Below are 72,089 nucleotides of genomic sequence, written 5' to 3'. Positions count from 1 at the left end.
AAAATTTGGCTAGAGTTAAAATCATAAAAAAAAAAAATTGAAGGGAGGTGTTGGCGCCTGCAGGCAAATTGATTATAAAAAACAAAAAAAAAATTAAATTAGAAACACACATAACGAAGTTCAAACTAAAATGTCCCGAAACTTAAACAGAAAAAACTATTCAAAATATTTAGTTCATTAAAGAATGATTATTCATGGGGCACCAGATTGTCAATGTTTAAAAAATTTGGCTAGAGTTAAAATCATAAAAAAAAAAATTGAAGGGAGGTGTTGGCGCCCGCAGGCAAATTGATTTTAGAAAACAAAAAAGAAATTTGGAAAAAAATTTAGAAAAAACTATTCAAAATATTTAGTTCATTAAAGAATGATTATTCATGGGGCACCAGATTGTCAATGTTTAAAAAATTTGGCTAGAGTTAAAATCATAAAAAAAAAAATTGAAGGGAGGTGTTGGCGCCCGCAGGCAAATTGATTTTAGAAAACAAAAAAGAAATTTGGAAAAAAATTTAGAAAAAACTATTCAAAATATTTAGTTCATTAAAGAATGATTATTCATGGGGCACCAGATTGTCAATGTTTAAAAAATTTGGCTAGAGTTAAAATCATAAAAAAAAAATTTGAAGGGAGGTGTTGGCGCCCGCAGGCAAATTGATTTTAGAAAACAAAAAAGAAATTTGGAAAAAAATTTAGAAAAAACTATTCAAAATATTTAGTTCATTAAGGAATCATTATTCATGGGGCACCAGATTGTCAACGTTTAACAAATTTGGCTAAAGTTAAAATCATAAAAAAAAAAATTGAAGGGAGGTGTTGGCGCCTGCAGGCAAATTGATTTTAAAAAACAAAAAAAAAAATTACATTAGAAACACACATAACGAAGTTCAAACTAAAATGTCCCGAAACTTAAACAGAAAAAACTATTCAAAATATTTAGTTCATTAAGGAATGATTATTCATGGGGCACAAAGTTATCAATTTTCAAGTCAATACAAAAAATTCAACTAAAGTTACAGTACTAAAAGAAAAAAATTGAAGGGAGGTGTTGGCACCCGCAGGCAAATAGATTTTAGAAAACAAAAAAGAAATTTGGAAAAAAATTTAGAAAAAACTATTCAAAATATTTAGTTCATTAAAGAATGATTATTCATGGGGCACCAAGTTATCAATTTTCAAGTCAATACAAAAAATTCAACTAGTGTTAAAATACTAAAAAAAAAAAAATTGAAGGAGGGTTTTGGCGCCCGCAGGCAAATGCATTTTAGGAAACCAAAAAAAAATTACAGTAGAAACACACATAACGAAGTTCAAACTAAAATGTCCCGAAACTTAAACAGAAAACACTATTCAAAATATTTAGTTCATTAAAGAATGATTATTCATGGGGCACCAGGTTGTCAATGTTTAAAAAATTTGGCTAGAGTTAAAATCATAAAAAAAAAAAATTGAAGGGAGGTGTTGGCGCCCGCAGGCAAATTGATTTTAGAAAACAAAAAGAAATTTGGAAAACAAATTAGAAAAAACTATTCAAAATATTTAGTTAATTAAGGAATCATTATTCATGGGGCACCAGATTGTCAATGTTTAAAAAATTCGGCTAAAGTTAAATTATAAAAAAAAAATTGAAGGGAGGTGTTAGCGCCCGCAGGCAAATTGATTTTAGAAAACAAAAAAGAAATTTGGAAAAAAATTTAGAAAAAACTATTCAAAATATTTAGTTCATTAAAGAATGATTATTCATGGGGCACCAGATTGTCAATGTTTAAAAAATTTGGCTGGAGTTAAAATCATAAAAAAAAAAATTGAAGGGAGGTGTTGGCGCCCGCAGGCAAATTAATTTTAGAAAACAAAAAAAAAAATTACAGTAGAAACACACATAAAGAAGTTCTAACTAAAATGTCCCGAAACTTAAACAGAAAAAACTATTCAAAATATTTAGTTCATTAAAGAATGATTATTCATGGGGCACCAGGTTGTCAATGTTTAAAAAAATTGGCTAGATTTAAAATCATAAAAAAAAAAAATTGAAGGGAGGTTTTGGCGCCCGCAGGCAAATTAATTTTAGAAAACAAAAAAGAAATTTGGAAAAAAATTTACAGTAGAAACACACATAACGAAGTTCAAACTAAAATGTCCCGAAACTTAAACAGAAAAAACTATTCAAAATATTTAGTTCATTAAAGAAGGATAGTATAGCACCAGGTTATCTATGTTTAAAATATTCGGCTAAAGTTAAATTATAAAAAAAATTGAAGGGAGGGGTTGGCACCCGCAGGCAAATAGATTTTAGAAAACAAAAAAGAAATTTGGAAAAAAATTTAGAAAAAACTATTCAAAATATTTAGTTCATTAAAGAATGATTATTCATGGGGCACCAGATTGTCAATGTTTAAAAAATTTGGCTAGAGTTAAAATCATAAAAAAAAAATTGAAGGGAGGTGTTGGCGCCCGCAGGCAAATTGATATTAGAAAACAAAAAAGAAATTTGGAAAAAAATGTAGAAAAAACTATTCAAAGAATTTAGTTCATTAAAGAATGATTATTCATGGGGCACCAAGTTATCAATTTTCAAGTCAATACAAAAAATTCAACTAGTGTTAAAATACTAAAAAAAAAAATTGAAGGGAGATGTTGACGCCCGCAGGCAAATTAATTTTAAAAAACAAAAAAAAAATTACAGTAGAAACACACATAACGAAGTTCAAACTAAAATGTCCCGAAACTTAAACAGAAAACACTATTCAAAATATTTAGTTCATTAAGGAATGATTATTCATGGGGCACAAAGTTATCAATTTTCAAGTCAATACAAAAAATGCAACTAAAGTTACAGTACTAAAAGAAAAAAATTGAAGGGAGGTGTTGGCGCCCGCAGGCAAATTGATTTTAGAAAACAAAAAAGAAATTTGGAAAAAAAATTAGAAAAAACTATTCAAAATATTTAGTTAATTAAGGAATCATTATTCATGGGGCACCAAATTGTCAATGTTTAAAAAATTCGGCTAAAGTTAAATTATAAAAAAAAAAATGAAGGGAGGTGTTAGCGCCCGCAGGCAAATTGATTTTAGAAAACAAAAAAGAAATTTGGAAAAAAATTTAGAAAAAACTATTCAAAATATTTAGTTCATTAAAGAATGATTATTCATGGGGCACCAGATTATCATGTTTAAAAAATTTGGCTAGAGTTAAAATCATAAAAAAAAAAAATTGAAGGGAGGTGTTGGCACCCGCAGGCAAATTAATTTTAGAAAACAAAAAAGAAATTTGAAAAAAAATTTACAGTAGAAACACACATAACGAAGTTCAAACTAAAATGTCCCGAAACTTAAACAGAAAAAAACTATTCAAAATATTTATAGTTCATTAAAGAAGGATAGTATAGCACCAGGTTATCTATGTTTAAAATATTCGGCTAAAGTTAAATTATAAAAAAAATTGAAGGGAGGGGTTGGCGCCCGCAGGCAAATAGATTTTAGAAAACAAAAAAGAAATTTGGAAAAAAATGTAGAAAAAACTATTCAAAATATTTAGTTCATTAAAGAATGATTATTCATGGGGCACCAGATTGTCAATGTTTAAAAAATTTGGCTAGAGTTAAAATCATAAAAAAAAAAATTGAAGGGAGGTGTTGGCGCCCGCAGGCAAATTGATTTTAGAAAACAAAAAAGAAATTTGGAAAAAAATTTAGAAAAAACTATTCAAAATATTTAGTTCATTAAGGAATCATTATTCATGGGGCACCAGATTGTCAACGTTTAACAAATTTGGCTAAAGTTAAAATCATAAAAAAAAAATTGAAGGGAGGTGTTGGCGCCTGCAGGCAAATTGATTTTAAAAAACAAAAAAAAAAATTACATTAGAAACACACATAACGAAGTTCAAACTAAAATGTCCCGAAACTTAAACAGAAAAAACTATTCAAAATATTTAGTTCATTAAGGAATGATTATTCATGGGGCACAAAGTTATCAATTTTCAAGTCAATACAAAAAATTCAACTAAAGTTACAGTACTAAAAGAAAAAAATTGAAGGGAGGTGTTGGCACCCGCAGGCAAATAGATTTTAGAAAACAAAAAAGAAATTTGGAAAAAAATTTAGAAAAAACTATTCAAAATATTTAGTTCATTAAGGAATGATTATTCATGGGGCACCAAGTTATCAATTTTCAAGTCAATACAAAAAATTCAACTAAAGTTACAGTACTAAAAAAAAAATTGAAGGGAGATGTTAGCGCCCGCAGGCAAATTGATTTTAAAAAACAAAAAAAAAAATTACAGTAGAAACACACATAACGAAGTTCAAACTAAAATGTCCCGAAACTTAAACAGAAAAAACTATTCAAAATATTTAGTTCATTAAAGAATGATTATTCATGGGGCACCAGATTGTCAATGTTTAAAAATTTGGCTAGAGTTAAAATCATAAAAAAAAAAATTGAAGGGAGGTGTTGGCGCCCACAGGCAAATTGATTTTAGAAAACAAAAAAGAAATTTGGAAAAAAATTTAGAAAAAACTATTCAAAATATTTAGTTCATTAAAGAATGATTATTCATGGGGCACCAAGTTATCAATTTTCAAGTCAATACAAAAAATTCAACTAGTGTTACAGTACTAAAAAAAAAATTGAAGGGAGATGTTGGCACCCGCAGGCAAATTGATTTTAAAAAACAAAAAAAAAAATTACAGTAGAAACACACATAACGAAGTTCAAACTAAAATGTCCCGAAACTTAAACAGAAAAAACTATTCAAAATATTTAGTTCATTAAAGAATGATTATTCATGGGGCACCAGATTGTCAATGTTTAAAAAATTTGGCTAGAGTTAAAATCATAAAAAAAAAAATTGAAGGGAGGTGTTGGCGCCTGCAGGCAAATTGATTTTAAAAAACAAAAAAAAAATTAAATTAGAAACACACATAACGAAGTTCAAACTAAAATGTCCCGAAACTTAAACAGAAAAAATTATTCAAAATATTTAGTTCATTAAAGAATGATTATTCATGGGGCACCAGATTGTCAATGTTTAAAAAATTTGGCTAGAGTTAAAATCATAAAAAAAAAAAATTGAAGGGAGGTGTTGGCGCCCGCAGGCAAATTGATTTTAGAAAACAAAAAGAAATTTGGAAAACAAATTAGAAAAAACTATTCAAAATATTTAGTTAATTAAGGAATCATTATTCATGGGGCACCAGATTGTCAATGTTTAAAAAATTCGGCTAAAGTTAAATTATAAAAAAAATTGAAGGGAGGGGTTGGCGCCCGCAGGCAAATAGATTTTAGAAAACAAAAAAGAAATTTGGAAAAAAATTTAGAAAAAAATATTCAAAATATTTAGTTCATTAAAGAATGATTATTCATGGGGCACCAAGTTATCAATTTTCAAGTCAATACAAAAAATTCAACTAGTGTTAAAGTACTAAAAAAAAAAATTCAAGGGAGATGTTGACGCCCGCAGGCAAATTGATATTAAAAAACAAAAAAAAAAATTACAGTAGAAACACACATAACGAAGTTCAAACTAAAATGTCCCGAAACTTAAACAGAAAAAACTATTCAAAATATTTAGTTCATTAAGGAATGATTATTCATGGGGTACAAAGTTATCAATTTTCAAGTCAATACAAAAAATTCAACTAAAGTTACAGTACTAAAAAAAAAATTGAAGGGAGATGTTGGCGCCCGCAGGCAAATTGATTTTAAAAAACAAAAAAAAAAATTACAGTAGAAACACACATAACGAAGTTCAAACTAAAATGTCCCGAAACTTAAACAGAAAAAACTATTCAAAATATTTAGTTCATTAAAGAATGATTATTCATGGGGCACCAGATTGTCAATGTTTAAAAAATTTGGCTAGAGTTAAAATCATAAAAAAAAAAATTGAAGGGAGGTGTTGGCGCCCGCAGGCAAATTGATTTTAGAAAACAAAAAAGAAATTTGGAAAAAAATTTAGAAAAAACTATTCAAAATATTTAGTTCATTAAAGAATGATTATTCATGGGGCACCAGATTGTCAATGTTTAAAAAATTTGGCTAGAGTTAAAATCATAAAAAAAAAATTTGAAGGGAGGTGTTGGCGCCCGCAGGCAAATTGATTTTAGAAAACAAAAAAGAAATTTGGAAAAAAATTTAGAAAAAACTATTCAAAATATTTAGTTCATTAAGGAATCATTATTCATGGGGCACCAGATTGTCAACGTTTAACAAATTTGGCTAAAGTTAAAATCATAAAAAAAAAATTGAAGGGAGGTGTTGGCGCCTGCAGGCAAATTGATTTTAAAAAACAAAAAAAAAAATTACATTAGAAACACACATAACGAAGTTCAAACTAAAATGTCCCGAAACTTAAACAGAAAAAACTATTCAAAATATTTAGTTCATTAAGGAATGATTATTCATGGGGCACAAAGTTATCAATTTTCAAGTCAATACAAAAAATTCAACTAAAGTTACAGTACTAAAAGAAAAAAATTGAAGGGAGGTGTTGGCACCCGCAGGCAAATAGATTTTAGAAAACAAAAAAGAAATTTGGAAAAAAATTTAGAAAAAACTATTCAAAATATTTAGTTCATTAAGGAATGATTATTCATGGGGCACCAAGTTATCAATTTTCAAGTCAATACAAAAAATTCAACTAAAGTTACAGTACTAAAAAAAAAATTGAAGGGAGATGTTAGCGCCCGCAGGCAAATTGATTTTAAAAAACAAAAAAAAAAATTACAGTAGAAACACACATAACGAAGTTCAAACTAAAATGTCCCGAAACTTAAACAGAAAAAACTATTCAAAATATTTAGTTCATTAAAGAATGATTATTCATGGGGCACCAGATTGTCAATGTTTAAAAATTTGGCTAGAGTTAAAATCATAAAAAAAAAAATTGAAGGGAGATGTTGGCGCCCACAGGCAAATTGATTTTAGAAAACAAAAAAGAAATTTGGAAAAAAATTTAGAAAAAACTATTCAAAATATTTAGTTCATTAAAGAATGATTATTCATGGGGCACCAAGTTATCAATTTTCAAGTCAATACAAAAAATTCAACTAGTGTTACAGTACTAAAAAAAAAATTGAAGGGAGATGTTGGCACCCGCAGGCAAATTGATTTTAAAAAACAAAAAAAAAAATTACAGTAGAAACACACATAACGAAGTTCAAACTAAAATGTCCCGAAACTTAAACAGAAAAAACTATTCAAAATATTTAGTTCATTAAAGAATGATTATTCATGGGGCACCAGATTGTCAATGTTTAAAAAATTTGGCTAGAGTTAAAATCATAAAAAAAAAAATTGAAGGGAGGTGTTGGCGCCTGCAGGCAAATTGATTTTAAAAAACAAAAAAAAAATTAAATTAGAAACACACATAACGAAGTTCAAACTAAAATGTCCCGAAACTTAAACAGAAAAAATTATTCAAAATATTTAGTTCATTAAAGAATGATTATTCATGGGGCACCAGATTGTCAATGTTTAAAAAATTTGGCTAGAGTTAAAATCATAAAAAAAAAAAATTGAAGGGAGGTGTTGGCGCCCGCAGGCAAATTGATTTTAGAAAACAAAAAAGAAATTTGGAAAAAAATGTAGAAAACACTTTTCAAAATATTGAGTTCATTAAAGAAGGATAGTATGGCACCAGGTTATCTATGTTTAAAATATTCGGCTAAAGTTAAATTATAAAAAAAATTGAAGGGAGGGGTTGGCGCCCGCAGGCAAATAGATTTTAGAAAACAAAAAAGAAATTTGGAAAAAAATTTAGAAAAAACTATTCAAAATATTTAGTTCATTAAAGAATGATTATTCATGGGGCACCAAGTTATCAATTTTCAAGTCAATACAAAAAATTCAACTAGTGTTACAGTACTAAAAAAAAAATTGAAGGGAGATGTTGGCACCCGCAGGCCAATTGATTTTAAAAAACAAAAAAAAAAATTACAGTAGAAACACACATAACGAAGTTCAAACTAAAATGTCCCGAAACTTAAACAGAAAAAACTATTCAAAATATTTAGTTCATTAAAGAATGATTATTCATGGGGCACCAGATTGTCAATGTTTAAAAAATTTGGCTAGAGTTAAAATCATAAAAAAAAAAAATTGAAGGGAGGTGTTGGCGCCTGCAGGCAAATTGATTTTAAAAAACAAAAAAAAAATTAAATTAGAAACACACATAACGAAGTTCAAACTAAAATGTCCCGAAACTTAAACAGAAAAAATTATTCAAAATATTTAGTTGATTAAAGAAGGATAGTATGGCACCAGGTTATCTATGTATAAAATATTCGGCTAAAGTTAAATTATAAAAAAAATTGAAGGGAGGGGTTGGCGCCCGCAGGCAAATAGATTTTAGAAAACAAAAAAGAAATTTGGAAAAAAATTTAGAAAAAACTATTCAAAATATTTAGTTCATTAAAGAATGATTATTCATGGGGCACCAGATTGTCAATGTTTAAAAATTTGGCTAGAGTTAAAATCATAAAAAAAAAAATTGAAGGGAGGTGTTGGCGCCCACAGGCAAATTGATTTTAGAAAACAAAAAAGAAATTTGGAAAAAAATTTAGAAAAAACTATTCAAAATATTTAGTTCATTAAAGAATGATTATTCATGGGGCACCAAGTTATCAATTTTCAAGTCAATACAAAAAATTCAACTAGTGTTACAGTACTAAAAAAAAAATTGAAGGGAGATGTTGGCACCCGCAGGCAAATTGATTTTAAAAAACAAAAAAAAAAATTACAGTAGAAACACACATAACGAAGTTCAAACTAAAATGTCCCGAAACTTAAACAGAAAAAACTATTCAAAATATTTAGTTCATTAAAGAATGATTATTCATGGGGCACCAGATTGTCAATGTTTAAAAAATTTGGCTAGAGTTAAAATCATAAAAAAAAAAAATTGAAGGGAGGTGTTGGCGCCTGCAGGCAAATTGATTATAAAAAACAAAAAAAAAATTAAATTAGAAACACACATAACGAAGTTCAAACTAAAATGTCCCGAAACTTAAACAGAAAAAACTATTCAAAATATTTAGTTCATTAAAGAATGATTATTCATGGGGCACCAGATTGTCAATGTTTAAAAAATTTGGCTAGAGTTAAAATCATAAAAAAAAAAATTGAAGGGAGGTGTTGGCGCCCGCAGGCAAATTGATTTTAGAAAACAAAAAAGAAATTTGGAAAAAAATTTAGAAAAAACTATTCAAAATATTTAGTTCATTAAAGAATGATTATTCATGGGGCACCAGATTGTCAATGTTTAAAAAATTTGGCTAGAGTTAAAATCATAAAAAAAAAAATTGAAGGGAGGTGTTGGCGCCCGCAGGCAAATTGATTTTAGAAAACAAAAAAGAAATTTGGAAAAAAATTTAGAAAAAACTATTCAAAATATTTAGTTCATTAAAGAATGATTATTCATGGGGCACCAGATTGTCAATGTTTAAAAAATTTGGCTAGAGTTAAAATCATAAAAAAAAAATTTGAAGGGAGGTGTTGGCGCCCGCAGGCAAATTGATTTTAGAAAACAAAAAAGAAATTTGGAAAAAAATTTAGAAAAAACTATTCAAAATATTTAGTTCATTAAGGAATCATTATTCATGGGGCACCAGATTGTCAACGTTTAACAAATTTGGCTAAAGTTAAAATCATAAAAAAAAAAATTGAAGGGAGGTGTTGGCGCCTGCAGGCAAATTGATTTTAAAAAACAAAAAAAAAAATTACATTAGAAACACACATAACGAAGTTCAAACTAAAATGTCCCGAAACTTAAACAGAAAAAACTATTCAAAATATTTAGTTCATTAAGGAATGATTATTCATGGGGCACAAAGTTATCAATTTTCAAGTCAATACAAAAAATTCAACTAAAGTTACAGTACTAAAAGAAAAAAATTGAAGGGAGGTGTTGGCACCCGCAGGCAAATAGATTTTAGAAAACAAAAAAGAAATTTGGAAAAAAATTTAGAAAAAACTATTCAAAATATTTAGTTCATTAAAGAATGATTATTCATGGGGCACCAAGTTATCAATTTTCAAGTCAATACAAAAAATTCAACTAGTGTTAAAATACTAAAAAAAAAAAAATTGAAGGAGGGTTTTGGCGCCCGCAGGCAAATGCATTTTAGGAAACCAAAAAAAAATTACAGTAGAAACACACATAACGAAGTTCAAACTAAAATGTCCCGAAACTTAAACAGAAAACACTATTCAAAATATTTAGTTCATTAAAGAATGATTATTCATGGGGCACCAGATTGTCAATGTTTAAAAAATTTGGCTAGAGTTAAAATCATAAAAAAAAAAAATTGAAGGGAGGTGTTGGCGCCCGCAGGCAAATTAATTTTAGAAAACAAAAAAGAAATTTGGAAAAAAATTTAGAAAAAACTATTCAAAATATTTAGTTCATTAAAGAATGATTATTCATGGGGCACCAGATTGTCAATGTTTAAAAAATTTGGCTGGAGTTAAAATCATAAAAAAAAAAATTGAAGGGAGGTGTTGGCGCCCGCAGGCAAATTAATTTTAGAAAACAAAAAAAAAAAATTACAGTAGAAACACACATAAAGAAGTTCTAACTAAAATGTCCCGAAACTTAAACAGAAAAAACTATTCAAAATATTTAGTTCATTAAAGAATGATTATTCATGGGGCACCAGGTTGTCAATGTTTAAAAAATTTGGCTAGAGTTAAAATCATAAAAAAAAAAAATTGAAGGGAGGTGTTGGCGCCCGCAGGCAAATTGATTTTAGAAAACAAAAAGAAATTTGGAAAACAAATTAGAAAAAACTATTCAAAATATTTAGTTAATTAAGGAATCATTATTCATGGGGCACCAGATTGTCAATGTTTAAAAAATTCGGCTAAAGTTAAATTATAAAAAAAAAATTGAAGGGAGGTGTTAGCGCCCGCAGGCAAATTGATTTTAGAAAACAAAAAAGAAATTTGGAAAAAAATTTAGAAAAAACTATTCAAAATATTTAGTTCATTAAAGAATGATTATTCATGGGGCACCAGATTGTCAATGTTTAAAAAATTTGGCTGGAGTTAAAATCATAAAAAAAAAAATTGAAGGGAGGTGTTGGCGCCCGCAGGCAAATTAATTTTAGAAAACAAAAAAAAAAATTACAGTAGAAACACACATAAAGAAGTTCTAACTAAAATGTCCCGAAACTTAAACAGAAAAAACTATTCAAAATATTTAGTTCATTAAAGAATGATTATTCATGGGGCACCAGGTTGTCAATGTTTAAAAAAATTGGCTAGATTTAAAATCATAAAAAAAAAAAATTGAAGGGAGGTGTTGGCGCCCGCAGGCAAATTAATTTTAGAAAACAAAAAAGAAATTTGGAAAAAAATTTACAGTAGAAACACACATAACGAAGTTCAAACTAAAATGTCCCGAAACTTAAACAGAAAAAACTATTCAAAATATTTAGTTCATTAAAGAAGGATAGTATAGCACCAGGTTATCTATGTTTAAAATATTCGGCTAAAGTTAAATTATAAAAAAAATTGAAGGGAGGGGTTGGCACCCGCAGGCAAATAGATTTTAGAAAACAAAAAAGAAATTTGGAAAAAAATTTAGAAAAAACTATTCAAAATATTTAGTTCATTAAAGAATGATTATTCATGGGGCACCAGATTGTCAATGTTTAAAAAATTTGGCTAGAGTTAAAATCATAAAAAAAAAATTGAAGGGAGGTGTTGGCGCCCGCAGGCAAATTGATATTAGAAAACAAAAAAGAAATTTGGAAAAAAATGTAGAAAAAACTATTCAAAGAATTTAGTTCATTAAAGAATGATTATTCATGGGGCACCAAGTTATCAATTTTCAAGTCAATACAAAAAATTCAACTAGTGTTAAAATACTAAAAAAAAAAATTGAAGGGAGATGTTGACGCCCGCAGGCAAATTAATTTTAAAAAACAAAAAAAAAATTACAGTAGAAACACACATAACGAAGTTCAAACTAAAATGTCCCGAAACTTAAACAGAAAACACTATTCAAAATATTTAGTTCATTAAGGAATGATTATTCATGGGGCACAAAGTTATCAATTTTCAAGTCAATACAAAAAATGCAACTAAAGTTACAGTACTAAAAGAAAAAAATTGAAGGGAGGTGTTGGCGCCCGCAGGCAAATTGATTTTAGAAAACAAAAAAGAAATTTGGAAAAAAAATTAGAAAAAACTATTCAAAATATTTAGTTAATTAAGGAATCATTATTCATGGGGCACCAAATTGTCAATGTTTAAAAAATTCGGCTAAAGTTAAATTATAAAAAAAAAAATGAAGGGAGGTGTTAGCGCCCGCAGGCAAATTGATTTTAGAAAACAAAAAAGAAATTTGGAAAAAAATTTAGAAAAAACTATTCAAAATATTTAGTTCATTAAAGAATGATTATTCATGGGGCACCAGATTATCAATGTTTAAAAAATTTGGCTAGAGTTAAAATCATAAAAAAAAAAAATTGAAGGGAGGTGTTGGCACCCGCAGGCAAATTAATTTTAGAAAACAAAAAAGAAATTTGAAAAAAAATTTACAGTAGAAACACACATAACGAAGTTCAAACTAAAATGTCCCGAAACTTAAACAGAAAAAACTATTCAAAATATTTATAGTTCATTAAAGAAGGATAGTATAGCACCAGGTTATCTATGTTTAAAATATTCGGCTAAAGTTAAATTATAAAAAAAATTGAAGGGAGGGGTTGGCGCCCGCAGGCAAATAGATTTTAGAAAACAAAAAAGAAATTTGGAAAAAAATGTAGAAAAAACTATTCAAAATATTTAGTTCATTAAAGAATGATTATTCATGGGGCACCAAGTTATCAATTTTCAAGTCAATACAAAAAATTCAATTAGTGTTAAAATACTAAAAAAAAAAAATTGAAGGGAGATGTTGACGCCCGCAGGCAAATTGATTATAAAATACAAAAAAAAAAATTACAGTAGAAACACACATAACGAAGTTCAAACTAAAATGTCCCGAAACTTAAACAGAAAACACTATTCAAAATATTTAGTTCATTAAGGAATGATTATTCATGGGGCACAAAGTTATCAATTTTCAAGTCAATACAAACAATTCAACTAAAGTTACAGTACTAAAAGAAAAAAATTGAAGGGAGGTGTTGGCGCCCGCAGGCAAATTGATTTTAGAAAACAAAAAAGAAATTCGGAAAAAAAATTAGAAAAAACTATTCAAAATATTTAGTTAATTAAGGAATCATTATTCATGGGGCACCAGATTGTCAATGTTTAAAAAATTTGGCTAAAGTTAAAATCATAAAAAAAAAAATTGAAGGGAGGTGTTAGCGCCCGCAGGCAAATTGATTTTAGAAAACAAAAAAAAAAATTACAGTAGAAACACACATAACGAAGTTCAAACTATAATGTCACGAAACTTAAACAGAAAAAACTATTCAAAATATTTAGTTCATTAAAGAATGATTATTCATGGGGCACCAGATTGTCAATGTTTAAAAAATTTGGCTAGAGTTAAAATCATAAAAAAAAAAATTGAAGGGAGGTGTTGGCGCCCGCAGGCAAATTGATTTTAGAAAACAAAAAAGAAATTTGGAAAAAAATTTAGAAAAAACTATTCAAAATATTTAGTTCATTAAAGAATCATTATTCATGGGGCACCAGATTGTCAACGTTTAACAAATTTGGCTAAAGTTAAAATCATAAAAAAAAAAATTGAAGGGAGGTGTTGGCGCCTGCAGGCAAATTGATTTTAGAAAACAAAAAAAAAAATGTGGAAAAATGTTTACTTTAAAAACAAGCTTTAGGAGTATACACGGGTACTCAGCGTACTCCCAGGTATACCCGATTAATCTTGAAAAATATTTATACAAAAAAATCTACTAGAGTTCAATGAATTGAAAAAAATTGTTTGAGAAATCTGTGTGAAATAACACTAAACAAAAGAATACGCTGGAAGCTAAATACTGCCATACATATAAACTACAATCCAAAATCTAGGTATTGTTTACATTATAATAATACGAACAGTTATTATGATCAGAGGTGTATCACCGTAATATATGTATTAGAAAATGTATAAAAACAAAATATGTAATTTATAAAGAATGCTAAAAAATTAAATGAGAAAAAGGTCCCGCACGGACTCTACTATGTGATTGTAATTTATGAAGGACACAAAATAATGTTTAATTTAAAATAATATTGTGTTTGGCTGGATCTACAGTCAATATTAAATTACAAACTATTGATTTTATACATTTTCTATTTACAAAAGCTCATAAGTATTGAAAACCTTAAAAAATCCTAAATAAATTATATTTTGTTATATTTTAAAATACATTTTATAATTTGTTGTGTTAAAAAAATCATTATTTAATGTTGGCTGTATTTAAGTATTTAATAACTATACTGGTACAACTCTAGCTGACAGTCTTTAAGACCGTGTTAAAAACTATGATAATTAGTTAACGTCTAATTTACTGTCCTATCCTAACCAACCTAACTGACCAAATTAATAATATTTAAATATTTTCTTTCATTGTTATGTTTACAATATCGAATACCTTTATAGTTAGTAGGAAAAGATTATCGCAAAGCTCGCGACCAGTGATTGTAGTCGTCTATCATCACCATAGCTTCCACTAATTTTAGGTTTACCAAACTGGCCTTTTCTTATGATTCATTAGGACACTTTGTAAAAAAGATCCTGAGTTGCAGGTTGCCGAACTTAAGTGATTGATTATTAAGTTGTTCCTTTGATTGTTGACACCTTAATCCATGCTATGGATGATGCCCATGGATAATAAAAATATGGATAGTCCACGCCTATGTTATATACATTTGACGCCACGTTCCCACTGGTAAGACTATTATGTCCTATCCATTATGTTATATCTATATTATCTATGATGGAGCCATACCCAGCTCACTCGTGTAAACAATTTGAAGCACATAAAAGCGATTGACAAGTCTATATTAATGATAATATGAAATCCCAGACCTGTCCCCCATACTCTGATATTAAGAGCCCAGCCCGCCTTCATATTCTCTATGCAAAAAGTAAATTTAATACAAATTTGTAAATCAATGCACAGTCTCTCTATTGTACTAATATTTGTGATTTCATTAATTTTCAGTATTTTGTATAATTAGTAATAATTAGTAAACCTAACCTACTGAGGCAACCTTGAGGCGTTTCCTTTTAGGAAATTAATTAAATCCTCAAACATAACTCTTAATTCAAGAGTTTGTAACTAATACAATCATAATATAATAATGAGTATAGTACATTTCGTAATATTTTTTTATAATATTTTCTGTTAGTGAAATATTAAGTTTGTATTTCTAATATAATATATGTTATGATATTTATGGACGACACTTGCACCATGGCCCCTCGATATAGTAATGTGGCGACCCGGCACGTCTCTTTTAGATAAATGATTAAATACTTAATCAAGTCTTCCAATTTACTAAAAATTTATGTTTTGTAGATAATTTGAAGAAAAATTTAAAATTGAAGAGAGACTGTGTGAATTAACAAAATTTGTGGTATGAAATGTTTATTTGAACACCTGTTATAATGTATTATATTGAACTTAAGTTAATTTTTTATAATGTACTATAGTAAACATTTGAACATTTATTACAGTATACGTATATTATACATAGATTTCAAGTATGATTTTATTTAGTTTTTTTTTTGATAGTTACCTACCTACTACAATACAAGACACTTTATTTTTATATTTTGAAGCAATATTATATGTTTTGGATTATTTAGATCTATATAAACTAAATTTCAGACCCATAGTTTAGTATTTAAAGTTTGTATTTAACGTATTTTTTTGGGGAGATCCCTATTATTACAACACCGTTACCAATATGCGTTTTTTTCTGGTTAATTATAATATAATTGCATGTTTTCATGATTTAAAAACGAAGGTATTTATGCTTATTTTCTTATAATGTTTTTATATTTTCGGTTCACCTACCTACCAAGTGTGTAAATAAAGAATTTTTTTTGTAAACCAATTTGAATTATTATTTATTAATTTATAAAAATTTTAATAACAACGTTTTCATTCAGTATTTTTTTGAATATTTTATTATTTTTAATATTTTTGAATATTTCAGTGCATATTTCATGCAGGCAAATATTTAACACTTAAGAGGATGTCAGATTTTTAGCGCACCATTTATTTCTCTCTCCGACCCACGCACAATCATTTTAGTGTTTTCTTAATCGTACATTTGGTATGCTACGCGTGGGTCAAAGATGGAAAACAAATAGTGCGCTGACATCCCAACCAGCAACAAGTTTACACGAGTGAGCTGGGTATGGCCACAGATTATATGAATATAGTATATCATATAATCTGTGATATGGCTCCATCATAGATAATAAAGATATGGATAGGACATAATGGTCTTATCAGCGGTATTCGAGGGGAACAATTGAGGCCAAATAAAGTATACTCATATCGAGTATCGAATATCAATATAAAGGAGCCTCAATTGCCTTCCCCTCCGGGAACGCGGCCTGAAATGTATTTAACATAGGCGTGGACTATCCATGGTGTCAACAATAAAAGGATCAACTTGATAATCAAACACTTAAGTTTGGCAACCTGCAACTCAGGATCTTTTTATTCAAAGTGTCCTATAATGAGTCATAAGAAGGTTAGTTAGGTAAACCTATGGTTAGTTGAAGCTAGTGGCCTTTGCAATTCATGATCTTTTCCTACGTATTCGGCATTGTTAAAATAACTATTCTACCTTTACACTTTTTCTTCCCCCGTCACTCACGGCTATATACAGGTTCAGCCACTCTCATTCCACACCACCATATGATCGGTATTCTGTCTATCCATCTCTTCTTCAGTCTTCTCGCCCCTCATTTCCCACCTAAATTAACTAACTTCTATAGCCACCCTCACTATCTCTTATCATATAGTGACCGATCCACCTAAACCTATTCTCTCTTGTTTTCACTACAATATGTACACTATCCTACACTACCCTTAATTAATTAATTTCTTATTCTATCCTCTTTTGTACCGTAACACCTAACTTATTATTCTCATATCTGCTACCCTCACTCCACTTACCTACCCTAAACTTACATTTCTTTTTCATCTTTCCCTTTCATACACCAAACATTCTGAAATCCTGTTGACCCATTTCCTTATCTTCGCCATATTACACACTACCTAATTCCTATTCACTCAGTCTCTAGTTACCTACAAGTCATCGTACTTGATTATCGGTGAAAATATTTAAATATCATTGAGCGAATTCCCTACTCGAAAGAATTACTTAAAAAAATATCATACCTCCCAATTTTCTAATTTTTAACACGACTTTATTGATAGCCGGAATAGTGTTATACCAGTATAATTACAATACAAATTTTGAAAAATTTCGGGCAATACATCCTTTGATCAATTAACAATAATAAAAAAAAACCTACTGAGAAATAAGAAAATACATACCCCGTGACGGAATCAAAATCTGCTACGAAACTTAGTCTTCGAAGCACTGAAACGTTCACACATTTCAATCTGCTTATGATATAATATTATTCCCAGTTTGAAAATTTTCACTGACGAATACCATTTCTGAAATAACACGCATCTTATGCAGTAAAATGTTCTACAATATTCTAATGACCTATGCTTTACAGTCTACAGATATTATATAAACCTAGTACCTATTATAAGTTAAAATTTGGACGAAATTACATATTAAAACCAAGAATAACGATTATAGTTATTTTGTTGTAATTTAAAAATAGTAGGTATTTGCGGATTTATGAAACTTTTAGAGTATATTATTATAATTTATATACACGATGACACTTTCAAATGTAATTTTTTGGGCAAAAATGACTTTAACCTACTATATTGTAGGTACTAATGCCTAATAGGAAAATAAATTACTTTAATCTCAATAGTTTATTAGTTAACGATGTCTTTGCTCAGAATCGTTTTTCGTTTGTTCGTTTTGTATTTTAATAATTTATCCATGGATATATTATTATTACTAATAATTATAGTAGGTGTGTTTGTTATATTTCATTAATTTATTTAATACTATACCAATAAATTATATATTAATTAATAATTTTTGAAACATTGTGTTCGAAAAAACAAAAATAAATGTGATTTTAATTAGAGTCTTGTAATGTAACCTACCTATATGTAAAAAATAAATAAATTTAATAATAACTGTTGAACTTTTAGGGACATAAAAGGTAACACATTCGTGTATGTAGTATTACACTATTTATATATACGTATATTTATATACCTATACGAGTATATGAGTAGATACATTATTCATAAGTGCGCACACGTCAGGATAGTCTGCAGTTGACCATTCCGTGAATATTACTTTTGTGTGTACTCGGTTATACGTCCCTATTCCCTATGATATAGAATATAGATATTAGGTGAACAATAGAAGTTAAGTATGTGACACTAAATTAATAGTTACCTATAACTTATAATAACGTTGTATTTGGAAAAAAAAATTACCAGTTATTAATTAAAATTATATCTTATGACTATTATCAGTTATAAGCTATAACATAAATTGCTATAAATTAAACCAGAACATATATATATATTAAGTACCTTATATAGGTAAGCTCCTATTAGTTATAATTATTCTACGAACAGGGACTGGAAAAACGACGACGACGTTTATATCTCGCGTATTTTATACATTTCTGGTTCGGAAAACTAAAATATGCGCATACAACACTTGGATAGCACATTAATTTTCGTGACATTAAATATTTATTTTAAGTCTTAAAAGTAAATTTAAGCCCCAAAAGAATATAAAAACAAACTTACTTTAATTATCGACTCTTTCGGCGGAATCCGTGACGTGTGTGAACTGCGACGCTCATGAGGAAACGCTCCAGATTACAGAACTTAGAATATTGTAATTTATGAAAAATAAAATTATACGAAACGCAGTAAGTTTTTTGCTCATATTTTCTTTGCTTATTGAAATTTTAGAATTTTTAATCGACTGTGTCTTCTGTAACGACTTTGAGATTTGCCATAGATAAATAAATAAATGATATAGATATTATACTAGGTACGTACCGTACATCAATATGATGAATCCACGGATATAATATAATGCAACTTTTTATATCAAAGAGTTCCGTGTTAAGGACCAATTTGTTTATTGAAATTTGATATGACAATAAAACCAAAATAGTTTACAATTTTGAATTTGAATTATAATAATATGATATAGGTATTATTTAAATTATTATTTTAGTTTATCAATTTAATTATTGATTAAGGTGGTGAATAGATATCAGAAGCACAAGACATTTTTTATAAGAGTATATTGTATTTTACGAATTATTAAATAAAAATGTGATTACTGGATTTTAGAGTTAACATAAAGCCATAAACGTATACAGTAAATTCATCAAATACCAAATACCATAATACCAACTTGATTTCTGAAACTCTAAGTCTATAATTTTAGATTCTGAGCGGATCGATGACCGTATTAATTTTATAATGATGTGTTCTTTATTTTATTAATATTTTTAATTATTTTTTCTTGTGGTCTGTGTAAATGTATTTTTGGCGTTTTAAGGCTGCTGTAAGATCAATTTATGAGAATCCTTGCATTAAATTGTTTGGATTATTTGATATGAATAATAATTTTATAGAAGGTACTTATTTATAAGTAAGTCGATCAGAAACTATATTTACACTGAATATGTTAAAAGTAAAAAGCTATTAAAATATCTATTATTTGTATTTATTTGTTAATAATTATTAAAAATTAAATATTAGCAGTAATCTTGTTCCTTTCACAAAATGTTTTTTAATTATTTTTAATTTAATTTACATTTATACGTTTGGCATTTATCCCAAAGTGATCTCTGAATTCAATGATGAATTTAATAGTTACATTAATTGGATTATAAATTAGAATAAACTACAGTTTCCAGCTTCTACTACAACATTATTTTATATTTTATTTTATGTTTTTAATTTTTAAATAAAGTCTGCACCTTGTGTTGGTGATTTTACACGTAATATAAAAAAATTGATACTAGTGATGAGTAGGTAGGTACCTGATTGTTTAAATAAATTATTTACACGATTTCAATAAAAAAATATCTATGAAGTAAAACATCCGCATTTCTACTAACTTTAAATTCATAATTGTATGAGCTATACATGTTACATATTATATTTGTAGAAAAAATTATTTAAAAAAACAAGAATAATTCCTATTTTATTTCACGCGGCCACACGGGTTGATCTAGCAACTGACTGCTACGACAACTGTGCAATTTTTTTTAAACACAATTCGTTTTGAAAACGTCCAGAAAAGAGTTTGTTTTAAGACTGTCTGTCTTGGTAACAACTAATTTAATTTAAAGTGTATTGTTATATTATATTATAATGAAATTAATAATTATAGTAATATGTATGATTGCAAGACATATAATACCTATCTATCTATAGCCATCTAGGGTATAAACTACACTAAAAAAGGTGTAAGTATGCTAATAAAATATATGGGGTGTATAATGTATTTCTGTATATAAAAATATAAAGAGTTAACAGATTGTCCGTGGCAATAAATATTTAATTTAAGCCTAAAATGTAAATGTAAAATAGTAATAATATGAAAACAAACTTACGCGTAAGCATAGACTCTTCCGGTGAAACCTAGGTAGAGTGCCGCCGTCGCCGAAGAAACTATCTTTATCCATCTTCATCTCGCTCTGAACTGGAACTTGAAAGTATCAAAATATTTTATGAAAATAACCTGAATACCTGATCATAACGAAATTTGTGAGTTTTGTGTTAAAACTTACATTATAATGTATACGGCTTATAACTGTCGGTCTATATCGATGGCTTATTACTTATTTGTTCACTGAAATTATTAAAATTGTTTATCGTCGCCGACGAATGTCGACAATTGACGATTGCCATAGATATTATAAAATATATTATTTACTATGATAAATCCATAGAACTTTATATTATACTAAATATCTATACAGTCTATTGATAAATATTAAATTGTATGTACTTTTTTACAGAAAGTACTTTGTGATCAGCAATGTACCTATTCTGGTTATCTATTTCAGTTATAGTTCGCATGCCAAATTTAACTATGCGAAACTGGTCCGCAAGTTTATAGACATTTTATTATTCGAATGCATTATCCCACCAGTTCCTCTAGACACAGTGTTTGAGAAGTTATATTTTTTTGGTACCTAGTTAAATTACAATATGAATTATTATAAGTTACCTATGTAGGTACTTGTCCAAAACTCGACTACCGGGATTTAAATAAAAAAATGTGATTTATAGGTAATCTATTGGCTAAGTCAAATGATCGTAGATAGCTCCCACATAGCTTGCAAATATTAAATAAACATAAAATCAAAGTAGGCAAGTCAATGTTTAACCCTGAATAAGTATTGCCAACCAATTGGATATCAACTAAATTAATGTTAATTTAACACACTATAAGTATGAAATGACTCAATATGAAATAAGTATATATACTTAAAGGTATAAAAAAACCTTTAATCGTCAAGGTTCGTTAAGTACTCTTTAAACATTCCTTGATATTGTTTAATATTAAATAGATATTCTTTTAACACCAATCAACCGTTCATATAACTTTTTTCACCTCTGATAAATGTTTGTCAAATATTGAGCAGATCGTCGGTTTTTAACTAAAATATTCTAAAAAATATAGGTATATTTACAGCAATTTTTATACAATTAATTAATAGAATATTTAATAATTAAAATGTAAACTTAATAATTGCATAAAATTTATCTTTATTATTTCAAAAATATTCAAAATATTTTATGTATTACATATTCAACATATATTGTTAGGCCCTATAACAATATAATAATAGTAAAAACATAATGTAAATATACATTAATTTAGAATATAATATAATAGTATATATATAGTTGAAATATGATATAACTAAAAGGCAAACCTAGCCTAGCTATATTATATTGTACATAATAATTACAAAATTAAATGATATTCATATTCAATGAAACATTTCTTTTTTCTTTTTTTATGTTGAATGGTGCTTGAATGAGATAATACCTAATGTATTTTTCAATTTCATCGGTCGATGATTCATTATTCAATTGTTTAATTGATTTAACAGCATCTGGACAATAAAACAAATAACAATAATAATTATAAAAACAAAATTAATGATTGCATTTTAATGGTAGAAGGCATATTATTATAATATATTAAACACATATTCATATTCCATCCATTAAACTCATATAGACTGGCATATATTACATTTATATGTATACTTATTATTTTAGATAATATAATATATCAAATATATAGGATTAAATTGCTTGTATCAAAGAAAAAGTATTAAATCATAATTATAGCATTATTAAAATAGTTGTTTTGGAATTAAACATTTTGTATGTGAATATTAGTAATTATTAACTTCCATAAATAACTTATTGACTAAAATATATAATGAAAGTTATTAATTTAAAAAGGTAGCTGTTATATAAGACTTTAAGAGTATAACAAATTGTTAGTTATATTATATACTACCAGTTATTCATAATATTATAATATAATAGATAAAGAGAAGTAATAGAAGAATTTATGACTGCATATTACGTAAAAATAAATAATATATTTACAACATATATAACTTACTGAATATAACTTTTGAAATTGATAGATTTGCAAAACATTTTTTTTTATTTGCTCTGCCATTAAAAGAATATAAGGCTAAGATGTTGTCAGTGAACAAATATCCCATGATTCTTTTGACCATGACTTTGATACTTTTTCCGCCAAGTCCAGCTAACTGTTTAGTCTAAAATGTAATAAAAAAAAAAAAATAAAGTTTAATGTCATAAAATATTAAACCTTCCATATAGTACTATAAGTATGTATATTATTATAATATAGTAATTATATCTATAGTAAAAATATATTTACATGTTACCTAAGTTAAGGACCTACTAAAATAATGTAGAATAGGAATAATAAGATATTAATAACCATTTAATAATTTGAATTTGATAAAAAATATATAGATTTAATGTAATATGTATTTAATGTTACTAAGTCAAATCATTTTATTCTTTAGTAAAAACTTTTAATTTTAACCATTCAATAAATAAAAAGTCAACTAACGCAAGTCCATTTTTTCAAATATTGAGTCAGTTCTATTGTTGGAATATCCTTTTTGTGATCTGTTTAATTGTATTTTAACGTAAGTCCAATTAACAATAAATTTATAGATAGTAAGAAGTATACTAACTTAAATCCTAAACTATGATAGAAGTATAGAAACGTATGTCTAGAGTGATACATAAGGAAAGTAAAGCGAAATAATATTTTTGAAATATACAATTGTAACATTTTTGTATTTAACTCTCCAGTAAAAATGTCATTTTTGTGACTTGCGTTACATGACTTCTGTGGTACAGATTTATTTAACGAGTATTTAATTACATAAAAATGATTTATCATAATTAAAACTAGGCATGAATGCATAAAGAAAATATGTTTAACAATATAGGTATATAGTTGTTATACGTTTTGTAAACATTAAAATACATTTGTAATCGATTTAGTCTAAATAATTGAACTTGAAACATTGTTTCAAAAACCATAAATTTAAGAAAAAAATTGTCTATATTTTATGAAGTCTAATTCTAAATGAAATTACTTACCAATGATGCATGGTATTTCTTATCTGTTCTTCTATATTGTCTAATGTATCTTCTTCATCAATTGGTAATAAGCAGTCCAAATTAGAATATTCTAATGTAAGATCATTAGATTCTTCAACATTATAATTGTGTGAAATCTGCCTTTCGACAACCAATGTCAATTTTTCATTGATGTTTCTAATGCTGTGTTTCAATACTAAAAGATTGTATAAAATGAGTTTCTTAAATTGATCTTCTGAAATTATATATTATACATCATAATTAAAACATTTAAAAATAAAACATTAGAAGGTTACTATTTTTACATACCTGAAGAATTTTTTAATTTATTTGGTTTTGGAGACGTTTTTTGTTTATTTTCTAATACTGCAACATAATATAAGAAAATACAATAAGTAAGTAACATAATCCTAGTAAATCGTAATCATCGAACAGTTATAATTTATTATATTATATTTTTAAACTAACAAGTAGTCAACGGTTTGCTTAAGTTATCTAAATAATTGCCTGGATACCGCAGATGCTTGTGCTATATTAGAAATACAAATTAATATGTAATGCTTTTCTTGTTATATAGGTATAGTACAATTTTGAAAAACACTATTAATAATTTTACCATATGTTTTTAATGGTGAATACTTATGAACAGTAGTAGGAGATATTTCTTGTGGAGGAGCTATAAAAACAAAAATTAGTGTAAAACGTTTGTAAGACTATATATCAGCGTATTATATACTAGCCTTAAAATCATATTATTTATATATACTAACAATGGTATTTAGTCATCTTAATAAGAGGTGCTGATTTAATTTTTTTCTCTGTGTTTTGAGTGTAATTTAAAATATTTTTAATTTTTTATATGATAGAAAAATTGCATTTTAATAGAACTAATTATTAGGTATACATACGTGATTGAAAAGTTTCAGGAGATGGATATACTTTTCTAGGAGATTCAGATAACCAACCGAATTGAACACTCCCCCCTGCCACCTCATAGGAGCGTCAATATTCAATCAGCTAGTACAACCTTAAAAATAAACTCGGAAACCTATATCCATAGCATCCTGTTACTTCCCCCCAGGAATACCATTTCCTATACCTGAACTCATCATTCTTCTTCAATCTCTCAGTCACAGCTACATTATAGGCGCGGATTTCAATGCCAAACACCAAACCTGGAGCAATTCCACCAACACCCGTGGCCGCGCGCTACACAACCTCGTTACACAAAAACGTCTCAAACTATTATCAAGCACCACTCCGACTTATTGGCCAACTCATACTAATCGTCATCCAGACACCATCGATTTCTTCATCTCTAACATGCCAAATCGTTTTATCACACACGTTACAAATCTAAACGATCCAGCGTCTGATCATACCCCAGTTCTCCTTCACATAGGAGCACGGGTCCTATTAAAACAAAATCGACCAACCATCACTCCTGGAATCACAAACTGGAACACATTCAGAAATATACTTTCAAAAAAAACTATACTTAATGTTAAGTTAAAATCATCAGCTGATATCGACAGCGCAATCAATTTACTTACCAACAATATACAAAATGCAGCTAAAGACTCTTCAACCCAGAGACCAGCCAAGAGCCCAACTAACAATTTAACCCCAGAGCTAAAGCAATTATTAGCTGAGAAACGTCGAGCAAGGTCTACCTGGCAGCGAACCCACTACCCAGACGATAAGACAAGATACAACATGCTTTCAAATAAACTTAAATCTCTGCTAAAAATACACAAAAATGACTCATATAAAAACTATCTACAAAATCTATCACTAAGAAACGGCTCTCTCTGGCGCAAAACTAAATCTATTCTTCGACTAAAGGAAACCACACCCCCTCTTCTCCGGCCAAACAACTCTCTAGCAACTACTGACAAGGAAAAAGCAGACGCACTAGCTGAGGAGCTATCATCAGTATTCGTTCCACACTCTATCCCACCACCACCTCAGCACCTAGAGATGGTCACTGAATCACTCTACTCCCCATTACCCATGGCACTACGCGCCAAACCCACCTCACCAGCTGAAATAAGTGGTATAATTAAAAAACTGGCCAACAGAAAATCTCCTGGTCACTATCTCATAACCAACAAAGTAATCAAAAATCTTCCTGCAAAAACAATAATCTTTCTCGCACATATTTATAATGCAACTCTACGACTATCTTATTTTCCATCAACTTGGAAATCATCAGTTATTGTGACAATACTCAAACCTGGCAAACCACCCGAACACCCTTCATCGTACCGGCCCATAAGTCTTCTACCAGTGCTTGGCAAAATTCTGGAAAAAATACTGTTAAAGCGCCTCTCTCATATAACTACAGCAAATAAAAACATACCCAACTTCCAATTCGGCTTTCGCTCAAACCACTCCACAATCCATCAGTTGCACCGGGTCGCTGACACAATCTCAACTGCCCTAGAAACTAAAAAATACTGTGCCGGACTATTTTTGGACGTAGCCAAAGCATTCGACACTGTCTGGCATGATGGACTACTTTTCAAATTAAAAACTCTTTTTCCTGCCCCTTACTATCTAATATTAAAATCATATTTAGACAACCGCTCATTCAAGGTCCGCCACAACCTCGAACATTCGAAACAATTTCCTATTGCGGCTGGAGTCCCTCAAGGCAGTGACATTGCACCTTTTCTATACACTATCTACACATCAGATCTGCCCACATCTGAAAATACAATCCTCGGAACCTACGCAGATGATACCGCAATCCTCTCTATGGCCACAGATCATACCATTGCAAGTCTCCAATTACAAACACACATTGACATCCTCTCTCAATGGTTCGCAAAATGGAGAATAAAAATAAACGAAACAAAGTCTTCCTTTATCACCTTCTCTCTCAGGCCTCATGACTGTCCTCCAGTAATAATAAATAATATTATGATCCCTCATTCAAACGAAGTAAAATATCTTGGTTTGATATTTGACAGACGACTAACATGGTCATCTCACCTCAAGAATAAACGCAAAAAGCTGAATTCAAGACTGCACCTACTAAGGCCTCTCCTTCGCTCAAACCTAACATTAAACATTAAAATATTATTATACAAAACTCTCATACAACCACTTTGGGCATACGGGGTGGTAGTATGGGGTTCTGCCAAAAAATCGAACAAGAGAACCATTCAAGCCTTTCAAAATATCTGTTGTCGTCTAATTACAGGAGCACCCTGGTATGTCTCCAATAACATTATAAACTCCGATCTCAAAATCCGCTCTGTCAACGATACAGCCACTCTATATTACAAATGCTTCCACGCAAAACTCCAATCCAACCCCAACCAACTCATCAAGGACCTTGCTACACCAGCACTACCCGGAAATCCAACCAGACGACTCAAGCGGAACTGGTGTCGCGACTTAAAAATTTTATAAATTGCTTAAATTAAATGTCATTATATTAAATTGTAAATGCTATTGTAAAGCCACTAGGTGTCTCTAATGAGAGATTTCCTACCATGTCATCATTAGTTCATAGTTTCATTCATTTTTCACCATAATTATTACTTATTGTACACCCCTGTATAGATTGTAATATTTCTAAATAAAGTCAATTAAATAAAAAAAAAAAAAAATTTTTTATATGATAGAAAAATTGCATTTTAATAGAACTAATTATTAGGTATACATACATGATTGAAAAGTTTCAGGAGATGGATATACATTTCTAGGAGATTCAGATAAATTTCTCTTTTTGTTTTTTTCTGCTCTTGCCAAAATATTAGGAGACAGTACAAAATGTTTATTTCTTCTATAAGGTGACACATTTTCCACCATGCAGAAACTATCAACTGTAAACGGAAATATAATTAAAATTTTTTTTTGTGAAACAGTTTGGACAACTATAATGAAATTATTCAAGTAACTAATAATCTACAAGTATATTACATAATTCCCCCAAAAACATGATTAGAATAAAATAGTATTATATATATAATATATTATAGGTAGGTACATACTAGATTCAAAAACTGGAGTTTTTGATGGTGATTTGACGAATGTTCGTATATTTTTTGATGGACTAATGAGCATATCATCAACACAAGCTGTAAAAAACTATGAGTCATAAGAAATGAATATAGAGAACATAAAATTAAATATACTATATTAATAAATCATTGAAAACTTACATATCTTAGACAGAGAATTAATGTTATTTGTACTGGAATTATTATCACCTACAATAAAGATTTTTATCAATTTTGAAGTACAATAAATTTTAGGTAGGTATAGTTATTATAATTATATATATTTACTTACCAGAACCATAAGCTGGTAATTCATAATTATTGTCATCGCTATCAGTTTCAATGTCTACAAAAATAAAATAAAAATAATACACATTATATAAACATAAGTTAATAATTGTATAAAGTACTAGTAATAATAAAATATTTTTTTCCAATATTAATTAAATTATTAAAGTATACCTTCTTATCCTATCTTTTATATCATCTTACCTGATTTGTCAGCGCCATATCCCGTTTTTTGTCATTACTGCAATTATTACCAGATTTTGATTTTTTTTTATTATTTGTATTTTTTATTTTAGAATAATTGTCATCTTCAGTAGATGATACATCCGAAGTGATCAATTCTTTTTTGCATTTCGTTCGAGCAACAAGAAAAATTCTAAAATGTATATCAAAATAATTATAGGTTATATTATAATACAATGTAGTTATTATTTTGTAAAAAAAATATAAGCTTACAAATATTTGTAGACAATGCCCTAGCTTTGAACCACTCGAACTCTATAGTATTTGGTATACATTGGTTTTTAATAAAACGTTTCACATGGGTCTTAGGCCAAGCACATGTATCATCTTTAAACCATGTGCTAGGTACTACCTCTACTCCATTATCTTTAAAGAAGTGAATAACCGACCACGTCATATTGAATAATATTGTAAACAAAAGTAAATGTCAATCAAACGATTATATTAAAATTAAATGCATTAAATTCCAAATTACCGACATCAGTACGCACTATTATAACAATTAACAATGCGAGTACACGAATAACAATTTATAGAGTAGGTACGTGATAATATTGAACCGTGATTCACTGGCGTCGATTATCTGAGTGAGTTAAGAAAACACGTTGAGCAATAAGCCGTTAAGTTTTAACAACAAAATGTTCTATGACGCCATGACACTCATGACAGAAAACTATAAAAGTAAACGAGCCGAGTAGCCGACCTCGCGTCCCGTACCCCGCCTATATGGCAGTACCGTTTTCGAATACGGGTAAACAAGGTTATAACATCAAGTTGGTTACTAGCTCGTTTCCTAGGTTCAGACTTCAGATCATAGGTAAACGTTAACACAATCAGCTGATCAATTCAAAACCAATTCAAAATATTTAGTTCATTAAAGAATGATTATTCATGGGGCACCAAGTTATCAATTTTCAAGTCAATACAAAAAATTCAACTAGTGTTACAGTACTTAGAGTTAAAATCATAAAAAAAAAAATTGAAGGGAGGTGTTGGCGCCCGCAGGCAAATTGATTTTAGAAAACAAAAAAGAAATATGGAAAAAAATGTAGAAAAAACTATTCAAAATATTTAGTTCATTAAAGAATGATTATTCATGGGGCACCAAGTTATCAATTTTCAAGTCAATACAAAAAATTCAACTAGTGTTAAAATACTAAAAAAAAAAAAATTGAAGGAGGGTTTTGGCGCCCGCCAAATGCATTTTAGGAAACCAAAAAAAAATTACAGTAGAAACACACATAACGAAGTTCAAACTAAAATGTCCCGAAACTTAAACAGAAAACACTATTCAAAATATTTAGTTCATTAAAGAATGATTATTCATGGGGCACCAGATTGTCAATGTTTAAAAAATTTGGCTAGAGTTAAAATCATAAAAAAAAAAAATTGAAGGGAGGTGTTGGCGCCCGCGGGCAAATTGATTTTAGAAAACAAAAAAGAAATTTGGAAAACAAATTAGAAAAAACTATTCAAAATATTTAGTTAATTAAGGAATCATTATTCATGGGGCACCAGATTGTCAATGTTTAAAAAATTCGGCTAAAGTTAAATTATAAAAAAAAAATTGAAGGGAGGTGTTAGCGCCCGCAGGCAAATTGATTTTAGAAAACAAAAAAGAAATTTGGAAAAAAATTTAGAAAAAACTATTCAAAATATTTAGTTCATTAAAGAATGATTATTCATGGGGCACCAGATTGTCAATGTTTAAAAAATTTGGCTGGAGTTAAAATCATAAAAAAAAAAATTGAAGGGAGGTGTTGGCGCCCGCAGGCAAATTAATTTTAGAAAACAAAAAAAAAAATTACAGTAGAAACACACATAAAGAAGTTCTAACTAAAATGTCCCGAAACTTAAACAGAAAAAACTATTCAAAATATTTAGTTCATTAAAGAATGATTATTCATGGGGCACCAGGTTGTCAATGTTTAAAAAAATTGGCTAGAGTTAAAATCATAAAAAAAAAAAATTGAAGGGAGGTGTTGGCGCCCGCAGGCAAATTAATTTTAGAAAACAAAAAAGAAATTTGGAAAAAAATTTACAGTAGAAACACACATAACGAAGTTCAAACTAAAATGTCCCGAAACTTAAACAGAAAAAACTATTCAAAATATTTAGTTCATTAAAGAAGGATAGTATAGCACCAGGTTATCTATGTTTAAAATATTCGGCTAAAGTTAAATTATAAAAAAAATTGAAGGGAGGGGTTGGCGCCCGCAGGCAAATAGATTTTAGAAAACAAAAAAGAAATTTGGAAAAAAATTTAGAAAAAACTATTCAAAATATTTAGTTCATTAAAGAATGATTATTCATGGGGCACCAGATTGTCAATGTTTAAAAAATTTGGCTAGAGTTAAAATCATAAAAAAAAAATTGAAGGGAGGTGTTGGCGCCCGCAGTCAAATTGATTTTAGAAAACAAAAAAGAAATATGGAAAAAAATGTAGAAAAAACTATTCAAAATATTTAGTTCATTAAAGAATGATTATTCATGGGGCACCAAGTTATCAATTTTCAAGTCAATACAAAAAATTCAACTAGTGTTAAAATACTAAAAAAAAAAAAATTGAAGGAGGGTTTTGGCGCCCGCAGGCAAATGCATTTTAGGAAACCAAAAAAAAATTACAGTAGAAACACACATAACGAAGTTCAAACTAAAATGTCCCGAAACTTAAACAGAAAACACTATTCAAAATATTTAGTTCATTAAAGAATGATTATTCATGGGGCACCAGATTGTCAATGTTTAAAAAATTTGGCTAGAGTTAAAATCATAAAAAAAAAAAATTGAAGGGAGGTGTTGGCGCCCGCAGGCAAATTGATTTTAGAAAACAAAAAGAAATTTGGAAAACAAATTAGAAAAAACTATTCAAAATATTTAGTTAATTAAGGAATCATTATTCATGGGGCACCAGATTGTCAATGTTTAAAAAATTCGGCTAAAGTTAAATTATAAAAAAAATTGAAGGGAGGGGTTGGCACCCGCAGGCAAATAGATTTTAGAAAACAAAAAAGAAATTTGGAAAAAAATTTAGAAAAAACTATTCAAAATATTTAGTTCATTAAAGAATGATTATTCATGGGGCACCAGATTGTCAATGTTTAAAAAATTTGGCTAGAGTTAAAATCATAAAAAAAAAATTGAAGGGAGGTGTTGGCGCCCGCAGGCAAATTGATATTAGAAAACAAAAAAGAAATTTGGAAAAAAATGTAGAAAAAACTATTCAAAGAATTTAGTTCATTAAAGAATGATTATTCATGGGGCACCAAGTTATCAATTTTCAAGTCAATACAAAAAATTCAACTAGTGTTAAAATACTAAAAAAAAAAATTGAAGGGAGATGTTGACGCCCGCAGGCAAATTAATTTTAAAAAACAAAAAAAAAATTACAGTAGAAACACACATAACGAAGTTCAAACTAAAATGTCCCGAAACTTAAACAGAAAAAACTATTCAAAATATTTAGTTCATTAAAGAAGGATAGTATAGCACCAGGTTATCTATGTTTAAAATATTCGGCTAAAGTTAAATTATAAAAAAAATTGAAGGGAGGGGTTGGCGCCCGCAGGCAAATAGATTTTAGAAAACAAAAAAGAAATTTGGAAAAAAATTTAGAAAAAACTATTCAAAATATTTAGTTCATTAAAGAATGATTATTCATGGGGCACCAGATTGTCAATGTTTAAAAAATTTGGCTAGAGTTAAAATCATAAAAAAAAAATTGAAGGGAGGTGTTGGCGCCCGCAGTCAAATTGATTTTAGAAAACAAAAAAGAAATATGGAAAAAAATGTAGAAAAAACTATTCAAAATATTTAGTTCATTAAAGAATGATTATTCATGGGGCACCAAGTTATCAATTTTCAAGTCAATACAAAAAATTCAACTAGTGTTAAAATACTAAAAAAAAAAAAATTGAAGGAGGGTTTTGGCGCCCGCAGGCAAATGCATTTTAGGAAACCAAAAAAAAATTACAGTAGAAACACACATAACGAAGTTCAAACTAAAATGTCCCGAAACTTAAACAGAAAACACTATTCAAAATATTTAGTTCATTAAAGAATGATTATTCATGGGGCACCAGATTGTCAATGTTTAAAAAATTTGGCTAGAGTTAAAATCATAAAAAAAAAAAATTGAAGGGAGGTGTTGGCGCCCGCAGGCAAATTAATTTTAGAAAACAAAAAAGAAATTTGGAAAAAAATTTAGAAAAAACTATTCAAAATATTTAGTTCATTAAAGAATGATTATTCATGGGGCACCAGATTGTCAATGTTTAAAAAATTTGGCTGGAGTTAAAATCATAAAAAAAAAAATTGAAGGGAGGTGTTGGCGCCCGCTGGCAAATTAATTTTAGAAAACAAAAAAAAAAAATTACAGTAGAAACACACATAAAGAAGTTCTAACTAAAATGTCCCGAAACTTAAACAGAAAAAACTATTCAAAATATTTAGTTCATTAAAGAATGATTATTCATGGGGCACCAGGTTGTCAATGTTTAAAAAATTTGGCTAGAGTTAAAATCATAAAAAAAAAAAATTGAAGGGAGGTGTTGGCGCCCGCAGGCAAATTGATTTTAGAAAACAAAAAGAAATTTGGAAAACAAATTAGAAAAAACTATTCAAAATATTTAGTTAATTAAGGAATCATTATTCATGGGGCACCAGATTGTCAATGTTTAAAAAATTCGGCTAAAGTTAAATTATAAAAAAAAAATTGAAGGGAGGTGTTAGCGCCCGCAGGCAAATTGATTTTAGAAAACAAAAAAGAAATTTGGAAAAAAATTTAGAAAAAACTATTCAAAATATTTAGTTCATTAAAGAATGATTATTCATGGGGCACCAGATTGTCAATGTTTAAAAAATTTGGCTGGAGTTAAAATCATAAAAAAAAAAATTGAAGGGAGGTGTTGGCGCCCGCAGGCAAATTAATTTTAGAAAACAAAAAAAAAAATTACAGTAGAAACACACATAAAGAAGTTCTAACTAAAATGTCCCGAAACTTAAACAGAAAAAACTATTCAAAATATTTAGTTCATTAAAGAATGATTATTCATGGGGCACCAGGTTGTCAATGTTTAAAAAAATTGGCTAGATTTAAAATCATAAAAAAAAAAAATTGAAGGGAGGTGTTGGCGCCCGCAGGCAAATTAATTTTAGAAAACAAAAAAGAAATTTGGAAAAAAATTTACAGTAGAAACACACATAACGAAGTTCAAACTAAAATGTCCCGAAACTTAAACAGAAAAAACTATTCAAAATATTTAGTTCATTAAAGAAGGATAGTATAGCACCAGGTTATCTATGTTTAAAATATTCGGCTAAAGTTAAATTATAAAAAAAATTGAAGGGAGGGGTTGGCACCCGCAGGCAAATAGATTTTAGAAAACAAAAAAGAAATTTGGAAAAAAATTTAGAAAAAACTATTCAAAATATTTAGTTCATTAAAGAATGATTATTCATGGGGCACCAGATTGTCAATGTTTAAAAAATTTGGCTAGAGTTAAAATCATAAAAAAAAAATTGAAGGGAGGTGTTGGCGCCCGCAGGCAAATTGATATTAGAAAACAAAAAAGAAATTTGGAAAAAAATGTAGAAAAAACTATTCAAAGAATTTAGTTCATTAAAGAATGATTATTCATGGGGCACCAAGTTATCAATTTTCAAGTCAATACAAAAAATTCAACTAGTGTTAAAATACTAAAAAAAAAAATTGAAGGGAGATGTTGACGCCCGCAGGCAAATTAATTTTAAAAAACAAAAAAAAAATTACAGTAGAAACACACATAACGAAGTTCAAACTAAAATGTCCCGAAACTTAAACAGAAAACACTATTCAAAATATTTAGTTCATTAAGGAATGATTATTCATGGGGCACAAAGTTATCAATTTTCAAGTCAATACAAAAAATGCAACTAAAGTTACAGTACTAAAAGAAAAAAATTGAAGGGAGGTGTTGGCGCCCGCAGGCAAATTGATTTTAGAAAACAAAAAAGAAATTTGGAAAAAAAATTAGAAAAAACTATTCAAAATATTTAGTTAATTAAGGAATCATTATTCATGGGGCACCAAATTGTCAATGTTTAAAAAATTCGGCTAAAGTTAAATTATAAAAAAAAAAATGAAGGGAGGTGTTAGCGCCCGCAGGCAAATTGATTTTAGAAAACAAAAAAGAAATTTGGAAAAAAATTTAGAAAAAACTATTCAAAATATTTAGTTCATTAAAGAATGATTATTCATGGGGCACCAGATTATCAATGTTTAAAAAATTTGGCTAGAGTTAAAATCATAAAAAAAAAAAAATTGAAGGGAGGTGTTGGCACCCGCAGGCAAATTAATTTTAGAAAACAAAAAAGAAATTTGAAAAAAAATTTACAGTAGAAACACACATAACGAAGTTCAAACTAAAATGTCCCGAAACTTAAACAGAAAAAACTATTCAAAATATTTATAGTTCATTAAAGAAGGATAGTATAGCACCAGGTTATCTATGTTTAAAATATTCGGCTAAAGTTAAATTATAAAAAAAATTGAAGGGAGGGGTTGGCGCCCGCAGGCAAATAGATTTTAGAAAACAAAAAAGAAATTTGGAAAAAAATGTAGAAAAAACTATTCAAAATATTTAGTTCATTAAAGAATGATTATTCATGGGGCACCAAGTTATCAATTTTCAAGTCAATACAAAAAATTCAATTAGTGTTAAAATACTAAAAAAAAAAAATTGAAGGGAGATGTTGACGCCCACAGGCAAATTGATTATAAAATACAAAAAAAAAAATTACAGTAGAAACACACATAACGAAGTTCAAACTAAAATGTCCCGAAACTTAAACAGAAAACACTATTCAAAATATTTAGTTCATTAAGGAATGATTATTCATGGGGCACAAAGTTATCAATTTTCAAGTCAATACAAACAATTCAACTAAAGTTACAGTACTAAAAGAAAAAAATTGAAGGGAGGTGTTGGCGCCCGCAGGCAAATTGATTTTAGAAAACAAAAAAGAAATTCGGAAAAAAAATTAGAAAAAACTATTCAAAATATTTAGTTAATTAAGGAATCATTATTCATGGGGCACCAGATTGTCAATGTTTAAAAAATTTGGCTAAAGTTAAAATCATAAAAAAAAAAATTGAAGGGAGGTGTTAGCGCCCGCAGGCAAATTGATTTTAGAAAACAAAAAAAAAAATTACAGTAGAAACACACATAACGAAGTTCAAACTATAATGTCCCGAAACTTAAACAGAAAAAACTATTCAAAATATTTAGTTCATTAAAGAATGATTATTCATGGGGCACCAGATTGTCAATGTTTAAAAAATTTGGCTAGAGTTAAAATCATAAAAAAAAAAATTGAAGGGAGGTGTTGGCGCCCGCAGGCAAATTGATTTTAGAAAACAAAAAAGAAATTTGGAAAAAAATTTAGAAAAAACTATTCAAAATATTTAGTTCATTAAAGAATCATTATTCATGGGGCACCAGATTGTCAACGTTTAACAAATTTGGCTAAAGTTAAAATCATAAAAAAAAAAATTGAAGGGAGGTGTTGGCGCCTGCAGGCAAATTGATTTTAGAAAACAAAAAAAAAAATGTGGAAAAATGTTTACTTTAAAAACAAGCTTTAGGAGTATACACGGGTACTCAGCGTACTCCCAGGTATACCCGATTAATCTTGAAAAATATTTATACAAAAAAATCTACTAGAGTTCAATGAATTGAAAAAAATTGTTTGAGAAATCTGTGTGAAATAACACTAAACAAAAGAATACGCTGGAAGCTAAATACTGCCATACATATAAACTACAATCCAAAATCTAGGTATTGTTTACATTATAATAATACGAACAGTTATTATGATCAGAGGTGTATCACCGTAATATATGTATTAGAAAATGTATAAAAACAAAATATGTAATTTATAAAGAATGCTAAAAAATTAAATGAGAAAAAGGTCCCGCACGGACTCTACTATGTGATTGTAATTTATGAAGGACACAAAATAATGTTTAATTTAAAATAATATTGTGTTTGGCTGGATCTACAGTCAATATTAAATTACAAACTATTGATTTTATACATTTTCTATTTACAAAAGCTCATAAGTATTGAAAACCTTAAAAAATCCTAAATAAATTATATTTTGTTATATTTTAAAATACATTTTATAATTTGTTGTGTTAAAAAAATCATTATTTAATGTTGGCTGTATTTAAGTATTTAATAACTATACTGGTACAACTCTAGCTGACAGTCTTTAAGACCGTGTTAAAAACTATGATAATTAGTTAACGTCTAATTTACTGTCCTATCCTAACCAACCTAACTGACCAAATTAATAATATTTAAATATTTTCTTTCATTGTTATGTTTACAATATCGAATACCTTTATAGTTAGTAGGAAAAGATTATCGCAAAGCTCGCGACCAGTGATTGTAGTCGTCTATCATCACCATAGCTTCCACTAATTTTAGGTTTACCAAACTGGCCTTTTCTTATGATTCATTAGGACACTTTGTAAAAAAGATCCTGAGTTGCAGGTTGCCGAACTTAAGTGATTGATTATTAAGTTGTTCCTTTGATTGTTGACACCTTAATCCATGCTATGGATGATGCCCATGGATAATAAAAATATGGATAGTCCACGCCTATGTTATATACATTTGACGCCACGTTCCCACTGGTAAGACTATTATGTCCTATCCATTATGTTATATCTATATTATCTATGATGGAGCCATACCCAGCTCACTCGTGTAAACAATTTGAAGCACATAAAAGCGATTGACAAGTCTATATTAATGATAATATGAAATCCCAGACCTGTCCCCCATACTCTGATATTAAGAGCCCAGCCCGCCTTCATATTCTCTATGCAAAAAGTAAATTTAATACAAATTTGTAAATCAATGCACAGTCTCTCTATTGTACTAATATTTGTGATTTCATTAATTTTCAGTATTTTGTATAATTAGTAATAATTAGTAAACCTAACCTACTGAGGCAACCTTGAGGCGTTTCCTTTTAGGAAATTAATTAAATCCTCAAACATAACTCTTAATTCAAGAGTTTGTAACTAATACAATCATAATATAATAATGAGTATAGTACATTTCGTAATATTTTTTTATAATATTTTCTGTTAGTGAAATATTAAGTTTGTATTTCTAATATAATATATGTTATGATATTTATGGACGACACTTGCACCATGGCCCCTCGATATAGTAATGTGGCGACCCGGCACGTCTCTTTTAGATAAATGATTAAATACTTAATCAAGTCTTCCAATTTACTAAAAATTTATGTTTTGTAGATAATTTGAAGAAAAATTTAAAATTGAAGAGAGACTGTGTGAATTAACAAAATTTGTGGTATGAAATGTTTATTTGAACACCTGTTATAATGTATTATATTGAACTTAAGTTAATTTTTTATAATGTACTATAGTAAACATTTGAACATTTATTACAGTATACGTATATTATACATAGATTTCAAGTATGATTTTATTTAGTTTTTTTTTTGATAGTTACCTACCTACTACAATACAAGACACTTTATTTTTATATTTTGAAGCAATATTATATGTTTTGGATTATTTAGATCTATATAAACTAAATTTCAGACCCATAGTTTAGTATTTAAAGTTTGTATTTAACGTATTTTTTTGGGGAGATCCCTATTATTACAACACCGTTACCAATATGCGTTTTTTTCTGGTTAATTATAATATAATTGCATGTTTTCATGATTTAAAAACGAAGGTATTTATGCTTATTTTCTTATAATGTTTTTATATTTTCGGTTCACCTACCTACCAAGTGTGTAAATAAAGAATTTTTTTTGTAAACCAATTTGAATTATTATTTATTAATTTATAAAAATTTTAATAACAACGTTTTCATTCAGTATTTTTTTGAATATTTTATTATTTTTAATATTTTTGAATATTTCAGTGCATATTTCATGCAGGCAAATATTTAACACTTAAGAGGATGTCAGATTTTTAGCGCACCATTTATTTCTCTCTCCGACCCACGCACAATCATTTTAGTGTTTTCTTAATCGTACATTTGGTATGCTACGCGTGGGTCAAAGATGGAAAACAAATAGTGCGCTGACATCCCAACCAGCAACAAGTTTACACGAGTGAGCTGGGTATGGCCACAGATTATATGAATATAGTATATCATATAATCTGTGATATGGCTCCATCATAGATAATAAAGATATGGATAGGACATAATGGTCTTATCAGCGGTATTCGAGGGGAACAATTGAGGCCAAATAAAGTATACTCATATCGAGTATCGAATATCAATATAAAGGAGCCTCAATTGCCTTCCCCTCCGGGAACGCGGCCTGAAATGTATTTAACATAGGCGTGGACTATCCATGGTGTCAACAATAAAAGGATCAACTTGATAATCAAACACTTAAGTTTGGCAACCTGCAACTCAGGATCTTTTTATTCAAAGTGTCCTATAATGAGTCATAAGAAGGTTAGTTAGGTAAACCTATGGTTAGTTGAAGCTAGTGGCCTTTGCAATTCATGATCTTTTCCTACGTATTCGGCATTGTTAAAATAACTATTCTACCTTTACACTTTTTCTTCCCCCGTCACTCACGGCTATATACAGGTTCAGCCACTCTCATTCCACACCACCATATGATCGGTATTCTGTCTATCCATCTCTTCTTCAGTCTTCTCGCCCCTCATTTCCCACCTAAATTAACTAACTTCTATAGCCACCCTCACTATCTCTTATCATATAGTGACCGATCCACCTAAACCTATTCTCTCTTGTTTTCACTACAATATGTACACTATCCTACACTACCCTTAATTAATTAATTTCTTATTCTATCCTCTTTTGTACCGTAACACCTAACTTATTATTCTCATATCTGCTACCCTCACTCCACTTACCTACCCTAAACTTACATTTCTTTTTCATCTTTCCCTTTCATACACCAAACATTCTGAAATCCTGTTGACCCATTTCCTTATCTTCGCCATATTACACACTACCTAATTCCTATTCACTCAGTCTCTAGTTACCTACAAGTCATCGTACTTGATTATCGGTGAAAATATTTAAATATCATTGAGCGAATTCCCTACTCGAAAGAATTACTTAAAAAAATATCATACCTCCCAATTTTCTAATTTTTAACACGACTTTATTGATAGCCGGAATAGTGTTATACCAGTATAATTACAATACAAATTTTGAAAAATTTCGGGCAATACATCCTTTGATCAATTAACAATAATAAAAAAAAACCTACTGAGAAATAAGAAAATACATACCCCGTGACGGAATCAAAATCTGCTACGAAACTTAGTCTTCGAAGCACTGAAACGTTCACACATTTCAATCTGCTTATGATATAATATTATTCCCAGTTTGAAAATTTTCACTGACGAATACCATTTCTGAAATAACACGCATCTTATGCAGTAAAATGTTCTACAATATTCTAATGACCTATGCGTTACAGTCTACAGATATTATATAAACCTACCAATAAATACCTAATATTAATTTTTATTACACAGAGTTTGTATTTTTACATGTTGTATTCAAGGATTTATTAGTTTTATTTTTATACCTAACAAAAATTACATTTATTCACAAGTCAGTTATCAACTAGAACTCGACTACGAGTAAGACAGCGTTTGGATTGTTCGGACTGGCGTATTAGTTATTATTATTATACATTGCGCCTTTGGTAGGTAGTAGTAAACGTATATGCTTCTATACGTTACTGAGTTAACAGATTTTCCGTGACAATAAAAATTTAATTCAAGTCTAAAAAGTAAGTAAATGTACGCCCCAAAATAATATGAAAATAAACTTACGCATAAACATCGACTCTTTCAGTGAAACCTAGCTGTACTGCAGCACACGCTGTCGTCGAAGAAACAGCTATCTTCATCCGTCTCCATCTCTCTCTACATCTCCCTAATTGAAACTTATCTAGTATACAATACTAGTATCTTTATGATCTGTAATATATTCTGGTGTTCGATGAAAAAGATTGAAATACGATAAGGTTAGGTTTTTGGTTTTGAATATGAAAGCTGTGAGATGATCGATATGAATTTTGTGAGAAATCTAGAGGTACTAGAAAACTGAGACGAGTGTGTTGAATGAAATAAATTAAAAAATTGATTAACACAACAATCGCTTAAAAATTAATTTAATTCAAATAATGAGATGATCCTGATTAGACCATTTAAATTTTCCATTTAAATATTGATATAAAATAGTAATTAAATAAAAATAGTTTTATTGATCCCAATACTTAAAAATAATGTTTCAAATAAAATAATAAAAAGAATTTAAGAAATACCTATTAATTAATATGTATTACCTAAATAATAAAAACTAAATAAATTTGTGTTTTTTTTTAAACATTTTCACGCCTCCTCTCTTACGAAATTGTGTCACTTCTCCTTAGAGTAGCATAGGAGGTTATGAACACTTGAAATTGTGAATGTTAAAAAATCAGCCATATCCTCCTCCCACACCTTCCTTGACAAAATCATTTGACTCATTTAGCTAACTTTTGAATTAAGAACGTTACATTGAACATACAAAACTGTACCTACCTACATAATAGTAATCAACCTATTAACCCATCAATAATATTATATTTTTTATTGTGTACACTAATCGATTGGTAAATGCAATATAACTTTAAGTTATAAATAGGACGTGGATTTAAATGCATTAAAAACAAGAAAAATGCCTTAAAATATTTGACTTCAACCCATATAAATGTTCTAATTTCATTTTTCAATTCGTTGATAATATATGAAACGAATTCTTTGCTTGGAAAGCAATGTCATAGAAAATTCAGCAAATGCAGTTTATATTTAAATCCGTGGCCTAATTATAAATAATAATTTCTGATGTATTGATGCTGAAGAGTGAGGGGGGTGGACAATCAGCCGTACCAAAATCAAACATCTTAAACACTTAATATAAACAATTTTTCACACACGCGTCATGGTATGAAAATAAAAAATATTTATAATTCATATTTATAGCGATTTTCTACCAATTTATGCCGATCTTCTATATTAATAATAATTATAAATATATAGCAATAACAAATCATTTTTGAATAGTGGCCCACCGGGAAAGTTCCCAGATCCCGCCGGCTCAGTCCCTTTTTACAGATATTATAAGTTAAAATTTGGACGAAATTACATATTAAAACCAAGAATAACGATTTTAGTTATTTTGTTGTAATTTAAAAATAGTAGGTATTCGCGGATTTATGAAACTTTTAGAGTATATTATTATAATTTATATACACGATGACACTTTCAAATGTAATTTTTTGGGCAAAAATGACTTTAACCTACTATATTGTAGGTACTAATGCCTAATAGGAAAATAAATTACTTTAATCTCTATAGTTTATTAGTTAACGATGTCTTTGCTCAGAATCGTTTTTCGTTTGTTCGTTTTGTATTTTAATAATTTATCCATGGATATATTATTATTAGTTATTACTAATAATTATAGTAGGTGTGTTTGTTATATTTCATTAATTTATTTAATACTATACCAATAAATTATATATTAATTAATAGGTAATTTTTGAAACATTGTGTTCGAAAAAACAAAAATAAATGTGATTTTAATTAGAGTCTTGTAATGTAACCTACCTATATGTAAAAAATAAATAAATTTAATAATAACTGTTGAACTTTTAGGGACATAAAAGGTAACACATTCGTGTATGTAGTATTACACTATTTATATATATGTATATTTATATACTTATACGAGTATATGAGTAGATACTTTATTCATAAGTGCGCACACGTCAGGATAGTCTGCAGTTGACCATTCCGTGAATATTACTTTTGTGTGTACTCGGTTATACGTCCCTATATATTTCTATAAATTAAACCAAAACATATATATATTAAGTACCTTATATAGGTAACCTCCTATTAATTATAATTATTCTACGAACAAGGACTGGAAAAACGACGACGACGTTTATATCTTGCGTATTTTATACATTTCTGGTTCGGAACTAAAATATGCGCATACAACACTTGGATAGCACATTTTTCGTGACATTAAATATTTATTTTAAGTCTTAAAAGTAAATTTAAGCCCCAAAAGAATATAAAAACAAACTTACTTTAATTATCGACTTTTTCGGCGGAATCCGTGACGTGTGTGAACTGCGACGCCCATGATGAAACGCTCCAGATTACAGAACTTAGAATATTGTAATTTATGAAAAATAAAATTGCACGAAACGCAGTAAGTTTTTTGCTCATATTTTCTTTGCTTATTGAAATTTTAGAATTTTTAATCGACTGTGTCTTCTGCAACGACTTTGAGATTTGCCATAGATTAAATAAATGATAGATATTATACTAGGTACGTCAATATGATGAATCCACGGATATAATATAATGCAACTTTTTATATCAAAGAGTTCTGTGTTAAGGAACAATTTGTTCATTGAAATTTGATATGACAATAAACCAAAATAGTTTATAATTTTGAATTTGAATTATAATAATATGATATAGGTATTATTTAAATTATTATTTTCGTTTATCAATTTAATTATTGATTCAGGTGGTGAATAGATATCAGAAGCACAAGAATATTTTATAAGAGCATATTGTATTTTATGAATTATTAAATAAAAATGTGATTACTGGATTTTAGAGTTAACATAAATCCATAAACGTATACAGTAAATTCATCAAATACTATAATACCAACTATATTTCTAAAACTCCAAGTCTATAATTTTAGATTATGAGCGGATCGATGACTGTATTCATTTTACAATGATGTGTGTTTTTTTTTTTTAATATTTTTAATTATTTTTTTTGTGGTCTATGTAAACGATAAGTATTCGTAATAAATATTCAATTTTCATATATAATATTATATTATAGACACTCAGTATGTAATCATATATTTATTTTTAGTTTAATTTAATTGTATGTATTTAGTAAATAATAATAGGTATACGAAATTGTGTTTTCGAATAGCAATTTATTGTTTGTATTAATACTTACACCATAATAGGGAACTAAAATTTTGTAAATGATGTACAAATGTATTTTTGGTGTTTTAAGGCTGCTGTAAGATCAAGTTATGAGAATCCTTGCATTACATTGTTAGGATTATTTGATATGAATAATTATTTTATTACATATAGGTTAATTACATATAGGTAAGTGGATCAGAAACTATATTTACACTGAATGTTAATAGTAAAAATCAGGGTATAAACTACACTAAAAAAGGTGTAAGTATGCTAATAAAATATATGAGGTGTATAATGTATTTATGTATATAATAATATAAAATATAAAAATTAATAACATTATATTGTTTTAAATACTACGCGCAAACCTAAGGTGATACCCGGCGTATAGTCTAAAAGGTGCGTATTAAACTTGGCGTGGTGAAACGAAGACGGTCTCGCGTATTTTATACATTGCGCTATTGGGATTAAACTTATAAATGCTTCTACTTCAACTATAGTTAACAGATTGTCCGTTGCAGTAAATTTTTAATTTAAGTCTAAAAAGTAAAGTAAAATAGTAGGTAATAATATGAAAACAAACTTACTCATAAACATCTACTCTTCCGGTGAAACGAAGCTAGAGTGCCGCCATCGTTGAAGAAACAGCTATCTTCATCCATCTTCATCTAATCATCTCACTCCGATGAGCTGAAACTTGAAAGTATCGAAATATTTTATGAAAACAACCTGATCAAACGAAATTTGCGAGTTTGTGTTACAACTTATCCGGTTTAACGAACTGTCCGTTTATATTTGTGGCCTATTATTTTTTTGTTCACTGAAATCAAAATATACAATATATTATATTTATAATACAATAGTATTGCTGAAATTATTAGAATTGTTAACCGTCGCCGACGAATTTCGACAATTGACGATTGCCATAGATATAATAAAATATATTATTTACTATGATAAATCCAAAGAACTTATATATTATTATATAAGTGCTCAGTATACCTATACGGTATATTTATAAAATATCGTATGTTCTTTTACAGAAATCTTTGTGATCTGCAATGCACCTATTCTGGTTTTCTATTTCAATTATAGTTCGCAACCCAAATTTAACTATACAAACTGGTCCGCAAGTTTATAAACATTCTAATACATTCTCCCGCCAGTGCCAATAGACACAGTGTTTGAGAAGTTATATTTTTTTGGTACCTAATTAATTTACAATATAAATTGTTATAAGTTACCTATGTAGGTACTTGTCAAAAACTCGACTACCTGAAAATCATTGGTTTTTATGGTATAGCCTTACGAAGTTCACGATTTTTGGTGTTTTACGCAGTACGCACCCGTACAACGCTTAAAGTTTACCGAGCTTAAGTATTACAAATTCATTTTTTTTTTAATCTAGGTAAATCAACGTTTTAAAATTGATGATGCAAAAATAATTCTGACACCCACCCATGGTGGTTTTACATAACAAGTCGAGGGATGTTTTTGATTTTAATTGTTCGAGCAAGCGCAGTGTGGTACACCGGGTACATATGAAAATACCAAAAATTTCAATTAGTTATAATACATATAACTTAAACCGCCAAGTTCAGACTTCCCTGTCGTTTTCAGTTAAAAACTAATGATTTCCGGCAATTATTTATTGCAATATCGTTCTTAATTCGTTGTTATACTTGTAATATATACATATACCTATTTTAAAAATATTATTCGTGGGTAATTGAAACGTCTAAAATATATTATCATATACAAATATGATAATAAACAAATAATAATAATTCAACTTAACAGGCTACGGTATTAATAATATGTAATAATATCAATATAAATATAGTATACAATATCCTAGGCTGACAAATCGTCTCCACTTAAAATCGTTTTTCGTATACTATGATATTATATCATTGAATTCAAATTTAACACTATCCATAACAGTCACCCACTTGTAACTTACTGTTCAGCAGAGTCACTTCCAATTTTTTTTTTTAGATTCTGAGGGAAGCGATAAATGTATTGATTTTACAGTAATGTGTGTTTTTTTTTAATTTTTTTTTGTGTCTGTCATCACCTTTTAGGACAGTAAAAGTGCTTTAATTTTCTTTAACAGTAACTTTTCTGATAGGAAAGTGAATCTAGTTGGTACTATGGGTGGTCAAAAGTAAAAATGTTCCCAGTAGTTTTCAAAAGCGACGTGAAAAGCAAAGAAAAAACGGGAATTTTTTACGCAAAATCCGTTTTCGAGAAAATCGATTTTGGTTTTTGGTGCAACTCTAAAACAAATGACCGTAGGTACATTAAATTTTGACTGAATGCTTATATTTGAATTTCCATACACCATAACATTTTCCAAATATTTTGACTTATTTTGAGCTGTTTACGGACATAGTCAGTTTTCAATTATTTTAGTTTTTTTTTCTATAAATATCAATAAAATTTTATTTGTTGGGTAAAAAAGCGTGAAAATTTAATATAAGGCTGCTGATATATCGTTCTAATAGCAGTTAAAAAATATTCAAAATACATAGGCTCAATTTTTATTTATAAGCATTTAAAGTTCAAATTTTGACAACATTTATCAAATTTATAATTTAATGATGACGCAAAAAAAATCATAAATGAGCGCACAAAATATAAATGGCAAAAAATTTGGAACTTACAAGACACCAAATTAAACGAAATAAAAAGAGATATACATCGTTGGACAAACCCTAACATCAACCGTAAAGAAGTTACTGTTCTCAATAGACTCCGTTCTGATCACACCAGAATGACTCACGGCTTCCTGATGGCAAGAGAGGAATCTCCCATATGTCAAACCTGCGGAACCTTGTTAACCGTCAAACATATAATATCAGACTGTTTAATGTTCAACCAAGAGCGGACCACACATAAGATATCCTACAACATAGACTCTTCACTCGGACCCAATCATGAAAAAAACATTGATTTAATAAAGTTTATGAAACAAACCAAATTGTTCAATCGTATATATAAAAAAAAAAAAATGTTATTATTTAGTATTTAATTAATGTAACAATTCTTATTTGTAACTAATGGCCTTTGCTGTCGATGTTATTTTTTTTTTGAGATCAATAAAAAAAAAAAAAAATTTTTAAGTACCTACAAATAATATAAAACTCAATTTTATTTTAACAATAAATACTTTTATTAATACAGTGTTGACTTTGTAGATGGGTAGTAATAAATTAACTGTACATTCAGGATTACATGCATTCAGGTGAATAATTATAAGATTGCAATGATAGATGTAAGATGTAAGATGTATTGTTGATTCATCAATACGATGCTGGGTGGACTTGAGGACTTCCCATGTTCAGCGACCGGCGTCGACCCGTTTTGTGGCACAGCGGAAACTTCGTACAGCTGACTGTTCGACAAAGACACTGTAATATTATTTGAAAAATATTATTTCTACTTAATCGTAATAACTGGGTATAATGAGTTTAATATTATATTATATTATAATAAATATTAAGTACCTATATTATTAGCTTCTAATAATTGGGATGTCATTTTTGTAGATATTGATCCGGACAAAATGATGCTGGCCCAGCGCTATGCCACGATTTATGGCGTACCTATCCGATGAAATTGTTGGAGACTCTTTCAAACTGGGCAATCTGATAAACGGTGACGTGATCGTTACTTCGCGGCCATCATAGGGTAGACCAGAATACACAAAAATGTAGGTCATCGGGCTGTCGGCTGTATGTATGATAAAGTCCTGGAAGTGGGAATTACAATAGCCCCTAAAATGCTGTTACACCTCAACCTTAATAAAAACAAAGAATGATTAAAAAATGACAACGTAATTGGCCTACAAATCTGAAAATAAGTTTATGGACATATAACTTTTCAACGTAATATTATGACCGATCCAATAATAACTTTCCATAGGTACATCAGACCTATGTGCGACGGCTGCTCACCAACGTATCGTCATCCACCAGATAACTTTGGTAAGTTTTCAAACTATACCGCTCATTCTTGTGGAATGCTAAAGAAAATTAATTTATTAGATAAATATTATACTATAACAATTTTTAAATATAGACGTTTTCAACTCACAGTTATGCAGATGGATGTCAGGATGTCGACCGGTTTGGGAGCGACGTCTGATACGCCATTGTTCTAATGAATTCAAACATAAATAATATATTATTATAATATTTTTATATGTATATAGGTACGGTTAGGTATATTAAATTAATTAAGTAGGTACTATATTAATATAGTCTATTAATTATTTTTTTACTATGCTTTTATTGTATTAAATACACAATGACTTATAACTTACATTATTGGACCGGACATACAGCAACGTCGATTTGAGGTACCTTTCCATAAACACATTTTCGATAACATCCATTTTGTTGTATTCTGGACCGCCCCATGGTGGCGATGTGACTATAACGTCACCCTTTATCTGATTTTCCAGTTTGAAAAAGTCTCCAACAACGAAATCAATCTTCTCAAGTACGCCATAAATCGCGGCATTTTGCTTGGCCATCACTATCTTGTCTACGTCAATATCTACAGCAATGACTATTACAAATAGAAAATATGACAATTATTAGAAGCCATAGATAATAGGTACCTACTTGATATACTGTTATAAAATAATATAATATATAGGTAGGTACATTATAGACAATTATTACATTTCGGTAATTACAATGTACAATTAAGTAGAAATAATATGTTCACATTTTATTTCCACGAAAACGGTTTTATTTATTTTTAATGCAAAAAATATTACAGTACCTTTGTCGAACATTCGGGCAAGCTGGATTATATTTCCGCCGGCGCCGCAAAACGGGTCCACAGCCACTTTCACCCGGTCACACTTTTCTGCCATATATAGGCGCTGAGTGTCTCGGGACAGACCGAGTAAAAGCTCTCTATAAAACCAAACATACGATTATAATATGTATCATTTTTATTTTTAACATAATATGATACATATATAATATATAAATGTTTTTTTTTACATACCCTAGTCCATCAGAATACCTAGGTCGAATTTCGAAAATAAGGCATGTCTCTTTTTCCAATATTTATATGTGCTTGGTCTATGGGCAATATAAAAAATCAGTCATATGGCTAAAGTAGTCACGGCTTCCACGGGGGACGGTTTCTCGACGCTGCCAACTGGCAGCGGAGTGCCGTTTTCCGTGGTGACGGGTACCGAGTTCTCCACACTGTCCGGTAGCTGAGCGACGTCCGCAGCCGTGGTGTCTACGACTGGTTAGGTTAGGTTAGAGAAAAAAATCATTATTAACTATTAGCCAACAAATTTACTATAATCTTACGACGAAAAATACGCGAGCACAATATATGAAACCTATACCCTATATTATTGTGTCACTGCGCACGCCAAGGCCTTATTTACAATTTTGTGAACACACCCGTGGGCAAAAACAATTTTGTGCCATTTTGGCACCCACGTTTTTGCTCATGATTAATTTGTCCCGTTTCAATATTTATTATCCACAAAAAATCAGAAACATGTCTTATTATTACTAAATATAATTAAAAATTATATAGTATACCAAACTACTATATGGACGACTGTATTATTATATTATATTATTATTCTCATAATAAATTGATGTGACAATGCTCTTTTGCAGAGGTGAATAATATTTAGATAGGTACCTGTTTTGTTATAAAATAATAATGATAGAATTTCTATAGCATATACCATAATCTAACATTTGTTATTAGGTATACAAGATTTATTAAATGCGTCAACGGAATTCAGATAGTTACTCGGCATCTATAGCGATGGAATGATAAAAGTGGTTTTAAATTTAAAAGCTGCGGGGTTGTAAATAATATAATATTATTACTGTCGTTAATGCACGCAGATAAATCTTTGGAAATGTGTACCCATATATTATAATAATCCACGACTTATTATAATAATAATAAAATCGTATCCACACAACGCTTGAAAACGCGTTACTATGTTTCAATGTTTGAAAAATAACAAACAAATCGTATTCTAATTTTTACGAATTATTTTTCTGTCGTATTTTAAAAATACAGAATAAATTCTTATCAATATAGATTGTTGCAGTTTTGCGATTCACGTAATACATAATGATATTACCGCGTTCCGATTGTCGTGCTTATCAACTTATTGTGAGACCCACCCGCGCAGACTCACGTAATAGTTAAGCACGAACCGGACGTTAAAGTTCCAAGTAAAGTTCTAACTCGCGTATAAATGACATTGCGACCGACGGCTATAGACTGTCACTCACTCATCTGTGCCGTGGTAAGCCCCACCCGGACAGTAAAATACGACTAGGAACTCCCAAATACATGCAGCCACTTGGACGTACGCACCACGCGTATTTTAGTAGCATACATTTTTTTTTTGTTAGGCCTTCTTGTTTGTTACGTCTAGTGGCGATTTAGGATTATGCTGCCCTGGGTACATATTTTTTTAATGAAGTTGCATGAAATTTACACAGAATATTTATATTAGCAATTTCTATTTTTCTTGAATAATATTAATTTTTTTGTACTAAAATTGTTCTACCATAACACTATACAATTAGTACACAATATTACAATATTACGCTATATTATGTAGGTACTTATTAACTATTAGTTACTTTATATTCATATAGGTAAAGAAGTAAATTTGTTATCTAATATATAAAAATCTCGTGTCACAATATAGAAAATGTATGTCACCAAACTCCTCCGAAACGGCTTAACCAATTTTCATGAAATTTCGAGTGTATATTCAGTAGGTCTGAGAGAGTGAAGTTAACTATTTTTCATACCCCTAAGTCCAACCCGGGGATGTGCTCAAAGGAGGATTTTGAGATTTACGGTGGAAATTTTTGTTTATAAATGGTTGCTATGGGTTTTAAAGTTATTATAATAATAATAATTTGTTGCCATTGGTTAATCGTTAGTTAAATTATTATTGTTATTAATAATTATTAATGACGTATTAGTATTTTATTTGTATACAGTGGCGTCATTTCAGTTTTCAATAGAGGGGGGCAAAGGTTTAGACCGGCCCGAACGGGTAAAAAAAAACCGCAAAAATATTAGTAGTTTATTAAGATATCTTCTTTTTTTTATTTTTGAAAATCTATTAACTGCATTATCTATAAATCAATTTTACCTGATTCATTATAAGTATTTAAGTATATATATATATATATATATATATATCTTATTTAAGTATAATATGATATATTTACAAATTAATATTATCTTAAATTATAATATATTTTTTTTTTATTGCTTGCTTACCGGCTCAAGTTTTGTCTGTTTATTAACATGTTAGAAATTATTTTCCATGCTTTTCGAGCAGTTTGCGGTAATTTTATATTTTTAATCGCACCACCTAACCACCCATCTATTTTTTTTAGATCATATTTTGCCCCAAATTAAAAGATTAATGTAAACATGCGTCACGAAAAAAATTAATTTTAATTTAGGTACTCAACTAAATTAACACAATACGCAGAATAGTTGAATCATACACGACTGTCGCAAGTTATGAAGTCCGTGATCAATGATAAATAATAAGAGCGTCAATGGGTTGTTGTTTTTAGAATTTGTAATCATTTTAGATTTTAGAAATTAAACTATACGAGATTATGATACTAACTGTTCATTTTCCTTCACCAAACACACTCACACAAACAAACATACATAAATACATACCCATACATACAATGTGTACGTCCCCGCATACGTCTAAATATATTCCAACAATCAATTAGTAAAAATGTATCATTGTGACAATAATTTCTTAGTACATACTATAATATTTTCTGAAAATATTATAAAATACCCACTACCCAGACAGCAAATGTTTGCATATTATTATAACATTATTATAGGCACGTTTTTGCGCTAATAAAATATAATAATGGTAAAACGGCAACAACTGGACACCGGCCCATAGGGCTGCTTTTAAAATCAGACAGGGGCAAATGCCCACCTTGCCCCCCCCCCCAAATGACGCCACTGTTTGTATATTGGTTAATCAAGCATGCATCAAATCGAATTGTCGCATATTGTACTTTATAGCCGCTCATCGGCGAGTGGATTGTCTACTTGATATATCTTTGCAAATTGTCCGCGATCCGACGTGATCGGATTGCCTACCAGGGTGGCTGAATTGCACTTACTGTTGCGAGTTACATACAAAAGGATTTGAACAATCACAATTTAAAGAGTTGTCATTTTTTAAGGGAAACGAAGTGCATGGGATCAGCTAGTTTAAATATAATAAAAATTAGCTTATCTACCATATTATTTAGATAAAAGTTAAATTATCTTATCTAATATAGATAAATGTAAAATGTATTTACCTATCTTTATCTGTATGTAGATAAATGTATATAAAATTACCTGTATTAGTAATATTATAGGCTAACAGACCGTTTTCGCTCAAAATAGTTTTTCGTATACACTGTGTTTATATATCATTGAATTTAAATTTAACATCATCCATAACGGTGACCGACTTGTAACCTACTGTACAACAGAGCGACACCCACTTACCTGCTTTTTTGTTTAAAAATTATATTTTGTTAACTCAGTTTAAGGGAATAAGTGATTTTACTAAAATTTGGGATGTAGGAACCATCGAAAATAATTTTCCAATCACAAAAAAGTAATTAACGATTTTAAGTGGAGACGATGTGTCAGCCTAGGATATTTTATATTATATTTATATTGTTATTAATTATTATTAATACAGTAATTGGTTAAGTTTTATTATTATTATTTGTTTATTATCATATTTGTATATAATAATAAACTTTAGAAATTCGAAGTCCCTCGAATAATATTATTTAAATAGAACACAAAACAAAAATCGTTATTCTTCGTTAAAATTGGTATTGTGTTTGTGTTAATAAAGTGATTGAATTATATTTAAGAACCGTTAAAAATAAATATTCCTTTAAGTATTATGTAGTCTAACAATTATATTTGTATGTTTCTTATATAATATGTAGTCAATGGACATTAAGAATATTTCTTGGCAGTGCCCGATTTTCTTTTATAACACATGAAAATTTTCATATAATCTGTGATACTAACTAGAAAGTATAAAATTATGTAAGAAGGCTATATTTTGTATTGAGATAAAAATGCAATTGTAATGTACTGTAATGTAATTGTTAGAGAGCGGTTTTTTTAAAGTTTTATTTTGGGCCGGTCAAAGTTGTTACCCCCTTCCCTCTCAAAAACTGAATTTACGCTACAGGTCCGAAGGCTTATATTATGATTGTATTTGAATTTTTTTTTGCTCCTTAAAATGGATTTGTTTGCAGGTGGTTCAAACCACTTTACTTTATTTTTTTATACCAAATGATAATTTGAAAAATGACACTTTACAGTTTTTAAATGTAATATATCAAAAAGTACGATGTATAAATTGTAAGTTTAATTTAAAAAGTAAATATGATGGTCATCATAATTTGATGGGTTCGCCATAATCAGCGTGAAAAAACTTGGACATATTAAAAAAAAAAATAGTTTTTTGAAATATATTTTTAACAGTTTTTTGGGTTGAACGTCTTTACGGTGCATACAAATAGGAAAGTCGTCATGCTGTAATAGGTGTCGTCATTGATGACACTGACCCATTCAATTTGTTGAATTTGACGATAAATTAATATAATTTCATAAGAAAAAAAAAACAGTTCTACACTGCAGTAATGTACCTATTTTGCCTATAGAATACGCCAGACAACACATTGTGTGTTTGCTCGAAGTATGTAAAAACGATTTATAATTTACTAGCTATATTACCCGCCGGATAAATGAAACCGAAATGTGACAATCTATTTGCGGTGGATAGTAATAAATAAGTAATAACTTATACATGCACCATTAAAAAGCAGTGTTTCCCATTTGATTTTTTAGAATCCTTAATACATTTCATCCATTTTTGTACATTTTTTAATATATTGAAGGAATAAGGATATAGACCTCTATAATAGGCTCTAATCATAATTTTCATTTATTTTAATTTATATAATAGAATTTGGTTTATAATTCAAAATTGACTGCAGTCTCCAACTCTTAGATGAATTATTTTTTAATATTTTTTTTTGCATCTTAAAATGTTTTGGGAGCTCATATTCCCAGTTCATTTTTTTTTTTTATATAAATTTAATTAGTTGATTTTTTAAACTTTGACACGTTATTTAAGGGGGGCCATCATTCGATATAATAAACTAATTATTGTGAGTAATTTTTTGGGTTTAAGAAGCTTGAGACTGTAGTCTTCAGTATATTATGTGTAATATAAAATATTTCCACAGTATTCTATTATAAATAACACATGATAATTCATCCCGACGGTCCCTATAGAATGTGAGATGATGCACTCATAGGCGCAAATAGGGGAGGGGGGGGTCTTAGCTTACGGTTGGTTCGGAACACGCGTGTCTATGGATTCATCACTAAGAACCTGAGTGGTCACCCATCCGGGAGCGGGCGACGCCGGCCGATGCTTAACCTCCGAATTTGTTAGTGACTGCGGCCAACCACCGTGCCACATCAGGCCCCAATAGTGTGACTTTGTTTTTTTCAAAAATTGTGATACTTTTTAAAATAATGAAGCAAGTCATAACAAATTATTGTGAATTTAAATTCAATTTTTTTTTAAATTATGAACCTTTTTTGTATTTTGTATTACAATTTTAAATTTTTTGACGAATTTTTGAGCGTACAATTATTTATTGAGAAAAATTTAATAAAAACTAAAAAAAATCTAAAATTTCTCATGGCATATAAATAGCCCAAAAAGTCAAAATATTTTGAAAATTGTATGATCTATCCACGGAAATGGTCATTAAACATTTGGTGAAAATGTAAAGTAGGTATCTACGGTTATTCATTTTTTAATTATTTACATTACAAAATAACAATCAATTTTGTCAATATTCGCATAAAAAATTTCTGTTTTTCTGTGCTTTTATTTTCAAAATTATTAAGTAATTGGAATTTTTACTCTTGACCCCACAAATTTCAACTATTTATACACTTTCCTAAAAAGAAATATACCGAAGTTGAAGATCAAAGCATTTTTTCTGCTATTGTAATAAAACACTTTTCCAAAAACCAAAAATAATACTTTTTCTAAAATAACTATGGATTCGTAATTTGTATTATACTTTACATTGTTATGTCTGACAAACCATAGTTAACTCATTTTTAAATATAATTGAATAATAAATTAGGTTCTCATACAGCGCATATTGAATGTAATGCCATAACATACATAATTATACAATGTGCAATATGAAATTAACTGGCATTAAACAAATGTAAGCACCTCTATTTTTTTCAAAACCTATAAGGCTATAATATGTACTAAAATATGTATTTTGTAATATATAAAATAAAGTTCTTTATTTTGCAATAAGATTGAGTGTATATCTGTATATGTATAATTTATATAATATATAAAAAACAATAATAATAAATGTTTATATAAGTGTTAAGATACCGATACCGCCGATTAAAAATTATACATAATAAATGTTTTGTATAAAATAAAATAACTAATATAATTTTACACCTCAACATGTAGTAGATTAATATAAATCGCGTAGTTAATAAAGTTTTACAATACAGCCATAGCATAAAAAAAATACAATTATTATATTCTTAGATAACAAAAAACTCATGTTAGACATTGATAATATAATTTGACAATATTTTTATAATAGGATATAATATAAATCAATAAACGCTTTATCGCAACAAACATTATGGTAACTATGAGAATTTTAGTTCAGTTGCACATTTATAAATTACAATTAAATATTAAAATATATAGATTAAAAAAGAAAAAGAAATAAATCACAAAACATTGTAACAAATTATTGTTACATACACAAGAGTTAATTAAACGTGTTCATTGTTTTTTTTGGTCCAATTGACCGTTAATTAAAAAAAAAAAATAATAAAATACAAGAATAAAATTTCATGTCGTTCAATAAAACATAAACATTATTAAAAATAATAACTATAATAATAATACAAATATCACATTATTTTCAAATAATTATAAAGCATCGTGTTGTTTGGCAAAAAAAATGGTAAAATTCACGAAATTACAAATATATTATGTTTAATATACTATTTCAATAGTTAAAATATAGTGCACCAAAAGTTAATACTATGACTTTAAACTTCTTCTACCACAGATTTTTCTGATTTTTTTTTCATCACCATCCCATTTTAATTCCGCTTGTTTTAACACCATTGCTGTTGTAAGCGTCGTCCTACAAAGGAAGATAAAAAAAAATATTTTTTTTTTATTATAATTATATTTAACATTATTTTTTAATAAATCTACACATATTAAACTCCAGTTAAAATAATAATAAATAATTTACTTGTTGAGCGGGTAAACCCTGTAGAAGTGGGTACTTGACCAGATACCATCACCCCAAGTGGTTATTGTGGCTGTTTCAGAATGCCATTGTGTCTTTAAAATAAATATGAATGAATTATGCTATTATTTGATAACTAACTAATTAATTTAAATGTATAGTTGACAAATTCAATACTACACACAAAAACGCAAGAATTTTTTTAATAGGTATGGTTAAACGTAAACCTAATACGAAATAATCCAAATTATTAGTGGGTATTGTTCTGTATAGATAAAAAGTTTTCAGCAACTACAACAAATTACCAATGCATGTTGAACAACTCTTATTATAATATTATTTAAGTACTTTAAATTAATACCAAAAATATTACTCACCAAAAATTGTTGTTCTTTTGTTTGAATGTCTCTTTCGATTTGTGCCAGTTCTTCAGACAATTTATCAGTTTCTTTAGCGGCCACATTATGAGTGGCAAGCTATACAAAGAGTTAATTAGCTAATTAGTATTGCATTGCTACAATTGTTAGTATAAATGTAAAAAATATTATGATAATGACATTACTTTAAGATCATTGATTTTTTTTTCCAAATTTTTCAATTGATTTTTCATTTTATGTGATTCTGCCATTAAGCTGTAATGATAAAATATGTGGTCACACTCTGTAACAACAAATGCTAACAACTATAAATATTAAATATTATTAATATTATTAACTACTGACCTTTTGGGAGCTTTATGACTACCAAAAAAGTTTGGTGGTTCCATTATACCAGCTGGACTATGTATAGTGATGTAACTTTGTCCAATTGCACCAACAGGAGACGCAACAATATGTGCAGCGGCTGGGTAACCTTGAGGAGAATTGAAGTACCAAGATGCGGCTACTGGACTGTTACGCGCCCCACGAAGTGTGCCTAATGGTGTTGTTATGGTCGTGGTTGTTGTAGAGCTGAAAAATTGGGCCTGTGCAGCAGCGGCAGCAGCTGGTGCGGGTAATGACAATGTACATGGTCGCCGCAACGACTTGCCATTCTTCGCTCCAATTGCCTGGTTGTTGTTGACTACTGTTGATGATTGCGGAGGCGGAGGAGGTGCTCCAGGGTTACTACCGTTACCCCCAATAGGGCCATACTTTCCATTAACAGCCAACTCAAATGGCACAAATTCATCTGGATCTGCCAAAATCGAATCAGACCTGTCAAAAATCAATCAAGGATTTTAATATTTATTGCAACTATTATAATATCAAAATAGCTCCTTCATTTCTTAGTCACTAGCATACTTAGATTATGGTATTAGTAGTATTATACTCAGTTTCACGAGAGAATATGCCGATTCTGAGCATTACCCTGCTATCGAAACCGGTTTCCTATAGCAGTATGTCATGTGGGGATGCACAGAAAAAACCGATTATGGTTGGGCCGCGTTTTGATCTCTCGGGGAACAGAAGATAGTTCCTTATTCCTCTCTCCCCCTCCCCACCACACACACAACACACTAAATATGATGCCACTGTTTAACCATAATAACATTGTTTAGATTTCAATTGTGTAATTTGAGTAAAATAATAATAAAGAACTTGGGATGTTTCACTTAACTACATTTTAAATTAACTATTCATATATGCCAATAATAGCATTGCTTCTCAAGAACTTATTTATATTTTACAGATATTATATTATATAATATATAAAATATGTAAGTATGTACTGTTGTTGCCAGATAAATTGAGACGGCGGCGGTGGCGCTTTTCAGTAAGTGTAGCCCAAACTAGTCGCTGACAGTGTGGTGCAAAGGTCACACAGTTGGCTACGACAAGCGCAGTCACCAGTTTGAACCCGGCTCAGTGCAAAAAATTTTATTTATATTATTTTACAATTTCTACTTTTTGTTCTTAAATAAAAGATTATTATCTGAATATTTGATTTTAAATTAATATTGTAAAATAATTTTTGTGACTATTGTTGGTTTATTGATGTATTTTCGGTAATAATATTCAAATACGGAGAACCATTGGTTTTCCGTTATCGTGCCGCCGCCTCAATTTATCTGGCAACGACTGTAATTTCCATCTATTGTAAATAAATAAAAATATAATATACTGGCTGTTACTAATAGACAGTAGTAACATACATTTATCTTTTTTGTTATTCAAAAACACAAATCTAATAAACAGGAATAATTTATAAATTATAATCATTTCTTTATTTAAGTACTTATATTATTTGGAAAGAAAAGATGAGCAAACCAAGTGCAGGTAAACCATTGGCTTCTACAAAAACTCGTCTGAATGAGCTCATTTCTTGGAGGTTAATCAAGAAAAACCCATCAGGTGGATTGATATGGGGAATTTTTGGTGCATCATTAATAATTAATAGTTATTTTTGGGTTCATTTCTTAAGGCGTAAAGAATATCAAGTAACTATCAAACATGGAGTTTGTTCATTGTAGTCAAATATTAATTAACTTTTAAAAAATAGGTTGACCACAAAAAACGCATGTGGAATGAACGTTTTGAAATGCTTGAAAATCCCGTTAAGATGAAATTATATTATTCATCTGATGAAACAGTGCCAAAACCATGTCAACCACTAACTGATGTTTACAAAAAAATGCAAGAGGCAGAATCCAGCAACTGTCTGAAATGTAAACGTGAAACTGATCCTAAAAATGAATAAATACATTTATTTCTTACCTGATTAACATGGGTCGTCCAGTTTGTATATTGACTGGAGAAGGCAGTCCAGTTTTTGTGTGAAATAACCCATTATCCCACATTGAATAACGATCAAAATCCTTTAATATAAAACAAGTATTTAATAATTATAATAATAACTGTTTGCTTCTCTATTGCTTCTACGCGATCAAAAAAAAGAACATACCACTTGATCAGGTGTAATAGAACACGCCGTCATTACCCTGTCAATTTGCCCCATAAGTTCTTGTTTGCGATTCTGAAGAGACATTAAACTTGATGATAAATTTTTCTAAAACAAAATAATTGTGAACATTTTTAAACTTGAAGCATTACAATATACTATAATATAGTGTTTAGGTCATACCATTTTATTGGAATGGCCTGGAATGTTTTGATCCATATACATTTTATTGTTTGGATTTATCAGCATACCATGTGGATGTGGTCCAGGACTAGAAAAATATTTGCACATTAATATTGTTTAAACTCTGCATCAATTAAATATTAGTAACACTTACCCATACATTTCATGACCATATTGTCCTACAGGATATATTTGTTGTTGACTATTCTGATAATAATTCTGACCAGTCGGTACAATATATGAATGTTCAACAGGAATAGGTGTCAAATCTTGAGTATCTGAAAAGTTATAGCCAATTAGAAATGAAAAAATATTAACATATATTTAAAGTTTAAATATTTTAAAGTCGTACTTTCAGGCAATATCATTGGTTTTTTATTATGGATGAAATCAAACTGTTCTTTTGGCATAAAATTAGGTTTATTTGTCAAATAATCATGATCAACAATCATTGGTGTCAATCGACTGTTCTTCCGATTCTTATTTCTGTACCTAAGGGTAAAATAACGATTATATAATATGATTATACATACATGAATACTTAAATAATATAAAGAATAATATTTACTTTTCTAATTCTTCTTCTGAATGAGCAAATGTACAACCACCACCTCTTGGACATGTACCTCGCATCATTAAATCTCGACATAAACTGACTTTATACCTAGGTACATTTGTTTGGTTTTGTACAGATTCGTTCTTTAATCCTTTATTAGTATTGCCATGGGACTTGACAAAGTCAGTCAAACCAGCTACTACTATTCTAGCACTTTCAAGAACAGAATGTAATTTTTCCCAAGTACACCATTCCAGACCTATGTTGAATAAAAATTAAATTTTAGTGAATTCAAATAATCAAAGTAAAAAAACTCACTTGGATTAGGGTCAACTGCAGCCAAAAGTTCAAAATTTGACCTTAACGATGATAATTTAGCTGGATCACCAGTCCGCTGTAAAGCTATAATAAGTTCCTGGACCGATTGTGAAAATGACTGTGGGCTTTGTAACTTATCCATAATACTTTGCATGTGTGATTTGTGTGCTGAATCACCATAAAGAAGTGCTGACCATTGGTCAGGTGCTATGCGAAGTCCAGCTTCAGTAGCAATCTCTACAATTTGTGCATCATGTTCACGTCTTAAACTCTCATAAGTACGAAACTCTTCTTTTAACTGCATTAATGAAGAATCACCATCACGCTTAGAAACCTAATAAAATAAAAAGGCAGGCTAATATCATAAATAAACACAAATAACTAGGAACTTCAATAGACTAAACAACATATTATGAAATACATAGTTTAAATTAAGTATACGTTTTTATTTATGAAATACAAAAAAGTGTTTATAACCAATAAGACTAACAATGAGTTTCTTTTACTTTAAAAAGTATATATATGAGAAACCCAAAAATAATAAATAAATAATATATACCTAAATGTGTTATAGTTATTAACTATATAAGTATTGAGCCAATAATCAATTTCAGTATGGAGAAACCAGTGCTTTCTATAAAACGTACTTCCATTTTTCAAATATAACACAAAATTATGGAATAGATTATTTTAAAATTAAAAATATTATTTAATGCTTTTAAGTTAGATATATAGGGGATAATAATTTATATCAAACAAATTTAGTTAGTATTTATATAATTAAAAACATGGTTTCTAATATATTATACCATATATTATACCATACATTATACCCAGTATAAGCTCTAACATGTGTAATAGGTATTAACTTTTGCTCAAATATAAGCATACCTTAAAACATGAAGCTCTGTAAAGTAGTTGAACAACATGGCCAATACTAGTTTTAGATGCTTGAGGAAAATGTGGTTCTAATCGTTGAACAACAAACATTACTAAAACTTTTCTCGATAGTGCAGAACCATCCTCTAAAGCTAACAGGACCAGTTTTAATACTTCTTCCTGCATTGCTGGTCCCAAAAACTGACAACCACGAGCTCGAACAGCAGCCCATAAATTTGTAGATAATTGTTGAGCACTTTGATGATGGAGTATAAGTTCTGTCATACTACGCTCGCCTAGAGATCTGGCTGCTCTGATGGCTCTCATACGGCCTTCGTTTTCTAAAAGTTGACAATTAACTAGAGTCACCAATTTACGCTGCATAGGCCGCGATAGTCCCGCACTTGTTGACTGACCACCACCTAATAAGTAAATTAAAATATTTATCTGTGCCATAAAATATAGTGTATTAAATTAAAGAAAAAAAAAATACCAGTTGCAAATGATTTAAGGTATAATGCAAGATGTTCCACACATTTTTTTGATTTATTATATAACAGCCGTTCATCAGATGACATATTCTTTATCATGGATTTTGGAATGTTTTCAATGTTTGGTATTGACGCTCCCACCAATTGAAGTAGAGCATAATTGATTGGTAGTTGATCAATTTCTATATTTATTAAGTTCTGTAAAAAAATCGTAACAATGTAGTTAACTAAATAAATTGTACCAAAATAAAAAAAATGCATGACAATTTGTATCAGATAAAAGAATATAGTCTAATGACTTTAAGTACCATTTTTTTCTGATGATATAGATGATATAAATAAATAAAATTTTAATTGTAACAACAATAATTTATTATTTGTTCAATAAAATAAAATATGGGAATAAATTATGAAATATACACTAGTTTCTGGGTAACTCGAACCTTGATATCTATAATATGAAACAATGTCTTCTAACCATAACACTAAATTGATGGGGGGACTAAGGTGTCGGCTGCGACGCAGCCGACCAGAGTTTGATACCTCGGGCGCGGGCGGCATTTTTCTTCGGGCAAGTCACGGAGTCCGAAGAACAAGTGCCGTCATCACCCTACCCGGAGCACGGTAATAACCTACGGGTGCCCCATTAGAAATTCTGCTAAAACACAACACACACGTGTACCAACCTACCCAATTTAAAAACCTACAGTGCCCTCCCCCACACCCAATGGCCTGTTTCCGGGGGTTACCCAATAAAAAAAAAAAACTAAATTGATATCTCAAAATTATACCTATCTATTGTTTTCCTTCTTGAACTTAAAGTTACAAATAACTATATTATAATTTTATGAAAAATTAATAAATAATCATTTACATGGTCTAATATAAATAAATATTTTATAAAATAATGATATAGGTACTATTACTAATGTATGACCTACTTATTTTATAAACTGAGGCAAATAAACAAAAGAGAAGATATCAATATTTTTACACTTAACTTCAGTCTTTGTTTTAGTTTCAATGGTTACAAATAGAAATACATTTACTTGATGACCAATTTTTTCAAATTGTGGATAGAATTAAAATAATAAATAAAAATAAAACTATGTTTATATAAAATAGGTTATCAAATAGAAATAATTTCGGATAAGAATAATAACAAACTATTAATACAAAGAAATTAACACTTTAAGATTATTGAAAAAAAAAAATGTATTGAAAGTATAAACTATAATTTTAATTGGGTATATAGGGTAGTACTCTTATAATAAAACCTGAACAGTTAAATTATTTAAATTTAAATAATAAATTACGGAAAAAACAAAATATATTTATTAATACTAATTTATTTTCAATATTCATCATTATTTATATACTCTATGTCTCAATATGAGTTTGTGTAATATTACTAAAACTATAGCTCAATATTTGGACAATATTTTAATAACAAAGAAAATGTCCAGTTTTTATCCAAAAGTTATGTACTTTATCTGGCAAGGGAAGATTTACACCAATGCGTTAACAACAATTTTTGGCTACATAGGTAATTAATAAATTATTTTCACATTTAGTGTGTCTGCCATCTTAAAAATAGTGTGTCTGTCAGACATAGCTGACATCAATACAATTGCATGAAATGTGTTCTAAGATAATAGCTCATTGCTGGAAATGTCTGATAGAAATATACACAAACTGAGATAAACAAAAGAGCGGCTGATATTCACAATAAAACATACAAATTATAACGAACAAAGTATTATTTATCATACCTACTTTTTTGTGATGAACGTATTTAACCAAAACTGATAAAATCAAGTGCAATTTATTTTAAACTGATGTAATGGACCATAGCCCAATTTTTATTTTAAACTCCAATGTAAAATCAATAATACATATTATTATCATTATCTACTCCGATTCATTCAACTCAAGTAGTTACTGTTGTAGTACCAAACAGTAAAAAGCTTAATAGCGACATTTAAAAATCTTATGATAAATTAATAAGGTAAATGAATCATGAAACAAAATTTGTAAGCTGAAAACAATGTCGATTATAAATATATAATTGCAAACTCACTTGATCAAATGGGCATTGTTTTTTGGGTAGATTTGACAGACATGATTTGCACACGGTGTGAGCACATCCCAAACTGATGGGATGTCGGGTCTTGATGTCGAAACCATTACAGCACACAGGGCATGCCAGGAAATCGGTCCACTGCGGAGCTTGGATCGGCATAACTGAGAACAAAAATTATTTTTTTTTAAATGAGAGTAAACAAATGACTACACACACACACACACAATTATTGTTGTTAACCATTTTGAAAATCTCTTACTTGTTGTTCACCTAGTCGTTTCGTCTTGGGTTTTATGTTGTGGTCGGACTTGCGATCCTGGACCATTGATGTCGCGAAAAACAGAACGAAACTGCTTTAGACGCGACAGTCGATTGTTAGTGGTGGTGTCGACATCACCAACGAAGAAGAGTGTTATTTAGGAGGAACCTTGGACAGCGTTTTGAACGCAGACCAGCAGAAAGGCTTCTTCTCCTTTGTCAACCGACGAACGACGCGTTTATTTATACACGGGAAATACGCAATTAATTCCGATGAACGTCCGTCCGAAGGTAAGCGTGATGGAAGGTGCAAAGGTTTTTTTTTAATTTTATTTCTTCTCTTCTTTTATCTTGTTGCCACTCACCGTTACAGGCACTATGCCACTATGACTTATGAGTAATGAGTAATGACAACAATAATAATTGAACAATATAATCGCTATCACGTATTCACGTCGTCAAGTTCTATTTACACACCGTTTTCGAAGTTTCGTACGTATTTTCACATCATGTCGTCATCTAATGATCTCACAACGTCGTCGTCGTCTTGGTGGACGTCGTTATCACAATTACATACACACACACGTCACACACACACACACACACACACACACACACACACACACATGTACACCAGGTGGGCAGGCATCAGATCTAACGTCAGGTGGTGGGTGTTGTGCAGCAGTCGCTGGTTGGGTGGCGATCGTACACGCGGGGTAACGGTGTCGGCATGAACTAAGATAATACATATTATTATTTATTATCTTAGTTCATATATTCTGTGGTTTGTGCTTTAGTAGCCTTTATAGGCCCTGTTGTGTGTACGACTACCGCAGTACCGCAAGTCGCAACACTCTGTAGCACTGAATAGATTAGTCTCATGCTCTCAACTCTCCATAGTATAAACTATTTACCTGAATGATTCCTGAATACTGATACTCGCATGGTAAGTTTGAAATTATGCTAGTGTCTATAGTAATATAGTTTCATGTCGGACGTTTAATGTGTAAATAGCCACTGCCTTTGCCAATCCAATGGCCTATGATTGTGAGAAACGGTTATTGAAACAATTTCTGGATGGGATTGAAACAAATGAACTATGCAAAATCGTCCGATCCATCTACCATGGTGGTGGAATATCTGTGAATACCAGAGAAGGTAAAACAATAGAATTTCAAATTATATGTAATATTGTAACTGCGATGAGATAATTAATTAAATTAAAAACAAAAAATTAAAACTTTATGAATATACAATAATTATATATTTTATGTTATACCTATTTGTGTTCCATACAATATGTTAAAGTTTGTCATTATATAACATTATTGTCATTATATAACTTGTACTTTCCATGTTTTAGATGCTGAATTGTTTTTATTGTCTCAACCTACTGTGCGGGTATTATCCAATAAAAAAGTACAAATAACTACGTTGTTGAAGTTTTTAATTTCAAAAGGTTTAATACCTTCTACTGATATGACTAAAGCAGATTTGTGTTTGGCTTTTAAGTCATTAATCGAAAGTCAGCCAGATTATATCAGACCGCCAGTACAACCTATCCAAATGTCTGCCCCTAATAATATGCTTGAAGTTTCTCAGAATAACAATATGATGCATACTCAACCATATCAAGCAGCTGTCCAACTGGTAAGCTGTAATTAAAAAAAAATTTAAAAAAATGTACCACTATGTAAGACAGATATTTTTTTAATGCTAACCTTTTCATTCATATTATTTATTATAATATGTAGCCCAATTTATTACAGAGTTTGTCCTTTTCATACCATGTTTGTTTTACATTGTTACTAAAAAATTACTATATACAATTTTAAACACTAATATATAATATAATAATGTAATTTTGTAGGTACCTACTATGAATTTTTATAACACTGTTCCTAGATAGCTATACCCTATTCTAAAAGAGAAGACACCAACCAGGCGACCACGGGCATAACCGGTTTTGCTATGTAAATCTGGTGTCTCCTCTTTTAGAACAGGGTATTTATCATTGAATCGCAAGTGGGTTTAAAATAATATCACATAATTAAAACTAAGGCCTATTGGCTATTATAGTGTTATTGTTTTGATAAATTAAATTATTTATTAGGTATAGGTATAAAAACAACAATATTTTAAGCGTTTCAAGAGAATTCAAACTTTGATTATAATATTGACTGTGAGAATAAATAGTTATTTTTGTTAAAAATTCAAATGTCCTTCTCTTACAATAGAATAAAACACCAAAACTTAACTTCTTATAATTATAATTTATATATTTTTTTAGATGCCTATGCCAACACCAATTATTAGTGCACTAGAACCCAGTACAAAATCTCGAAAAGATCATGATAATGAATTACTAGAAAAATTTATTGAAATGTTTGCAAAAAATTTTTATGATTTATTAAATGATCTTGGTAATCCAGGAAAAAATCAACTGAACTGTTGTCATTTTTATGAAAATTGTACAATGTCATTGAAAGTTCTTGGTGGCAAAGATGAAATCTACGAGACTTGTGAAGATTCTACATCTACATTGCAGTGTTTATTAGGTATCAAAAAAAATCACTTGCTCTTTTTTTCACCACATTTAAGTGATGTTAAATGGAAAAAAGAATCACACGGTTTAGTAAAGGTGCATATTGGCGGCACACTTCATCAAGGTGTTGGAAGAATTGTTGGAATGTTTGAACAGCAATTCATACTTAGAGAAGATCCTCAAGCAGAAAACACGTGGAAAATTCTTAACACAAATTTTATGATGAAAAGTATGGACTTAATAACAGGAACTACTTTAAGAATACAAGGACCTCATCAAACAAATAATTTACAAATTGATAATGTTTAATGGTGCCATCAGTATATTAGGTAAATGACTTGCTTGGACAAAGTTTTGATTGTATTCTTTACTCAGATTTGAATAATGCAATTATATGAAAATATGTAACATTATTAACAATTTTTATTATATATAATATAATCTTATACAGTGATATTTATGTTTGAATTGTATTAATTCTTTAAGAGGATGTCAGCACACTTTGTTTTTTCTCAGTCTGACTCACGTGCAATATATCAAGTTCTGAGGATTTTAAATTGTAATATTTTACATAGATGCACCTCATTAAAAGGCATAAAGGCCTATTATGACATTATCTAGATAATATTCTTATAAACTAATTTTTATAGTGGATCAAGATAGGTAAAGATAATAATATATTTTAGACGCTATGAAGACATATACCTAATCACTCTTACGATTTGCATCAACATATCTGTAAGAACAAGTCTAAAATATTGAAATAAAAGTTCATAAAACTCTAGAATAAATCAAATTCAAACAAAAACATATAAATATTTCTCATGGATGTGGGAAGGGTGCACAGAAATATTTCAATTGTAATTTATTTTTCTGAGAAAAACTGGTGAAGCAAACTTTTATTTTTCACCAGGGGTGTAAAATGTGGTACTGAGGGTATACATTTGCATAGGTACCTAAAATTCCATACTATAATTTTTAGCCTGCTAAAACAGCCAAATTTTAGACTTAATAAGGTATTGTTACAATAGTTAAGAGCTAAAAACAAAGACGTGTATAAGCCGTGAATGCAAGGGTGGCTTTTTGAATTACTAATACTATTAAAATGTCCCCAATTAACTAAAAGACACTAAAATGCCCGTTAAAATGTAAAATATTTTTTAAAAAAAACCGTTTATTTATTATTTAGCGCCATAGTTCATTAACAAATTGTAATTAAAATAAAAGAATAATTTAATAAAAATAGTTTTATTAGTCCCAAACTTTAAAAAAAAATATTTAAAAGTTTAAGAAATACTAATTAATATTACATAACAAAAGAACTAAACAAAATTTTCTATTTATTATCATACACTAAATAAATGGTGTACAATTTTACACATAAAACACTATTTTTTAAACTTATCAATACTACTCCCAAGATTTTTTTTTTTAATTAATTTGAATTTTATACTCATTTATAGTGTACAAAATTACAAATTTATTGACAAAAAAACCACACATAAATTACATTAACACACCATGTTATGTGACTAGGTATTATTAGTTTTAAATTATATAAATAGAGTTTTTGAATGTAGATTGTCTCGGTAGTACACTAGTGACTAGTATCAATTTGGAGGAATCGAAAAATGTAGTTTTTTCGTTCAAAATATCTACATATAATATTTTGTAACAATCCAAAACAATGTTTCAAAACAAAATTTTTCAATTCCTTTAACAGAAACATTAATATAAATTAAAAACTATTTCGTTTGAATTTATACCGCAAGTCCGGAGTTGTCCCATTTTATGGTAACGAAGATCATTAGTGTAAGTGTTTGTGGATTATACTTACACATAGACAATTTGCACAGATGGTGCTTGGTCCTTTTTTAGTTTTAGTAGCAAAATGTTAACCCTATTTGTGCCTTGGCTATGTCTTCAACGCTAGCTCCTTTTAAAAATGTTAAATTTGAAGGGGTCAGGACAAGGAAGTTTCCTTTAGGTCGTTTTTAAAAAAATCTCATCAGAATTAATTGAGTGTTTTTTTAAACAAAAGTCTTAAGTATTCCATGTATGTTTATATATAAGTAAAAATGTTTGGCTGTCGAGAGGGAAAATTTAACCTGACTGTTTGCTTGACTCGAAGAAATTAAATTATTTTTCCAACAGTAAAATAATCTGAAATTTCAAGAACTCTTATTCGATGATGAGTGGGTAACCAAACTTGTATATCTAGTAGGTATATTTGTAGGCACTAAACGCTAGAGAAAATTACATTTAGTATAATGTGAAAAACATGGGAAAGAAACCTGTGGATTCTAAAACAATAGGATATCCGTGATGATATCTAAACACAACCCTATTTTAAATTTGTCAGGTATTTACTTAATAAAGGCATTGCCTAATCATTGATTTCAAATTTTAAAAATTCTACTATAACAATAAATTAACAGCTGTAGGTAGAGTATTATAATTTTAGGTATTTTTCATAATATCCTAATTTTTTTTTGTACACCTATAACAACTGGATTTTTTAAAACCACCTACTCTACGTCTGGCAGGTATATAAGTTTGTCGACAATAAATATTTACATTAGGTCTACCGCGTCAAAAGTGTAGAAGGACAAAACTTACGTAATTATTAATTATTCTTTCGGTGAAACGCATTCCCTTCGAGTGTATAATATTGTCTATAGTGTCAGAGAGAGCTGTGCATCTCCGCCAAGGAAAATGCAGCGCGCGCGTCTTCATATCTCCGATCCAAAAGTTCTGTCTGGAAGTATTGAGATTAATGACATTTGTAAAAATAGGCACCTTGACCAGAATGAAACAAAATATGAGAGTACGTATTGGAATCACCGTTCGTCTCAGACGATTATCATTTGCCAAAGAATATTTATAATTATAACCTATTAACCTAACCGTCTTAACTGATGGATGAGGGATATTTTCACATTATCTTTAAAAAAAACATTTATTTGCTTCTACTGGACGCAAATGCGGTAAATTGAATTCAAATTTATAATAGACTAGCTGACCCCGTGCACTTCGTTGCCCGTTAAATGTACCAACTCTATGTGACTCAAACTTTGTTCAATTCGTTATTTGATATTTGGTGTATGGGTGTTCAAAATTTATTTTAAATTTTCTGTTGCCGGGAATAAAAATTCTAATTCGTAGCAGTATATTATCAGGTAGGCTATCTACCTATTCTACCTGCGGTAGATCGCGGACCCCGTTCTGTTTTACAAAAGTGTATGATTTAACTAAGTATCAAAGTTATACCAAGTTTGTCGTTTTTACTTAATTCCACCTACCGTGGTTTAATATAATCAATTAATACGAAATCCTGGTCTAACCTAACCGTACTAAAATCCGATGAAAAAAAATAATTAATTTAGCCCATCTTCTTCCCAGAGGTCTAAACTACCCACAAACATTCATTTATAAATATATATATTGAAAAATAATAATAATACAAATCATTAATCAACAAACATGCTCGATTAACCAATAGCAACCAATATATAATACACTATTATTATTTTAATCTGCAACAATAAACTAAATTTTGTATCATTTAGCAAGGCTGGGCAAGTTAATGAATTTTTTTAACTCAGTTAAGTTAAGTTAATATGCATCAATAACAAAAAGTTAATTTAACTATAGGTTACTCAGTTAAGTTAAAAGTTAATACACACTTTTTGTTAACTTTTTATTAAGTTAAAAAAAAGTTAATTTGTTTACACAACGCTAGCGTACTTAATTTTTTTTCAACCCAACACTAAATTATAGAAATAGAGCTTATACTGTATACAGTATTTCCATATAAGTTAAATTCAAATGATATACATTTTTTACTTTAAACAATTCACGGTAAATATTTTTTGACATGAAAACGAAATAGTCTGAAATAGTGAAATAAAATTAAATTAAAAACAAAATAAATTAACTTAACTTACTTCTTAAAATGAAAAATTAATTCATTAATTTTACGTTAATTAATAAATAAATTTAGTAAGTTAACAGTTAAGTTAATGATAAGACAAAAGTAACTAGTTAAGTTAAAAAGTTAAAATAAAATTAACTTTTTAACTCGTTAATTCCCAGCCTTGTCATTAAGTTAATTTTTTTCTAGATAGATGCCACAACTATTGTATGTATTTTTGACATCCAGATTTCCTAATTTTCCGGTGGATTTTCCTAAAATTTTCTTTCATAAGAACCTTCTCCGTGATATACTCTTTCGTTAAAAAAAAAAATCAAGAAAATCTGATAAGTAGTTCCAGAGTTTAGACTGTAGGGACATTTGCATTTCACATTTATACAGTTAGATAACGGTTTGTTACTTGGTAACCATTTATTTTTTACTTGGTTTATTAACAAATTCTTATTGATATAAAATAATAATGAAATAAAAATAGTCATATTGATCCCATAACTAAAAATAATGTTTCGAATAAAATAATAAAAAAAAATTAAGAAATACCTATTAATTAATATTAAATAACAAAATAACAAAAGGTGGGAAAGTGGATGTCGCTCTGCTGTGCAGTATGTGACAAGTGAGTCACTGTAATGGATGGTGTTAAATTTGAATTCAATGATATAATATCATTGTATAAGAAAAACGATTCTGAGCGAAAACGGTCAGTCAGCCTATGATATTACCAAGTATATTTGATGATATTATTGTGAATAAAGTCATTTATATATAACATATTTACATGGAACCTTGTTTTAAATTTTTAATCCTTAGCTACAAAAGTTGAACATTTTATAAATTTTTAACTATAAAATAATTATTACATTTTAAATTTGATAAATGTTGTCAAAATTTGAACTTTAAATGCTTATAAAAAAAAAATTGTGCCTATGTATTTTTAATATTTTTCAACTGCTATTAGAACGATATATCAGGACCCTTATATTCAATTTTAACGCTTTTTTACCCAACAAAAAAAATTTTTATTGATATTTATAGAAAAAAAAACTAAAATAATTGAAAACTGACTATGTCCGTAAACAGCTCAAAATAAGTCAAAATATTTGGAAAATTTTATGGTGTATAGAAAATTCTAATATAAGCATTCAGTCAAAATTTAATGTACCTACGGTCATTTGTTTTAGAGTTGCACCAAAAACCAAAATCGATTTTCTCGAAAACGGATTTTGCGTAAAAAATTCCCGTTTTTCCTTTGCTTTTCACGTCGCATTTGAAAACTACTGGGAACATTTTTACTTTTGACCCCCCATAGTACCAACTAGATTCACTTTCCTATCAGAAAAGTTACTGTTAAAGAAAATTCAAGCACTTTTACTGTCCTAAAAAGTGATGACAGACACAAAAAAAAATTTTAAAAAAACACACATCATTGTAAAATCAATACATTCATCGCTTTCCTCAGAATCTAAAAAAAAAAAATTGGAAGTGACTCTGCTGAACAGTAAGTTACAAGTGGGTGACTATTATAGATAGTGTTAAACTTGAATTCAATGATATAATATCATAGTATACGAAAAACGATTTTAAGTGGAGACGATTTGTCAGCCTATAGGATATTGTATATACTATATTTATATTGATATTATTAAATATTATTAATACCGTAGCCGGTTAAGTTGAATTATTATTATTTGTTTATTATCATATTTGTATATGATAATATATTTTAGACGTTTCAAATGTTTCAATTACCCACGAATATTATTTTTAAAATAGGTATATGTATATATTACAAGTATAACAACGAATTAAGAACGATATTGCAAAAAATAATTGCCGGAAATCATTAGTTTTTAACTGAAAACGACAGGGAAGTCTGAACTTGGCGGTCAGTCTTATTTTTAAGTTATATGTATTATAACTAATTGAAATTTTTGGTATTTTCATATGTACCCGGTGTACCACACTGCGCTTGCTCGAACAATTAAAAAAAAAACATCCCTCGACTTGTTATGTAAAACCACCATGGGTGGGTGTCAGAATTATTTTTGCATCATCAATTTTAAAACGTTGGTTTACCTAGATTAAAAAAAAAAATTAATTTGTAATACTTAAGCTCAGTAAACTTTAAGCGTTGTACGGGTGCGTAAAACACCGAAAATCGTGAACTTCGTAAGGCTATATATTTTATTATATCTATGG

The 72,089-nt window shown here is 29.1% G+C and overlaps 5 protein-coding genes across 8 annotated transcripts; 2 read left to right on the top strand and 3 right to left on the bottom strand.

Annotated features, from left to right (window-relative positions):
- Positions 1-21,846: 21,846 nt before the first annotated feature.
- LOC132941466 (uncharacterized) lies at positions 21,847-28,939 on the bottom strand. 3 transcript variants are annotated; one of them, XM_061009530.1, is made up of 11 exons: positions 28,501-28,939; positions 28,249-28,420; positions 28,049-28,102; positions 27,919-27,966; positions 27,748-27,844; positions 27,421-27,579; positions 24,360-24,419; positions 24,053-24,109; positions 23,744-23,978; positions 22,716-22,878; positions 21,847-22,191 (listed from the first exon to the last, which is right to left on the bottom strand). In XM_061009530.1, coding segments are annotated over exons 2-10 (729 nt in total). In that variant the 5' UTR covers positions 28,267-28,420; positions 28,501-28,939; the 3' UTR covers positions 21,847-22,191; positions 22,716-22,877. The 3 variants fall into 3 exon arrangements, with proteins under 3 accessions (XP_060865513.1, XP_060865515.1, XP_060865514.1); XM_061009532.1 differs by having other exon boundaries at positions 27,748-27,834; XM_061009531.1 differs by lacking the exon at positions 24,360-24,419.
- A 17,584-nt stretch (positions 28,940-46,523) lies between these two features.
- Positions 46,524-48,260, bottom strand: LOC132941834 (trimethylguanosine synthase-like). 2 transcript variants are annotated; one of them, XM_061010031.1, is made up of 5 exons: positions 48,130-48,260; positions 47,663-47,910; positions 47,434-47,496; positions 46,845-47,362; positions 46,524-46,748 (listed from the first exon to the last, which is right to left on the bottom strand). In XM_061010031.1, the coding sequence occupies exons 1-4, from the start codon at positions 48,221-48,223 to the stop codon at positions 47,333-47,335; spliced, it is 435 nt and encodes a 144-aa protein (XP_060866014.1). In that variant the 5' UTR covers positions 48,224-48,260; the 3' UTR covers positions 46,524-46,748; positions 46,845-47,332. The 2 variants fall into 2 exon arrangements, with proteins under 2 accessions (XP_060866014.1, XP_060866015.1); XM_061010032.1 differs by having other exon boundaries at positions 46,524-46,732.
- A 6,987-nt stretch (positions 48,261-55,247) lies between these two features.
- LOC132940927 (roquin-2) lies at positions 55,248-63,949 on the bottom strand. The gene is given in 19 exon segments (XM_061008729.1): positions 55,248-55,590; positions 55,592-55,624; positions 55,626-55,652; positions 55,767-55,793; positions 55,796-55,858; positions 56,141-56,239; positions 56,326-56,395; positions 56,486-56,959; positions 58,460-58,560; positions 58,647-58,751; positions 58,827-58,914; positions 58,981-59,104; positions 59,179-59,318; positions 59,395-59,641; positions 59,701-60,034; positions 60,592-61,001; positions 61,073-61,268; positions 63,151-63,314; positions 63,413-63,949. Coding segments are annotated over 18 exon segments (2,736 nt in total). The 5' UTR covers positions 63,313-63,314; positions 63,413-63,949; the 3' UTR covers positions 55,248-55,554.
- Positions 57,661-58,442, top strand: LOC132940929 (uncharacterized). The gene is made up of 2 exons (XM_061008731.1): positions 57,661-58,182; positions 58,245-58,442. Exons 1-2 carry the CDS (start codon positions 58,003-58,005, stop codon positions 58,440-58,442), a joined length of 378 nt encoding a protein of 125 aa, XP_060864714.1. The 5' UTR covers positions 57,661-58,002.
- Positions 63,950-64,119: 170 nt separating the features above from the next.
- LOC132940928 (uncharacterized protein C3orf38 homolog) lies at positions 64,120-66,412 on the top strand. Its single transcript, XM_061008730.1, has 4 exons — positions 64,120-64,357; positions 64,426-64,569; positions 64,775-65,061; positions 65,702-66,412. Exons 2-4 carry the CDS (start codon positions 64,446-64,448, stop codon positions 66,263-66,265), a joined length of 975 nt encoding a protein of 324 aa, XP_060864713.1. The 5' UTR covers positions 64,120-64,357; positions 64,426-64,445; the 3' UTR covers positions 66,266-66,412.
- Positions 66,413-72,089: the final 5,677 nt, after the last annotated feature.

The sequence above is a fragment of the Metopolophium dirhodum genome, chromosome 3 (genome assembly GCF_019925205.1).
Source record: "Metopolophium dirhodum isolate CAU chromosome 3, ASM1992520v1, whole genome shotgun sequence".
Taxonomy (NCBI): domain Eukaryota; kingdom Metazoa; phylum Arthropoda; class Insecta; order Hemiptera; family Aphididae; genus Metopolophium; species Metopolophium dirhodum.
Note: the sequence above shows the minus strand (reverse complement) of the source record. Positions and strands in the feature narration are given on the sequence as shown.

Coding starts and splice junctions, on each gene's coding strand:
- LOC132941834 (XM_061010031.1), bottom strand. CDS start 48,223: ATGGCAGAAAAGTGTGACCGGGTGAAAGTGGCTGTGGACCCGTTTTGC. Junction 47,911..48,129: donor TGCCCGAATGTTCGACAAAG/GTACTGTAATAT, acceptor TATTTGTAATAG/TCATTGCTGTAGATATTGAC. Junction 47,497..47,662: donor TGTATGTCCGGTCCAATAAT/GTAAGTTATAAG, acceptor TGAATTCATTAG/AACAATGGCGTATCAGACGT.
- LOC132940928 (XM_061008730.1), top strand. CDS start 64,446: ATGGCCTATGATTGTGAGAAACGGTTATTGAAACAATTTCTGGATGGG. Junction 64,570..64,774: donor ATCTGTGAATACCAGAGAAG/GTAAAACAATAG, acceptor TCCATGTTTTAG/ATGCTGAATTGTTTTTATTG. Junction 65,062..65,701: donor ATCAAGCAGCTGTCCAACTG/GTAAGCTGTAAT, acceptor ATATTTTTTTAG/ATGCCTATGCCAACACCAAT.
- LOC132941466 (XM_061009530.1), bottom strand. Junction 27,967..28,048: donor ATTACCAGCTTATGGTTCTG/GTAAGTAAATAT, acceptor TCTTTATTGTAG/GTGATAATAATTCCAGTACA. Junction 23,979..24,052: donor TAAATTAAAAAATTCTTCAG/GTATGTAAAAAT, acceptor ATATAATTTCAG/AAGATCAATTTAAGAAACTC.
- LOC132940929 (XM_061008731.1), top strand. CDS start 58,003: ATGAGCAAACCAAGTGCAGGTAAACCATTGGCTTCTACAAAAACTCGT. Junction 58,183..58,244: donor TAAGGCGTAAAGAATATCAA/GTAACTATCAAA, acceptor TTTAAAAAATAG/GTTGACCACAAAAAACGCAT.